The sequence below is a fragment of the Heloderma suspectum genome, chromosome 2, assembly GCF_057233095.1.
Source record: "Heloderma suspectum isolate Gila_16-S chromosome 2, 16-S_ref, whole genome shotgun sequence".
NCBI lineage: Eukaryota > Metazoa > Chordata > Lepidosauria > Squamata > Helodermatidae > Heloderma > Heloderma suspectum.
This window is the reverse complement of record NC_139459.1, coordinates 266,605,134-266,666,081: the sequence shown is the minus strand read 5'-3', so window position 1 is coordinate 266,666,081 and position 60,948 is coordinate 266,605,134. Positions and strand designations below refer to the sequence as shown.

At 46.2% G+C, this 60,948-nt stretch overlaps 1 protein-coding gene across 1 annotated transcript; it reads right to left on the bottom strand.

Moving 5' to 3' along the window:
• Positions 1 to 4,493: 4,493 nt before the first annotated feature.
• On the bottom strand, positions 4,494 to 42,903 carry SLC6A7 (solute carrier family 6 member 7). Its single transcript, XM_084829809.1, has 18 exons — positions 42,871 to 42,903; positions 42,469 to 42,536; positions 41,156 to 41,360; positions 39,155 to 39,302; positions 38,132 to 38,190; positions 25,712 to 25,895; positions 22,718 to 22,849; positions 21,926 to 22,160; positions 19,878 to 20,016; positions 18,570 to 18,704; positions 17,380 to 17,483; positions 15,745 to 15,869; positions 14,065 to 14,177; positions 13,830 to 13,961; positions 13,123 to 13,222; positions 12,190 to 12,290; positions 11,438 to 11,608; positions 4,494 to 4,706 (listed from the first exon to the last, which is right to left on the bottom strand). The coding sequence occupies exons 1-18, from the start codon at positions 42,901 to 42,903 to the stop codon at positions 4,494 to 4,496; spliced, it is 2,397 nt and encodes a 798-aa protein (XP_084685935.1).
• Positions 42,904 to 60,948: the final 18,045 nt, after the last annotated feature.

Here is a 60,948-nt window from a genome sequence, read left to right as displayed (position 1 = left end):
AACATGTCATTGGCTGCAATACATTATAAATGCTGAACGTTGGAATTGCTCTTTAGAAGAAGGTGCCCTGTACCCTCCAAAATTAAACAATAATGAGATTCTGACGCATGTACACACACTTACAAAGAGATCAGAACTAGACCCTATTGAGTTTTTTAAATGTCAGATCAGAATAGATAAAATGATCTATCCATTGAACTATCTACTTCTTTAAGTAAATAAGGATTTCTCAGTACCCAAAAGGTCGCTTGTTAGAAAGTGGGAGAACTTTTTCTGATGCCTGAATTTTCTGGTGGTTTTCACTTGGGGCTCGGAACACCACTAGATTCTAAGGTTTGTTGGCCGAGTAAGGAAGAAAAGCCCACCTGGGAAATTTCTGTTTGCCCTAGAAAAGCATCTGGAGGCAGTCTGCAGACAACATATTTGTGTACCAGCCTGGAGCCAAGAGATTTCATTCCTATATTTCTGCCAAAATTTTCTGCCAAGATTTAGCAAAATCTTCAAATGTTTCTCACTGATGTCCTTCATTTTTCTCTGACCTATAAGTTCAGAGGCAGTCATATGGAAGAACCAAGTGTATCTGAGTTAGTAAATGGTGACCACAGTACCATTCTTCAAACCAATAGCCCATTGGCCAACTCTGATTGTTTTAGGGAGAAACAGGATAAGGCCAGCTCTTAGAAAATCAGGCAATATGAGGAAAAACTACTTATCTAATTACCAGTAGAGGTTGGTGGCTCTGATGTCAGTGGGGCGGTAAATCCACTCCGGGTTTCAATCAGAACCAGTCAGAACTCTAAAGGAGCTATCCAAGGTGCTTTGCACTTCACTGACATCAGGACCACCAGCCTCCACTGCCAATTACCTTTCCCATTCTCCTCCTAATGTATTAGAGTGACACATCTACTGACATGTCCCACACAGGTTGACAAACCGCACTCAGTACTTTGCAGGTCTGACTCTACCATTAGGTGGATTAAGGCAGCCACCTCAGAGAACTGATTTGGAGTGTCATGAAAGGTTAGCAAATTGTTTGATGGAGGGAGGCACTTATGGGATACTCTGGGATTGCAGACTCTGGCCTCATTGACTGACCAGAGAACTAAGGACCACTGAGAGGCTGTATTCCCCCCACCCCAGGATAAACATTGTGGCAAGGGGGAGACCACTAGCCTTGCTGCATACATGGACCAGAGAAGAAACAGTTGCAAAGAGCTTGTTTTGCCCTTCCCTGCTAGAAAGAACACCTATAAGAACTTTGAAATTAAGAACCGGCACCTGAGTTTTGCTTTCCCCCCTCCCCCTCTCTCACAATCCCTTTTCCTTTTGTGCAGTGCTTTTTAGATTGTAAGCATGAGGGCAGGGACTGTGTTATTATTAATCTTTATAAGCTGCTCTGGGAGCCAGTTTTGGCAGGGTAAAAATGTGGGCAATAAATTCTGCCTCAGGTACCCAAAAATTTGACCAGTCCTGGATACTATGCTCCTTGAGTTGGGTGGAGGGGTGCCATTTGCTACTCTGCCTCAGGGAGCAAAATATTTTAGGTAATCCCTGATGCTTCATTGGGGCTGACATAATTAGCCAGCTAGATAATGACCTGCCACTTTGAGCATTTCTAGATGAGGCTTTTATTGTGTGCTCACCATGCTTTAGAAGATGTCGTAATCCTCCAGGGCCTCTCTGGTACTTTTCAAGCATTATTGTGGGGCTTTTTGACCAGGGAAAATCTAGCATTTGGGGGAATGGCAGAATGCAACACTAGTGTAGTTACGCAATTCTGCTGTATCACAGCGCCACCTAGAGTTATGTAGCAGAACATCCAGAAAGGCAGAGAAAGCCCTCCCTCCCCCGCCCCCCCAACCTAGGGTGTGGTTATCCAATTTTAATCCAACAATGGAATCTGGAAGCAGAAGCAGTGGTAAAGCAATTAAAAGCCTCATTTAGAAATGCCCAAAAGTCCTTTATCCACCCACTTCAATTCAGCCCTTCCAAAAGCAGGCAGTGAAATACCCTTTTAAAATCCAGCTTCTATAGATTTTCTTTTAGAACAGTGTCCTTCCTTTTTCTTCTCTAGCAGATGAGAGATTTGCATATGATTTGCAAATCACAGTGTGATTTGCATTATTTTAAAACTGCTGTTTTTCCTGCATTTTAAAAGTGAAGCCTTAGAATGTGCCTTTGGTTTTACCTTTCTGGTTTTACTGTAAAACACTTCTTGTGGAAAAGAGGACTCCTCCAAATATTGGGATCCCTGAAACAGAGAACTCACAATGCTCACAAAACCAAACCCGCACTTGGGTGTCTTTGGTGGTAGCTATATATAGACTGTTTCCATACATGAGACCAAAAAGCTGGTTCGATCCTCTCTTCGGCTATATATGCAGCACACAAGTGCTGTGAATTCAGGATAGGATTCAGAAGAAAAACTGAATGAGCATTCTAGTTCATGATCTAAGTTTTATCTCCATTAGAGAATGATTGTTAAGCAAAGAATAATTCCCACTATAAGCTTGGATTATGTGAATCCAAACCACAATGGGAAAACTGAAGAGCATGCTGCACGAGCAGTTTTTACATGAATCCATCCATCCATTATTTGTGCATGTGTTCAGGTAGTGTGTGACATCAGGGCTTTGCACGTATGGCCAAACAAAACTGGGGCGGGGGATCCTATGGCTCCTAGACAGCCTCGGGGAGGGGGGGGGATAGGATATTTCAGATTCCCGGATCTGAGGTCAGACTCAGAGTCTGTGCTCTGACCTCAGGCCTGGGAATCCATGATCTCTGCCCCCATGCCCTCCCCATCACAGCTGGCCTGGAGAGAACTGTGCTGGATGGCTCTCCAGGGTCACAACAGTGACCTCAGAGAGGGGGTAAAGGGGTGTATCTGTGGGTGGGGAAGAGCCGGCCTACGCAGCATCCCAGGCCTCTCCAGCCTCCTTCCCTCCCTCTCCACAGCACAGCACCCCAGGTAGATGGGCGAAAAAGTCCACCTAGCTAAAATGCAGAGCGGGAGGCATGGCAGAGGCGACAATCGCTTCTGCCGCGCCTCCCATTCTGCACTGGACATTCGTAAGCTGCATTGGAAACTCCGAGTTTGGATGCCTACGAGCGTTATACTTCTTTCTCCAAAAGAGAGCTGCCTCAGTGGAAAAGCACCTGCTTTGTATGCAAAAGGACTGCCCGGGATCTGTAGCTACAGCTGGGAAAGCCCCCTGCCTGAAAGTCAGGAGAGCTGATGTCAGTCATATAGACAATACTGAGCTAGATCAAGCCAAGGTCTGGCCCTACATAAGGCAGCTTCCTAGGTTCCCGTGACTGAACAAACTGGGTTTACATGTATATGCAATGAATGTGCAAACCCTTTGCTTTAGCAGTTTACCTGCATGTGTGTGATGGAGCTGAGCTTGTGTTTCTGTTAATAGGTTGTTGAGAGTGTGACCTAGCTCTTTATGGGTAGATGGGAGGATGAAACAGGATCACAAGCAGTGGGTAGATAGTTCACTTTTTGCAATGAATCTTCACATGCAGAAGCACAATTATACATTTCCCCAGGCGGCTTTAAACTATTCATAATGTGATTTTTTTTTCCTGGACATTAATTTGGTTCATGACTCCACTTTCTTTTCGTTGCCTGCATTGAGCCATTGGAAAAGGGGGGATGTACTCTTTCCTGGGTGACCGAAGCAACCTCTAACCTAGCAGAGTAAGGCCAGGGGAGCATATATTATCTGCATAATACTTCCATGCTGGCCCTGGCCCTCACCAGTGTCTCTATCTTTTGGGTTGTCTTACTGTAGAACTTGAAAGCAGAATTCTTGGTTTGTTATTTTAGAATTTACTGTAGCATCTAGAGACATCCTTGTTATTTGTACCAATGCCTCACCTTGCAAAGTGTTTAGCCTCTGGGTTTTCTAGAAGCAATACATTTGAGAGGCTAACCTCAAACTCCCTAGGCACTTGCAAAGCTACCACTTTCTGGACCACAGAAGGTAGTAGGATAACAGTGGCAGATCTGGACAGCCAGTCGTTTGGTTAAAGGACTTATATGCTGAGTCGTTCCACGACGTCTGTGGGCTAAAAACTACAAGCAAATGTCTAGGTGAATGCCAAGGAGGAAGGCAGATGAGATTTGTACAGGTGGAAGCCAGCATATGGGATACAGGGCCCTGATTGTGATGAGCCCTTCACCGGTGAGGGGTGGAACAGACAACATGGGTAGGTGGCCTGTACCAGACACTAGAGCACTAAGACATGGGTTCATTGCACATCTCGCCACACTGAACAGAAACCTGAACAACACTGGGATTCTCAACAGAGTTCACTGCTCTGCAGTGTTGAATGGCCAGCAGCGTGTGGCCGTGCCTGGAAAGAGACTGCTGAGTGGCCTGAAGTGCCAAGGTGCAACTCTGTGCAACTGTCCAGGGACAGGGGGAGGCTCCCCACATTCTCATCACCTTCTGTTGCATGGTGTGAGTAGGGAAGCCATCTCTTCACATCATGGACTCTTCTTCATCCTCTTCAATCTCTTTATCTACCTGAAAAGCTATGTTCTCGTAGCTGGTTATCCCTCCATATTTTCGCATATGGACCATCAAAGGTTTAGGAGACTGGCTACCTGCCAGGGTGGCCACATACATGCCAGTTCTATTCTCCTCCAGAGAAGGACCCCAATCCATGGTTGGTCTGCTGGCTTGCTGGATTCTCTGCAGGAAAAGGAACAAACAAGTCACAGGAGGCCTGTTGGCAGAGACAAGCCGGGAACACTCCTGCAGCTGGCAACCCCAAAGAAATCCTGCACGGTGCAGGGGCATCCAAGTGCTAGGCAAGCACAGTTGCATCTGCATTTTATTACTGTCTGCCCTGGAAAGCAGCCCATAAGGAGGAGGTCTGGATTCATATGGGATTCCAGACAATCTAAAAACAACCCGCAGTACAGATGGTATTGTAGTCACTTCAAGCACCAAGGGCGGGAGAGGGAGCATCACTTTAAAAAATCCTTCTATCGGGGTTACCATGGTTCAGTTTTTTAAAAAGCCACTGGAGCTCTACAGTAACCCATTTGCCCCACTGTTTATACCTGGCATGGCAACTGCTTTCCAAAGATCTGCTGCCTCTCAGTGTATCTATACAACCTCTTAATGCATTCCTCAACTGCAATTTACTCGTCCGTCCATTTTTGCATTTCCGAGTCTCTGCAGTCCATACCAAAGTGGCTTTTGTGTAACAACAGCACTTTATCCTGCTTCCAACATCATTTAACATGTCACTGGTTTGTTAGATGAATGGTAAGAAGTGTGGACATTTGTCATTTCCCCCAAATGTGTAATGTTTATGTTTTGAATTGTGATTCCAGTGTTCATGTTCATGACTATGAAGACAGAAATAAGGTTGGGTAGTTATTTGCAATCAATTTCTCAAGAATACGTTAGCCTAGTTTTGTGAATGTCCAGGGATCAGTGCAGGAGTGGGGAACCCCTTCCAGCCCAAGGGGCGCATTCAATTTCAGGGAAGCACTCGGGACCAAAGGTGAATGGGCGGGCTACAGTGTGAAAAATACCAGCATATGGAATGAGTGGGGACACAAAAGTGTAAGGTGAAATGATGGCAGACAAATGCACATACTAAACATTTCGAGTATTTTGCCTATTTCCTCTCCTAACCTTTCCCAAATGCCTGGGGGAGATAACACACCCTGTGTCCCAATGATGCGTTGCCTAGACTGGAGCACTTTATGCTAGGGATATACGAAAGTCACTTACTTTTTCGCAGGGGTGATTTGCGGTGGGGGGGAGGCGCTTCGCTTCTCCCCCCGAAGTTCAGGCGAGGGGGGGGAAGCATCCCACCTCGCCCGGCCGAAATTCAGGCTGGGGGGGGAGGCGCCCTGCCTCGCCCGGCCGAAATTCAGGCCGGGGAGAAGCGCCCTGTCTCCCCGGCCATGAAAGAAAAAGTAAAAAACAAACAAACAAAAACCCCGTGATATGCTACGTAACGATTAACGTAGCCTATCATGGCTAGATTTCCGAAGTCAGCTGTGATAGGCTACGTTAATCGTCACGTAGCCTATCACGGGTGACTTTGGGGGAAAAAAAAAAAGCTCGTACGCAAATGGCGGTGGCCCATGGGCGCCGCCATTTGCGTTCCTTATTTTGGCACGTCTAGTCTATTTAAAGATTTACGTAGACTACGGCGAAAATAAGGGCAACGCAAATAGCGTTCCCTTATTTTCGCCATAGTCTACGTAAATCTTTACGTAGAGTAGACATGCCAAAATAAGGAACGCAAATGGCGGCGCCCATGGGCCGCCGCCATTTGCGTACGCGCTTTTTTTTTCTCCCCCAAAGTCACCCGTGATAGGCTATGTGACGATTTACGTAGCCTATCACGGCTGACTTTGGAAATCTAGCCGTGATAGGCTACGTAAATCGTCATGTAGCCTATCACGGGTGTGTGTTTGTTTGTTTTTACTTACTTTTTTATTTTGTAATGGCGGTGGCAGCAGCCGGTCAGGAGACCGGCCGCCGCCCCCGCCCCCGCCGAACTGCCGCCGAATCGCCGTTGGGACCCGCCGCCGAGAGGGACATTCGCTGAAGGTAAGTCCCATCCCGGGGGGGCCGGGGGGCCGGCGGAGAATTTCCCCAACACTTTCGGGGGGCCGAATGCCTCGGCGCTCGGCCTCCCAAAGATTCGGGGAGAAATTCTCCACCATCCCTACTTTATGCTATGTCCCTGGCAGGAAGACAGTGCCGATTTCTCTGAGGCTGTTGGAACAACGAGCCAGTTACATCTTTGCATGTTTGCAGCTAATTAGCCATCAACATCCCTTTTATGTTAGGAGCAGCAGCGTGGCCGCTCACCTCCTCCCACCACCTGTGGCCATCACGGCCATCACTTGGTAAGGCACTGAACTTGCGTTTGGCTTTCAGGACTGACTGGGCAACTTGGTGCCATCTGGATGTTTTGGACTACAGTTCCCAGGATCCCTGACCATTGGCCATGCTGGCTGGGGCTTATGGGAGTAGTAGTCCAAAACATCTACAGGGCACCAAGTTGCCTAGCCTGCTTCTGAATACCTGTAATTTCTCTCACAGAGAGAGCTAATGAGTTCCCAACTCTGGCACCAATAACCAGGTGAGTGACACCACAGACCATCTGTAAGCAGCATGAGACATCTCTTTCTTGCCTGCGTACCTCCTTTTCCCTCTCCCGACCTCCCACACCTATAGTGGTATGTTAAGGGCCATACTGACCAGAGACCCTCAAAGGAGAGAATAGCTTGGTTTCACTGGCTAGCTGACATGGAGATTTTCTGCTTAAGACATCTAGAGGATGTTTGTCCTCATAGAGATATTGTCTGTTTCTTTTTCCAGTCAATCCAGAAAAATGTGGAACATCTACTTAGGGTACTGAATGGCTATGCACTGTGATGGGCAATTTGTGGTCCACAGGTACATTTTGAGGAATGTCTGTATAATCCAAAGATCCTTAGAGTCATGAAAATGTAAATTTTCAAGTGAAAAAAGCTTCAAGTCCTCATTGCTATAGTGAAAACATTGAAGATGTGTCCTAAGTGTAGTTTTTCTCTTAGCTCATGGAACTTTAATTTAATTGCTAGCAGTGTGTGTATGTTGGTTTGTTTTTTAAAATCTGTCAGGCATAGTAATTATATGACCAAATGTTTCCATGAAAGAGCATTGAAAAAGAGCCCCCAGTGTATCAACAGTGAAGGAAATTCAACCAGCGATAAGTGTTTGCACAAGAAAAAGCACTAGTGTTAGTGGTGCAGCTAAGGCTGGACCTCAGGGCTGATGTCCAGGGCCCCACAGCCCAGAGGGGGCCCAAATAAGCAGACAGAGAGCGGCTGGTGATGGAGACAGTGGCAAACCAGCTCAGTGTCCTCACCAGTGCTCACCAGGGCTGATGCTCCTCACCGCAGCATCCTTTCTTCTTATCTTAGAGTTCGGGGGAAGCCGATTGGGCATGTCCATGCTTACAGATGCTCATTCTATTATTTTTACTTTAAAAAGACACAACAAAATGATCCTTCTTCCCAAGTAAATGTGCTTAGCCTCAGGGCAGCAGAAGCCCACTCAACTTCATTTCTGCAGTTGTGTTAGTGCTGTGATTTAAGTGAATTTAAAATGTAAAACTGCACATTCTCAGAGTGTTATTATTATTATTTTTAATCAGGGTTGGCAAACAGTTTTTTTGGGGAGGGGTTGCTCTAACGTATCAGAAATGTAGTTGCAGTTTAAAGCATGGGATGGTGTGGGGTGTGGAAAATGTTAGTTGTGAACATGGACAAGTGGACATGGACATGGACATATGGCCATGGCCATCTAATGCCCCCACCCCCACCCCCACCCGGTAAGACCATTAAGTCCAGCTAAAATTACCTAGCTGCGCCATTGTTTACTGGTAGTTATCAGCACTCTTGGAAGCAGACAATTCTGTTAATGCCACATGCTGTCCTTTTAATGGTTCGGCAGTGCCCAGCAATACACAATCCCTCTGCCTAGCCCTGTGTATCAGTCAACACCCATACACAGTTTGCATCCATAGATGTTTGGGATGAGCAGCAATATCATATGTTCTTATGCAAAGCAGAAGTGATGGACTCTGCTGTTTTTCTACAGATCATCTTCTTAGTTCTACATCTGGAATTATTTTAAGTCTATGCAATGTACATATACACCACTAGAGGACACCTTCTGCCCCAGCAAAATAGACAGAAAGAAACATAGTATGGTAGTCTCAGTGAGCAATCCTATGCATGTTTAGACTGAAAAAAGTCTGACTGGCTGGGGAATGTAGGCAGAAGAATGCACCCTCAATTATTTAAATGAATGTAGAGAAGGAGGTTTTACTATTGGGGGATCTCTTCACAATCAGTCTTACAAGGATTGGGGGAGGAGGCAAGGAAATGAAATGTTATGGATGGCAAGAAAACTCCTTTCACTTGTTCCATGTATCCCTGTGCCTGAGAATCCCTGGGAGTGGCTCAAATGGCCAACAAATATGGAAGTGATTACTACAACTGGGGTCAAGGTCTGAACCAACACACCAGGAAGCGTACCACAAAAGGCATCAAAGCAAAATGGTAGGTTAGATGGGCAGGCTGGGAACTCAGGAATCTGTTCTCTTTTTTTATAACTCAGGTTTCTGTGTAAAGGACTGTTAGGGTTGCCCACCTTTATATCTTCAGATAGGCACCTTGAGCTGAGTGCCTATGATGTTTTTTTTTTTAAAGGACAAAGTGCCTCTGAGTGCAGAGTGCCTTTCCTTTGTGAAAGGAAGCAGCACCAATTTTTAAAATGTACACAAACCAAAGACACATTGGAAGCTGCCTTCTTCCAGGTAAGGCTATGCATCCATCTAGCCCGGAACTGACTTCTCTAACTGGCAGCAGTTCTCCAAGGTTTCAGGAACGGAGACGTCTTTCCCAGCATCTGATATGTGATATAAATTTTTGTGAACCGCCCAGAGAGCTTCAGCTATTGGGCGGTATAGAAATAAATAAATAAATAAATAAATGTGCTCCTTCCCCCCTTTTGTCTTCATTCTTTTAAAAATGGAAGATGGCAGGGATTGAACTTGGTACTTTATGAATGCAAAGCTTGGGCACTCTGCCACTGAGCTGTGGTCCCTCCCCAAAATTCTCATGGAAAGAATGAGCAGAATGCTTTTCTCCTCTTAACAGGAAGCAGCTTTATTTTATTTAAAAAAAACAGACCTAAGGCCAGAGTGTCTCTGAGTATATGTGCAGATTATCCCTTTTGAAGGTTACCATCTTTAAAAAACAACAACATAATTAGAAGAAAATTAGAGCCAGTGTGGTGCAGTGGCTAGAGTGTTGTACTGGGAGCTGGGAGATCTGGGTTCTAGTCCCCACTCAGCCATGGAAGCTCACTGGGTGGCTTTGGGCCACCCAAAGACCCAAAGACTCTCAGCCCAACCTACCTCACAGGGTTGTTGTTGTGAGGATAAAATGGAGAGGAGGAGGATAATGTAAGCCACTTTGAGTTCCTTGCAAGAGGAAAAAAGGCGGGATATAAATGCAATAAATAAATAAATAAAATAAGAAGATAGGAAAACAACAATGAAAACAACAAACATACATTTTTCCTGATTTTAAACCATGTTTTCTGGAAAGACCTGACGAGGATGAAATTCTAGCTGGATCGATAAAATTTGGGTTGTTTGGCATTGCTAAGAACCATATGAGTCACTAGAACATTTTTTTCGTATCTTGTCTAACCAGTGAGAGCAGGCTTCATACTTTTTGAGGCAGTCATGTTTGCCACAGCTACACTAGCGTTTGCTGCAATAAATACACAATGGCCTTGCTCAAACATAAAAGACCAAGCTATGGTTTAGTATTACGTGAATGAACTATTCCAACTTTTTCTCCTTAACAGATTTTCTGCATTAAGAGAAAAGATGGAAGAAGCAGTGAGAAAAGATGGGAAGGTTACAAGTGGAAGATGACCCTGTGTAGACCTCCTGTAAAATTCTGTGACTGAGGCAAGGCAATGTCAGGACAAAAGCCTCATCCGGAAGCACCCTTGGCAAGACTTGGACTCCTACACTGCCTAGTCCTCTCTCCGGTACAGCCACGAGGAGATCAGAAGCTTTATGTCTGAACCCTAAAAATCTGGTTAACTATGGTTTACCTAAGGATGCCGGCTTTATAAACCAAAGTTTGAAGTTGGCTTATTTCAGTAAATCACAGTTAAGACTAATCACAGCTTGTCTAGGTTTGATGTAATGCCAAATGGTGGCTAGTTAAAAACAGAAGTGAAAGTGAGGAGAGGGGAAGGTGGGAGCACCAAAGCTGAAGCTCACCCAAGCTCATTCACATAAAGATAACCATAGTTTAACATAATCATAGTTTATCACTGCATCCGAACAAGACCCAATGTGTATATGGAAGACACATATCTCCAAACACTTGGGAACATACAGAAGGATCTATGATGGACTGTCCCTCTCTGGCACATGTCCACTGCATATTTGGTGATGTATGTCTTCCTTTCACAATTAGGGTACAATCCAGTGCATGTTTAGACAGAAAAAAAGTCCTACAACTCCCAGCATTCCCCAGCCAGCCATACTGGCTGGGGAATGCTGGGAGTTGCAGGATCTTTTTCTGTCTAAACATGCATAGGATTGCACCCTTAATGTATATACTGTAACAAATACCTGTGTAGCACCGGTGCATGAATTGGGTGTAAAAAGTGGAAAAATAAACATGAATTTGTTTGTCTTCCTCCCAGGAGAGAACAAAGGAAAATGCTCAAGAGGCAGAATAGGATTAGCACAGGAGAGATGGGAAGTGTAGAAAAGTATGCCTTAGTTGTGTGGGTGGCCTGGGGATGGAATGGTTAAAATCGCATCTCCTTGGGTAGTACTGCTGGATCCCCTTGTTGTTGCTTACCTGCCAGAGTGTCCCTTCCTCTTGGAGCACAGCAAAAACCATCCCCACGGGGATCATCAGGCAGGAGAAGATCCCCATCAGGATGCCCAGGACCTCGGCCCAAAGTGGAAAGCGGTAGCTTCCGTTATACTCCGACGGTTCATACTTGATTATGCTGTACACCAGCAGGGCCTAAAAGACAGCGTCAGACATTAGCGGACGACCGGCCTGCGCCAAGGGTCTCCCCTCCATTCTAAGTGCTGCAGCCACGTCAGCTATCTGGGACGCTGCCCTACAGATGCAGCTGTAGAGCAACTCTACACCAGCCTAAAATCCCACATTTAAAACAGGGCTTTCTGCATTCGTTTTAAATGCAGGATCACAATGGACTCCCTTTACACACACTTCCCGCCCACACCTTCCCCCCTCCTTCTCCCCCTTATCTGAGTCTTCCATGTGTTTCATTGGTCTAGCTCCTCTTATTGCGGCTTTTCCTTTTCCAGGGAGGGAACTCAAGCGGAACTCAAGCATGGTAATTTGATAGCTCATTATCGCCGATCTTTTTGCCAATGGAATAAGGTCATTTAGTGCAGGAGATGCCCTGGAGGTTCACAACGTCAACCTCCAAACTTCCATGAGTGAGCAATCTCAATAGCAGGATAAAAGCTCCATGTGAAGAAGCCTGTAGCCCCACTGGTATCGGATAAGAGGAGTCTCTTATCCTCAGAGAATAAGAAGAGCTCTGAAAAAAGCTTTAGAACAAACATAGTTACCATCATTGTTACGGGGGATAGGAACAACCAACAGGCTTTAAAGTATAGCCCTGGGTTGAATCCCAGCATCATGTGAATATCACGGCAAAACCTCTTCATGCCTACAGAGAACAGAAGGGTGTAGAAGAAATGGGACAGTGTATCAGCTGTTTGGTACTAATTCATTGATGGCATGATCCTGTGCATGTTTACTGAGAAGGAAGTCCCACTAGGTTCAGTGAGGCTTTCTCCCAGGTAACTGTGCAGAGGATTGCAGCCTAAGCCTACCTGAGAGTAAAACCCATTGGACACAGTAGGACTCACTTCCAAGTAAACATGCAGAAGATTGTGGTGCATGACTATTTTTTTTATTTTTTTGTTACAGTGGGTGGACACTTACACCCCACCCCACCCCAAACAAACAGGAATTGTACTGTAAATTTCTCCAGCAGCCTGCTTCCATGTTCAGAATGCAAATAACAGATATACTAACCAGCAAATCAAACACTGATTTTGACCGGTGTCCTCCTCTGTGCCTTTAAAAGCCAGCATCCCAAAAGGTGGTGAAAAACCAATGTATGTGTGATTCATCCTTTTACTGTCAGTGCAAGTTTGCAACAAATGAACTATCTAGTCTGGCCATAAAGACCCAAACTTTGCTTTTGCCCAAAATGCCCCTGCCCGACCAAAACAGAGATGTCTTTGTAGTGCAGTATGAAGGGTGGTGCAAGTCAACATGTCATTTTAACCAATTCCACAAGGATCTTGAGAAGATGTCACAGAACCTGGACACTGGCAGTCTCTTCCTGAATTCCAAGTCTCTGTTGCCCCACAAATTTCAGTGTGTACCTCCTTGTGTCTTCCCTCTCACTTTAAAAAATGGAATTTTTAGCACAATCTACTCAACAATTCAAAACTGAGTTTCAACACAACAACCCATGTTTTTTATTTTACCATAGACACGTGTCACCACCAGGCAGGTGGTAATCACCACCACCATGAGTCCAAACCCAGCACTGTAGTCATCCAGAAGCACTAGCCAATACATCCCGCCCTGGAAAGAAGAAACAGTAAATGGCCAAAGCTGATGCCCAAGATGGGATGGTTAAGCTACAGTGGCACAATTAAAAAAAAAAAAAATCCTCCAGGGATTACACACTTGCTTTTCTGAATGAGTTTACTTGGGACAACACATCCTGTTCTACAGGTCCGGTTTAATAAACTAACTATTTAGAAGATGTGAATGCTATAGTCACATGCTATAGCATCATGAGCTCAGCCTACCAGGGCATGAAACAATGCAATTTACCTGATCACAGGGAACTGTTAATAGAAATAGGACACTGTCAATAGCTCTTGCATAATATTATCACATCCATATAATTTACTCCAGTCTTACCCAACCAGGCGCCATCCAGAAGTGTTGGACTACAGCTCCCATAATTCCCCAGACAGCAATGCTAGCTGGGGAATTATGGGAGTTGTAGTCCAATATATCTGGAGAGTGCCAGGTTAGGGAAGGCTGGTTTACTCCATAAGATGGGCATCCCTGTTTAGTTTTTCCTTTTTGTTCCTTTATCTTAATACCAATTTCCCTGTAGATCCTCACCCGAACAAGCACCCCAAAATGTCTGGTTGCTGCAGCCTTTGACTTTCCTCACCTCTGTTGTGAGAATGAGCCCCATCAGGAACATCACGACACATACGATGCCTGAGAAAAAAGCCTTCTTTGGCCGCAGGTAATATGGGAATTCATCCGTTACGGCAGTAACGATGGTCTCTAGAAAGGCAAACTGCACACAAATGAAAGCAGGTGCTCTTGTAAGCCATAGGGGCCCTTCGCTTGAAGGCATAGAGTTAAGCACTCCCTCACAGTGCAGACTGCTCTCTCCTTACCTGACTGTCCAGGCCAAGAGTCAACAGCATGAAGAAAAAAAGGAAAGACCAGAAAGGAGAAAGAGGAAGCATTGTCATGGCTTGGGGGTACACCACAAATGCCAAGCCCGGACCTAGAAGACAGGCAAAGAATGAGAAGAACCATGACTTGGACTCTACAGCTACAGTCAAGGAGATATTGTGGAAGGGTCGGGTTTCATGGATGTTGACATAAAGGCAGCTGAGCAAAAAGTGACAGGAGAAGAGAGCATGTGGAGGGGTCAGTGGGGGTGACATACGGGCACCCCCCGTTCCATTTCCCCACCTCAGCATACAGCACGGCACAGTACTGGGCAAAGACACACTGCCCCCCCGAAGGCCCTTTTCTCATTTTAGAAAGGTAGTTTCCAGTCCCCAAAGCACTACTTGCTTCCTCGACTGGTATTCTTAGCTGTTGAGGTTCAGGTCATATGTTGCTGATACACTCAGGGTGCTTCCAGCTGAAGTCTTTATGGTGCTATTGCCCTACCTCATTTATGAAATTTTGCAGGGGTCCGGACAACCTCTTCCATTCGTAACCCCCCCTTGTTTTCCCACGGCTGCTTCCATCTTTTTTCTTAGTGTGCTTCCAGTTGGAAGGCGCCTAGTGTTAACAGCCAGAAGGCCTGGAGCAGCTGCTCTGTCTTTTCCTCCTTATTGGATTTTCTCTGTCAAGGAAAAAGGCGCAAGAAGCAGTACGAAAACACGAGAGGGTCATAAGTAGAAGGCAACATTGTCTGGATCCCCCATAAATATTTGTGAATGAAGCAGGGTGATGGCACCACAGAAGCCTTGCTGGGAAGCACCCTTACCACAGAAAATCCATTCAGGAAACAAAGGCAGAACGGCTGCACAGCGCCTTCTGGCTGATCGTGCCAGGAGCCCTCTGTCTGGACGCACCCTTACCGCGCGCACAATCCTATCCATGTCTACTCAAAAGTATTCCCACTGATTTCAGTGGGGTTTACTCCCAGGTAAGTGGATATAGGATTGCAGCCTCAGTCAGCAAAAGTGTCTCACCCTCCTCGGCAACATTTAATTAATTCTGCCCTAGCTGTGCCAGCCAGTCCTGAAGACTGTGGCCCTGTGGGCAACTGAGTTCCCATTTCACCTAGATTTTGCTCTCCAATGTATTTTGGTTTAATAACAGATCACAGGGCCCTACATCAACAGGAGGAAGGGTCCCCATTCTGCTAGTGGCTTATTTTCTTAGCTTGGGCAAACCATCAACCATTTTGTTGCCTAATGCTAGTGATAATAAGCAGAAGCCCAATTGCCAGTAGCCCAATTGCCAGCAGAATCTGTCTTTCTGCTCCAACCGAGTGCTCTCCAGATGTGTTGGACTACTACTTCCAGTACCCCCAGCAGCTGGGAGTTGTAGTCCAACACATCTGGAGGGTGCCAGGTTGGGGAAGTCTGACTGCACCTCCCCCAAAATGCATACTTTGACTGGGAGGAAGGGAGGTGCAACTGAACACTGCGAAAATTTAAGGAGAGGCCCCAACAAAGAGTCTCAATCTGTACAAAGTTGAATGCGTCTCTCTGAGAAACATTTGCCACCCCATCTCACTATGCAGCACACGGAAATGCAATACCTGGACAACGCAGTACACACACACACACTTGCACAAATGAGGGAAGAAAGGAGTTTTTAGGCCTTACCTGCTTTGGCTACTTCCTGAACGGGGACGTCAAGTTCTTGGGACATGTAGCCCAAAACAGAGAAGATGGCAAAGCCAGCCAAGATACTGGTGATGGCATTGCCCACTGTGACTATGAATGTATCCCTACAGAATAAAAAATACAGGAGCTGAATCAGTAGCCTCTGGTGTGTTGAAAAGGCACTGGCCATTTGAGACACTAGAGAGTATCTGGGGAGGCACAGAGAGGGGCGCCTCACACCCAAATGGTCCATATCAGGTTGCCACACTTGCCATCTCTTAACATGGCATTCCTACCCCAGTTAAAGCCTGGCAACTCTGCTGGACTCAGGTGTATGAGCAGATCTCAGGAGATATGCCGCCTGTAGATGTTTGGGTGACGTTGAGGGAAAGCAGCAGAAATAGAGCTCTCACAGGATAATTATATTGATTTGATGTCTTCATGGGCACAAAGGAAACATCCATGGAGGGGGAGAGAATAATGTAAAATATCTACTGTGCACACGTATGCATGTATATATTATGCCTAATATTATTTCTAATGTCGGGGAGTTAAGTTTTCCTGAGCATGGTATGTCATGTTTACTAGTGTCCTGATTCACTAGCATTTGGCGCATCCTAAGCACTTTGACGACAATATGTTCTTCTCACAGAGGGTGCTTGTTTGTTACTTAATTGGCATTGCTAAAGGCGACTAGGCTAAAGAGGCAGCATTAAACAGTATGTGGATTTGTATGGAATAGTACGTATACATTCAACATTCTTTGTTGAATATGTGATTTTTTTCCTCCTTGCTGGTTGTCAGAGTTCTAGCCACCCTTCTCTAGTTTTTTCCCCCAATGAAGTCTATGTTCCTACTCATTTTACAAAGTTTCTGTTCCAACTTTCTTTTCAGCAATTGCATTTTGTCTCCTTCCTCTTACCACACTCATGATTTCCTTTTAAAAATGAATATCATCTCGGTGCCAGACCTACCATAAGGCAGAGTGAGGCGGTTGCCTCAGGCAGCAGACAATCAGCGGTGTCATGGGGGCATTGGCAGTAGCCCCATGGCTGTTCCCCTCTGTTGGAGGACTGAGAGCTGTGTTTTCCATGTGGCCTGCCCTGCACCCCCTCAGCTAGCCCGCTACCCTCAGGTGAGGTGGAGGACATTTTCCCATTTCCAGTGCTGAAGTAAGGTCAGCCTCTGTAGGTGGAATGGGACAGGGCACCATCTTGTCCTTCACCTCAGGTGGCAAAATGTCTTGGGCCAGCTCTGCATCCTTTTGCTACTCTATGTAGCTTCTGTTCAGGGAAAAGGAATTGCAGAGTAAGTTTTGTTTGACCATGGTTGAGACAGAAAACAACTGCAAGCTTTAAACTGGACCTTTACTCAATATCAACAGGCACCTTCTTCTTACTACCAACACAGGAAAAGCAATAGGCAAAAGTGAAACCAAAAACCAGCATCCCAACTCCCTACATGCATTAACCATTTAGTGGTGGCCTTTCAACCAGTTATTTCCCCTTCCACACAGTGGGTTTAACTAATGGCTGTTGCTTATTTCAACAAAAGGCAGTGTTGCTAAGAACATGAATCAATAGCCATGTCTCTCTGAGTTCCATTTCCATGACATGCTACATTGAGAACATGTACCTGTAAATATTCTGGTGGAAGGTGTTATATGATGCAAAGGTGAGAAGTCCCCCAAATCCCACCCCAAGAGAGTAGAAGATCTGTAGAGCTGCCTCAATCCACACCTGAAATGGAGTTGAAAACAAGAAATAAAGGGGAAAGCCACTGAAATACAGGAAAATCAAGTCTCTGCTTTGAAGAATAGGTTAAGACGCTGAACTGCAGACTGGAAGGTCGGCAGGTCAGCAGTTCGAGACCCGAGTGCTGCGTGACAGAGTGAGCTCCCGTCTTCAGTCCCAGCTTCTGCCAACCTAGCAGTTCGAAAGCAAGAAATTGCAAGTAGATAAATAGGTACCGCCTCGGCAGGAAAGGTAACAGCGTTCCGTGCACCTCGGTGTTCAGTCATGCCGGCCACATGACCACGGAAGCGTCTTCGGACAGCGCTGGCTCTTCGGCTTAGAAACGGGGATGAGCACCGCACCCTAGAGTCGGACACGACTGGTTGGGGACACCTTTACCTTTACCTTTTACCAGCAAATTACCCTTTGGTAAATTACACCAGAAGTGTGAAAGGCTCAAGGCCACAAACTGCTCACATTTCCACTGTTGCTTTTTTGCAGCCAAGTACATTTCTAGAAAATATATACGTCATTTCGAGCTTTTCTACATGAGGCTGTTAATTCGCTGTATCTGCTTTCAGTTTCGTCGCAGAATTGAGATCTGAGCACTGCACAAAGGGTGTTTCCTTTCCTGCTTTTCTGCTAGATAACCTCTAGGTGGAACTGTGATATAGTTGGAATAGCACAAATACAGAAGTGGAAACAGTGTTTTCCTTTGCTTTCTTACACATGTGGTTGCTCTTTATGGCAGCAGCCACACACATGTAATATAATGTGTTGCCGTGGCTTATGTGAGGTATATGTTATAAAGATGCATCCGAAAAGCTTTTCTTGCATAAATCTGGGAATGGCACCCATATTTTTTTTTTGCAAGGGCTGTTCTACTAGCAAGAACAACAGTGAAAGCCCCATGACTGACCTATAAAGATGTGCATGTTGTAATATAAACCTTTTTCTTATGCAGTTGCCAGGCTTGAGGAGCTCCCTGCAACACACATCTGCTTGAATATGATGATCGCTTGTACATGGCAGTCAAAAGGGCCATGTGAATAGGCGCCGCTGTTCAGTGAAACTGCAAGGCAGAAATCTCACCTTGGGAGACAGCAGGAGGTCAAACTGGGGTGTGAGATAGAACTTGATTCCTAACCAGGCTCCTTCCAAGGTCACACCACGAATTAGGAGCATGATCAGGATGAGGTAAGGAAATGTGGCAGTGAAATACACAACCTGCGAGAGAACAGAGGCATTTCATTGAACTTGCAGTTGTTATTTTCAGTATACATAAACATATGGACAAGGTTCCTACCTATAGGCTAACACCACAGAGCTCTTGCACTGTTTCATAAACTATGCAGAGCAGTTGTCATGTGTTTATACAACATAATGGGGCACCTCATCATAGAATCATAGAGACTGAGATGGTCTTGTAGAGCATCTAGTCCACTCCCTGCTCGATGCAAGAAATCTAGAGTGAGAGTATGCCAAAAAGGTGGGTGTCCAGCCTCTGCTTGAAGATCTACAGCAAAGGAGAGCCTGCCCACCCCTAAGTAATTGGGTCATATTCAGTGCTAGTCCTACTGCATAACATGGCTGACTCATGTTCATCTTGTGATAAACTATAATCCTGAGATCCTTTTCAGATGTACTGTCATGTTCAATTCACTATGTATTGTGGCAATCGTCTCTAGGCATTTGTGTGGATCTCCACAAATGCACTTAGGACTTGTGGATGGTCCTGGGGAATAACACTTCACTCTTCACACAGCAAATCCTTGTGTAAGGAGCATACATATGCCTGTCCCCATAAATCACAGATGCCTAATCATCTCTGATTCATGGACCATACTCTGAGGCTGAGCATCCAGAAATCTACATACCTATAATCATCTCGAGATCTAGCTTTGCAGTATGCAGTCTACTGGTTATAGCAAAATCATGTGCATCATGGGTTTTTATTCTAGAAAAGAAAGTTTCTAGTCGTCATGATTACAGATAAAAAATTCAACATGTGTCCGACCTGATAGCATTCTTAATTGCTCTTATCTTCAGACCGTCACCCTCCGTGAGAACAGGGCGATAGAATCATATGAGGAAGGGTAGGTGGGGCTAGAGCACTCCTCCTCCTCAGTTTGATTCCACACAAATTGAGAATGCCTGACCAGGGCTATTATTTCTCTTCTATCCTAGAATGTGAAGATGGTGAAGATGGTGTTCCCCACTCTGTAGTTTAGAATCTCGCTGAAATGTCTATGATAGGAACAATCTAGAGTCTAGATAGTTCCTATCCTAGATATTTCATTTTTAGCAGAAGACAAGTGAGTCTAGCTTCTGATTCCGGACCAAATAGAGCTTCAAACACACTGGTGCCTACTGGCACCAGTACCTTTTTTCATACCATACCTTGCCAGAGGATTTGACTCCCTTTAGAATACAGAGGTACACAATGACCCAGGCGAGGAGAAGGCAGAGGCATAGATTCCAACGAATCCTCCCAGGATCCCCAATCCCTGAGCTCTCTTGGATGTGCAGGACATAACGACTAGGGTAAAAGGAAAACAATTAATGGACAGGAGCACCACTCTCCCATCAACAGAAGTCAGGGCAGATCTTCTTTCCAAGATCAGATAATTCATGATGAGGCAACTAAGGGCAACTACAAGCATTATGAATGTCTGACATGGAAAGCATTTCCTTCTAGGGAAAAGCATGAAAACTGTGTATAAATAGCCACGTACGACAAAATTGCATAAGCATCATTTTCACTGTGCATACACTATGCGTACACTACACATGCAGAGGGCAATCTTAGCTCCCAGCATGTGTGCATCCAGTGAAATTGCTGCACATATGCATCACATGTGTGGATCTATCCACTGTTGTGATGGGGTTTTTTTTCCTGTACAGAAGTACGTTCCCTGCAGGGAATGCGTAACATTTATATCCGGTATGAGAGCTGCTGTATACAAGATGCATGACCTATGCACATACCAGTTTGTGTAGACATTTTGTGATGAGTGCACATGCCTGCATTGCCATGTGTGCACCCCATCCTGCCGCATGTACACATGGTAAAAAAGACATTTGAAATGTGCAGCTGAGAAGGATACACAAAAGGGATATCACATAGTAGATGATGTTCACATCTTGTGTAAAGTAGACCTTATGAGCTCAGTTTAAAATCAAAGTGTCTGTGACAATGAGGCACACAATAGGATTTCTTTTGAACGGAATGAATAATGCCTTCATGCCGTTATTCTGGGATGAAAACAAGGGCACTTTCTTTCCTCCTATACCTTAGCACATGGGCCGGGAGAAGGTATATCATAGGTGTGGACAACTGTGGGAGGTCTGGGGGTCATTTTCAGCCCTGTAGTTCCCCCCTTGCAGGCCAAGCCCCTCCCCACTGGAGGCACCAGGGAAAAAATGGTTTCTGTGGCACTATGGAATGTTAAAAGGGTCAAATGTAGCTTGCAAAAAAAGCTAAATTTAACCCATTTGGCACTTGGTAGTGCTACAGATGCAATTTTTTCCATAAAAATATCTTCCCCCTGAATTTGGGGGGTAGGGGCTGCATGTGACCAGTGGAGTATGTATTGCCCACTCCTGGTATATCAGGATCTACTGGTAGGTCTCTGGGTGATTTATAGTGGATTGGCAAGAGTTCCTAGCTCCCCTTTGGTTAACAATATTAACAGTTACAATACTTAAAAGAAATAGGTTGCTGATATTAAAATTGCTGAAGGAGAACTAGCAGTTGATTTTTGTTTGAATGAACTGGGAGCTTAGTTCTGGTACTGAACACGGATCCCTGGGCTGAGCAGGTGTTCAAAGGCACCCCGTTCTATAGTTTTAGGTGTGTGCCTGCCCCCGGAGTCATTGACTGGGTTCAGACGATCACAGTGAAGGAAGAAGCTATTGTGGCCGCTCTCCCCACCCCTGTCCATGTGCGACTGCCATTTGCATTATTCCCCACACTGCAGTGTGGGTTGGCGTGTCATCTGAACCCAGAGAGTGGCATTGGGGGGGGGGGCATCGTAGCCACCCTGCAACCCATGACATGCAGTAGATTGCACCTGGCTCTGTTGGTAGACTTCGGGGCTTGTGTCAAAAACAAAGTAGATCTTACAAGCCCACCACGGCCTTCGCATATTTTAACTTTATATGGATCTAAAGCCTACTCAGTCTGACTTTCATAACCCACAATTCTCATAATAAATACTAGGAGTGAAAAGAACAACTTGTGCATGTAGTAAAGTTGTAAATATGATGAACAGATCCACATATTTGTCAGTGAACATCCAGTCCATGGAATGTTTCATGGGTTGTATTGTGTAGACAGCACTACAAAGCCATCTGTTACAACATTTAGAGTGTGCAGCTGTCCACCAGATCTATTAGGGGGAACAGATCACCCAACTGTTTCACTTTATCTTGCCTAGTCTACTTACCTCCAGTATTCCTCACTTGGGCTGACAGTGTTAGAGAAGTTGAGAGGGACAGCACCATTCCCTGTGTGCATGACATGGTGGTCCAGGCATAGGTCCGTGTTCCACCAGTTGCCGCAGTGCTGCCAGGGCAGGTTTTTTGTCAGCGAGGCAAAGAGGTAGAAGAGAACATAGGCAATGATCATGTTATAGTAAATGGCCACCAAGGAGACAATCAGGATTGTGGCCATGCCAACACCTAAAGAGGAGCAGAAATGATGAAGAGAGATCAATATAATGGCAGCAATGCAAGTCTCAGGCAACTCCCTGGGGTGTGGCTTATCTGTTGCACTGTTCATGGTGCACATTTCAGGGCCAGAAAATCTGAGGCAGCCATGACCGTATAGGATGGCCGCTGTGCATTGGAGCACAGGTGCCTTGGTTGCATGGTCCATCAATAACCATTCACTCCAGCCATTTTCATCCAACCCCTTATATTAATCACCATTTCCTCTAGTGTATTGTGTTAAGAGCATGTGGGTTATCGGAAAATATCTGCTGCAATAGATTGTGTCTCTGAAACCACAAGAGAGTGGATGCATCTTGCTCCTTCACTGATTCCTTCGCATGCCATCTACTTTAACCCATTATGGACTCTGCTTGTGTCCCACAGTGGGTGAAGGTGGTAGCGACGTCTACTGCTGCTGCTGCAGCTGTCTTTGCACTGGCAACCCCACCTCTACACTACAGAAGAAAGAAGGGGGAATGAAATGTTGAGTGGGCTAGCAGAGTATTGCATCTTGCGCGCGCACACACCTTTAAAAAGTGGGCTTATCTTCCAAACAGCGAGAGGCCCCAGGCTTGAGAACTGGCCCAGTGACAGCTCCATGAAGAAGATGGGAATCCCACATATTGCCAACATGATGAAATATGGAACAAGGAATGCCCCTGCAGGAGACAAAAACACAACACGAAGCACAATGGTCATGGCTGGAAATTGGGCAAAGCTGAGCAAATATTGTGGTTCAATGTGACCACAGTAAGCATGAGCCAAATGTCTCTTCCCTGGGTATCAGATACTTACCTTATCCTCATCACAAGGGCTGTCAGGTTGCAACCCAGAGATTTGACCAGTATCTTTAAAATTGCCAAGAAATCAGGAAATGTAACAAGGTAGCTCCTCCTTCCACCCATCTACCGTCTTCGGTCTGCTTTCTGCCTCCTGCCTGCCTGCCTGTTCCAGGTGTGCAGTAAATGGGGGAGGGAGTACAAACTACAGGATAAGACAGGGAAGGGCTGGGAAGGCATATTACTTCGACTCTTCCTCTCCAGCAAGTCTAAACGTACAGTGCAAGTCTCCAGGTGGCAACTCTACCTTTATCACCTTAGCACTGGAGCACCTCATACAGATGTCTCTCTCCTTCCTTATCATCATAATGTGCTTGTGACCATCACTCAGTGTCAGAGAGCAGGCTTTGCACATAGAAGGTCCCAGGATCAATCCTTGGTGCCCCCAGTTTGAGGGACCAGGGAGCAGGTGATGGAAAGAGCTTCTTCTGGCTGAGACCCTAGAGACTGGCTGCCAGTCAGAGAAGGCAATACTGGGTTGGATGGACAGTCTGACTTGATATAAGGTAGTTTCTTGTGAACAGGAACCAGTGGAGACCGGTGGCTCTGATTTCGGTGGGGCTGTGATTCCATTCTGGGTTTCAGTCAGAACCAGCCAGAACTCTAAAGGAGCTCTCCAAGATGCTGAACCCATTTTGGGGATAGGGTTCTGTACCTTGGATAGCTCCTTTAGAGTTCTGGCTGGTTCTGACTGAAACCCAGACTGGATGTACAGCCCCACTGAAATCAGAGCCACCAGCCTCCACTGACAGGAACTATCCGTATTACCTTTTGGCAGATAGGAACTGAGACATAGAAAGGCTAAAAGGCCTTACCCTGCCACTAGCTGAGTACTTGGAGGACACAACAATGACTTCAGTGTGAAAGCTGAATCCAAATGACTTGGCAAGATGACCTGGAGTGACTGTGATTTAACCAAGAACACAATAAGTCCCAAGTTAGCATCCTGATCATTTATTTTATATATATATATATACACATATATATATAATATCACCAAAATGCCAAAGAAGTGTCTACATTTCCCATATTTTCAACTGTGGATTTTTTTTTTGACACATGCTTGATGCTTCACAAGATTAACTATCAATGCAAAGGGCTCCATTTCTACTCTACTGAAATGCAGCTGGCTTGTCAAAGAAAAGCACTTCCACCTACAATTCTTAGAAAAGCAATCAAAACACAGTATTAATCATAAGCTAAGTGGAAAACTCAGTTGAAAAGAATGAAATTTCCCCTAACTTTGTCAGCATCCTGGAACTGACACCCCACTATATAAGCAAAACATTCCCAAAGGTGTACAGTGAAAGGTTAGGATCTTGCTGTTGTTTTTGTCAAATTAGAGAAGATGGCATCTCGGGGGGGGGGGGGGGCTTTTACATCCTGCATTCATGCAAGCTGCTTTATACACTGACTCAGGAGGATGCATGCCCCCTACTGAGTCATCAGCTGTGCTCTTGGAAGCATGGGGGACATTTGGCAGAGGTGTCCAGCAACAAGCTGGCGCCTGCTTAAGAGTAAATTCACACAGAAGGATGCCCACTCCTTGACAAAGATGTCCTCCTCACATTCATATCCTAGTATTCTTCACAAACAAATGATGCAGAATTCTCAACTTACCTTATCACAGGGATCCCCAACCTTTTTAGGCCCATCGGCACATTTGAAATTGTCAAAAAGTGTCATGGGCATGACCATGAAATGGATGGTATGGGGAGGGGGCCTACTCATAAAAAGGTGGCAGTGCCCTCACTCTGTGTGTGTGTGTGTGTGTGTGTGTGTGTATTTTTTGTGTCTCTGTGTGAGAGAGAACACACAAACAACACATACATGCACAACACAAAACACAGGTAACAGAAAATACCCCTGTTGCTCCCTGCCACCTTCCAAAAGCTCCCAGCTTACCTAGCAGCAGTGGTGATAGGGGTGTTCCCCCCCCCTTTCATTTTTCCCAGGTGTCCATGAGGGCTTCAAATTACAGTGTTTGCTTCCAGCCAGTTGCTGTCTTCATTTTCTAAGACTGCCCCTGTCAGGCAGTCAGGCAGAGGCATTCTGGGAAAATAAAGATGGTGGGAAGCCGAAGGCAACCACTTCGCTTTGAAGCAATCCTAACTGCCTGGTAAAATGAACAATTAATGAATTGATCTTAAATATATAATGATTAAAAGACCACATAGGGGATGCAAAAGTAACAATGGCTTTAATAAATAAAATTTATAGAGAACAGACAGGGCCGTCCCCATTGTTATGTAGGGGTCAAGTGTTTGCATCAGGCGGCAAAGCAGGAAAAAGCAACAAATTGCACTGTTCTCCCCACCCTGCCCCTGCCAGGAGGGCCCGCCACTTCTTCTTTCTAATTGCTGTAGAGGTTACAGAGTTACAGAGGCTGTAACTTGGCACACTCCCTCGGGTACTTGTACACCATCCTTGAGCAAGGGATCTACACAGTCATTTGTGACTCCAAGCTGAAACTGAGACAGAAAATCAGATGGCAGCTTGGTGGGTCTGAGGATGCTGGTAGTGGCTGTGGACAAAAAAGTACTGCCCTGAGGTCCTTCTGTGCCAATTCCTCTTTTCTGAGGCCCTTCACACTGTGGCCTGCTATGTTTAAGATGCTGCTACAAGGAAATGGCAGCATCCACAAAAGGTCAAGGAACAAAGATAACGTGGTCCAGTACTTACCTCCCCCATTCGTGTAAGCACGGTATGGAAACCTCCAGACGTTCCCCAGCCCAACGCAGTAGCCAATACAGGACAAAAGGAAATCCAGCTTGCCTGTCCAGTTCCCTCTATCTTCAGGATACTCAATCTCTAGGTCACCATCTCCTTGATCGCTTGGTGTCATTAACAAGTCTGGAATTACTGGCTGACAAAAGAAAATGAAAAAGAAATTAGGACCACATTAAAGACAAGTATGAAAGAAGAGGAAGAAAGAAAAGCAAGGTACATTTCAGAGAGCAAGGCAGAATGATAAACAAAACGGTCGACAGCAGATAGACTATGATGTATAAGTCAAGATCAGCACTTATGTAACCCATTGGATCACAGTCACAAGAAGCCTTTGGGCATGTTCAATTGATGAAGCATCAGCTGGCAAGTTGCACGTGTGAATCAGCCCCCAGTGGTTTCCCCTGCCCAGTGGAATCAGTTTACATATTTCACCTATGAGTCAGGGAGGATCAGGTTCACACAGCCAGCAGCCTCCATGCAATGACCTTCGGACACTTCTGGCTCTTTTCTGAGGGCCCTTGGACAAGACATCATCAATGTGCTCCCTCAGGGAGTGTACCTTGTGTAAGTTAGATGTTGTCCCTTTGGTCCAGTTTTCCTCTTTGGTCCAGTTTTGGTCCAGCTGAATATTCAGATGTGTTCAAAAGCCTGATTAAAACAGAAGTCTCTACTGTAATCAAACCTTCTGTGGGCATTTTACGTGTGTGTGTATCTATAATGTTAGTAGTGTGGTAATTTGATGGTTAATTTCTGAATGAAGAATTCAGTGTGACTCGGTACAATATCGTATTAGATGAGGCCATCTAATTACCAGAGTTGGAAGTTCTGGATATCGTTATGAGTGTCCAGTGGGGAGCTGTGACAAAACCCCTCTCGGAAAAAGCCTTCACTGGATTTCACCGACCTAAATCGCAATTGGACAGCCTCCAGTTTGTGATTCTTGAGCAAGGTGAGGGAGCCTGTAGTGGTATCTAAGCCCCAAGTCTCTCAGGAGGACACCAGTTATCTGGATCCATATTGGTCCGGCTTCCAACCTGGATTTCGGACTGAAACTGCCTCATTCACTCTGGTGGATGGACAGATGTGTGACCCTGTTAATTCTCCTATATCTCTCAGCAGCTTTCAATTCCATCAGCCACCACCACCTTCTAGATCCTTCCTTGGGGTGGGGGCACACCTTGCTTTGCTGGCTAACCTTCTCGCCGCCATTGTCACCAGCTGCAATTGCTCCTCATCCTCTTCCTCATCATTGCTACCATTTGTTTGCTTGGCAGGCAGAGAGCCAGCGAGCAAGCAAGCAGTGGCATCTACTGGTCCTCCTTCTCCCCCCCCCCCACTGTCTGGCCCAGAGTAAGAAGCAGGTAAACAAGCAGGTTGCAATAGGGAAGAGGAAGAGTAAGTCCAGGGGGCTCTTCTCCCTGGGCCCCTACTGGGGGTAAGGATGTACTGATGGTGTAAAATCTGTTCTGTCTGGATTTCACGGATTGTCAGAAACCTTTCGTTTCATTGCCCGCTCATTGACGGAATCGGATTTTTTATTTTCCAAATTTGTGCTAATTTGCATTTGCACAAATTTGCATTTGCACAAATTCACAATTGTGCAAATGCACAAATTGCCCCCAAATGTGCAAATTCCTCCAAATATGCATTTTCATGCTTTAGCTGATGGGGGAAATTCATATTTTCACCTTTGTTTTTATTTTACATATTTTTTAATTACTAAATTTGTGCAAAATTTGGGGAAGTTAGAAAATAGTTAATGGTCCACAAGTCCACAGAATCTGCCCAACTGGTGGTGTGCTGCAGAATCCATGAGCTGGATTCATAAAAATCTACATTCACTTGACTCTGTTGTGGATTTCTCTGACATCCCTAGCTGGGGGGTGGGCCTTTGGCAGGAGCCCAACCTTGCCTACTCTTGCCACCAGCCCTGGCCCCAGAAGTGCAGTGGGCTCCTGTCAACAGTCCTTCACACCCCCCTTGGGTTAATACAGGGGTGCTGATCATATGGACCAGGACTTCCACATGAGGTGGTAGGGCAACTGCAGCAGTTTGTGTGAAATGAAGGGCTTGAAAAGGGGCAGCCACAATCTTGTGTGACTCAATAACAACAAACATGATTAACTATAAAGTGAATGAAATAATCTTTCTGAGAAATATTTGTATAGCACCAAGCATAAAAGCAATCTCCGCTTTAGACCCACATCAATACATATTTTTTTATAAATAAAAAAGCCCTTAAATGCCATTTGGCAAACATTTCAATAGGCCTTGCTTTTAATGTCCTTCTCATTTTTTTCTCTTTTCCCTGATCAGCCAGTAGTTCTGGACTTGTTAATGACTTGAAGCAATCAAGGAGATGGTGACCTGGAAATTGTGGGTTGCTTGTTCTGTGCTCAGGCTGAATGAAAACCGACTTATACCATGTCAGACCATTGGTTCGTGCGTTTCACCTGCCTTCCCCAACCTGGGGCAGTATCCAACTGCATCATTCTGTTAGTGTAAATGACATTGCACTAGCAGAAACTAGGTTCTGAACTATGCGCAAGAGAAGAATCCAACTAAAGTTAGGTTTGCGCAAGCGTGGTTGTGCAGGCAGTTGTGCCTATGCAACCTGTTGTGCAACCAGGTGTGTATTCTGCTTGTGCAACCTGTTATGCAACCAGTTGTGCATTCTGCTTGTGCAACCTGTCATGCAACCGGTTGCACATTCCGCTTGTGCAACTTGTACAACTGGTTGCTCATTCTGCTTGTGCAACCTGTCGCACAACTGCTTGCCCAATTGCTTGCACAACCAGTTGTGCAAACATAATGGGCAACAGTTTGCACAATGGAAAGATTCAGCAGAGCGCCATTAGCACTACTGAGTTTGCAGAATGACACTGTTGAATATTCACCCTGGTGCTCTTCAGATGTTTTGGATTTCAACTCCCACCAGCCCCTGTCAGCATGGTGAATGGTCAGGAATGCTGGGAATTACAGCCCAAAAGTCTAAAGGGCATCAGCTTGGAGAAGGCTCTTTTTCCACCAAAACTGGAGAAGCCAGGGATTGAACTTGGGGATGTTCCGCATGCAAAATGTGCTCTACCACTGAATGTGCAAACTATGTTCTACCCTTCCCACATACAGCCCTCCTCTCCCCAATTGCATGGGGCTTGTTTGGAACACAAACCCAGGCCCTCTCGCATCCGAAGTGAGAATCACATCTCTAGACCAATAAGCCGCTTGTGTTCTCCAGGTTAAAAACAAAACAAGCAAGGAAGTTCGCCTCATGTAAGACCTGCTCTGTCAGCAAGGGCACTGACTGAAAAACTCTCCCCTAAAAATGTTCCACTTGGCCTAGCCTTCAGACATATCTTCCCAACAAATGGAGCTGTCTGCTGTGCTTAATTCATTAAAAGGAGAGGGGCTAGGCAGAGGTGTGTGTGTGCGTTCAAGCCTATCTGGAAACCACACACACTGTCTTGGGAACTCTTATTTAAAATCCTTGATATGAGGAGAGAGGCTCTGGCTACTTAATGATGAGTAGAAGGCTCACTGCCAAATGCTCACGAGCACTTTAATCTTTATGATTAATCCACTTATTCCTTGCAAACAGTTCCAGGCTGAGCTGTGGTGAGCTCTGGCACAAATTAAGGGCTGGTCCTCTTTCACCAATAGCTGTCCTTTCATCTACCACAGCGGGCTACAGTTATCGCAACAGCAATGCTCCCTCCTCTTGTTCAGTTTCCATGGAGACAAGTGGAGAAAGTGTAAGTGAGGAAACAGACCTAATGGTAAAGCACAGATTTGCCTGCCATATGTCTGCATGCTGTTATGCTTACATAAACACATCCCTGTGCACAGGCCCAGACACCCAAACATGCCTGTACATGGTCAGTTTGACATCATACAGGTACATGGACATAGATATGCATGAACGCAAGTAAACAATAAGCACATGGGTGTAGCAGTGTGCATCTGCACCTCAAAGATGTAATTATTTCTACTTGCACATATATGGCCACAAGGTCCAGATAAACATCTGTATATAATCACATCGCCAAAGAAGCACGGGGATGCAAAGCAGTGTAATAAGTTCCATATACTGTATAGACACAATCATGCTGCGTACATGTATATAATGCCTGCCTCTTAGAGCCTTGTGATGTGAGCTGTGTAAAGTGTGAGAGTCGTAGAAAACGGAGGGGGAGAACATGGAATGGCAGTTTGACAAAAAGGACTGCTGGTGCTGGAGAATAAGAGGAGGCAGCAGCAGAGTGAGGGAGTGGAGCCAAGAAGGAAATTTGGGGAACACAGCAGTGTGGTGAAGAAGAGAAAGAAGCAGATGAAGCAGCCTTCAGCCAGAGGAAGAGTGAACCTCCACAACAGGAAGTGGCAACAAAAGACTGAAGGAACTGGGACAAGCAACTGTTTTCGGCCTGGGTTTTGTAGTGAATTGTGGTTTAAAGTTAGAGTTGTTCATATTTGCTTTATAGTTCTACTTTTTATTTTATTAATATTGTAATCCTAAAGTTACATGAGTACTGTTAACTATTTTGCTGTTTGTCTCTGGAGTGATTGCAATCTGATCTTCCTCATCCTAATTATCCGTGCCAGCTCCAGGTTTTTGAAGCCCCTTGGGCAAGGCACCCTCAGTGGCCCCCCTCCCTCAGGGAGCCTACTTTCTCAACATCATTGTCACCACTTGCTATTGCTCCTCATCCTCTTTCTCACCATTGCTACTACTTGATTGCTTGACAGGTAGAGAGCCAGTGAGCAAGTAGGCCATGGCATCTGCTATTGCTCCTTCTCACCAGCACCGTTGTCTGGCCCAGAGTGAGAAGTAGGTGAACGAGGAGGTTGCAAGGGTGAAGAGGAGGAGCAACTCCAGGGGCATCTTATCAGTGGGTCCATGTTGGGGTGTGGTCCCTTGTCCCTTGATCATGCATATGCTACCTGGCCCTGCTAATTATAGAAACCTGAGACATTACATGTGCAAGACATGTATGCCATCTAAAAAACTGTTAGATGATAATAATGTATCCCTAATACATCTTTATCAATGAATCCATCCTGGGCAAGGTTACTGGGAACACACTGCTAAAACTTCTGTATTTTCCTATGGGGACCGTCACAACATTTTATTTATTCATTTTGTTAATGAAAATATTCACATCCCACCTCTCTGTCAGAGACTGTCAAGGTGGATTCTTTTAAAACCACCAATTAAAAAAAATTAACAATATTAAAACTGCCACAAGATAAAACTAATTTAAGCCAAAAGCTTTCTTTAAAAGCCACATTTTAGCTGCTTGCTAAAAAAGCGAGCAGTGAGGTAGCCATATGGGGCGTTCCATGGCCCTGGCACAGCAATAGGGAAAGCCATCTTGTGTCTCCACCTGTCAAATTTCAGACAGCAGGGAGACAATCAACAGCAGAACCTCAGTTGTTGAATGGAGCTCCTGAGCAGGCATATCAGGAACAAGGCAGTCCTTCAGCTATCCCGAACCTGGATCATTTAGGGCTTTAAAGGTTAGCCAACAAAGCAAGGTGTGCCCCCACCCCAAGAAAGGATCTAGAAGGTTATGATGGATGATGGAATTGAAAGCTGCTGAGAGATATAGGAGAATTAACAGGGTCACACATCTGTCTATCCACCAGAGCGAATGAGGCAGTTTCAGTCTGAAATCCAGGTTGGAAGCCAGACCGATAAGGATCCAGATAACTGGTGTCCTCCTGAGAGACTTGGAGCTTAGATACCACTACAGGCTCCCTCACCTTGCTCAGGAATCACAAATTGGAGGCTGTCCAACTGCGATATAGGTCGGTGAAATCCAGTGAAGGCTTTTTCCAAGAGGGGTTTTGTCACAGCTCCCTACTGGACATTCATAACGATATCCACAACTTCCAACTCTGGTAATTGGATGGCCTCATCTAATACAATATTGTACTGAGTCACACTGAATTCTTCATTCAGAAATTAACCATCAAATTACCACACTACTAACTTTATAGATACACACACACGTAAAATGCCCACAGAAGGGTTGATTACAGTAGAGACTTCTGTTTTAATCAGGCTTTTGAACAGATCTGAATATTCAGCTGCTAAGAGGAAAACTGGACAAAAGGGACATCATCTAACTTACACAAGAATTGAATCACAGAGATATCTCAAAGAGAAATGTTGCTATAGGTCAAGTTGTCTTGTTCAAATACTTTCTTTAGCTTTGGCATGTTAATGGCTACACACAGCAAATATTACACAGTAGGTAACCCAGGCAGCAGATTATTTTGGCCATTTCTATAGCCAATTTGCACCCACCTGCATAATGGGAATAGGTTGTGCCTGAATGTCAGGCTGGGTCAAGACACCTGGAAATGGTGTGTGTGTGTGTGTATGCACGCACATGGCAGTAAGAAAGAATGCCTCTAAAATTTGAAGTGCATTGGTTGAATTTTGGAATTGAAGCTGCTTTGCAACTAACACCACTTACCTGTGTGCCTAGGACATGGCACCCCCCCCCCCCACTTTGGCAAAGACCTGTTTGACACTCCCATTAGATAAACTATCGAAGCTGGGACTTGGAGCAGAAAAATAGGTGGCGGAGAAAGTACCAAGTACACTCTCTCCCCTATCCCTTCTCTGCTCTTAATCACTCTCTGGTCAAATGGAGTAGATATACCAATGATATGATTTGGTATAAGATGGCTTTATATGTTTGTAAAACATATCAGGAAGGAAGTTTCAGATGGGTACTGGATGAAAGGTTTGGGTGTGCAGGATAGTCCCAGACAAGAAAATCTGTATCCTCCTCATACAGAGGAGCCCTTATGGCACAAATAATAATATAAAGCACACAAAAGCTCCCTGTGTTCATTTTCTACTGACTGAACTGAACTCCCTATAGGGACAAAAACAAAAAAGTAAAAGCACAATTTTCAAAGATTGCCCAAAACTTCTTTTGACTTTGCAAAGGATTAAGAAAAAGTCAAAGATTCTATCTTTTTCTAAGGTGCTACACTATGCACACTTTCCTGGGAGTAATCTCCATTGGAAACAGTGGGCCTTAATTCTGAGTAAACATACTGCATGGCAGTTCTGACTTAATGTACTGCCTCAGTAAAGAGAGCAGGATTAGGCCTACATCATTTTGGAGAACAATCAAAGGATTAAAAATAATTTTGAAATAAACATTTTCATCTGAACTGGTATTTCAAGGTCTAAATCAATACATTTTGAACAGTGACAACAGTTGCTTACTGAAAAGAGGAAGGAAGGGGCTGGTCCTTATTCTAGATACTAATGGATCTGGTTATCATTCCTTCTTACAAAAAACAAAAGTGAAAGCACAGAGAAAGCATGACAACTAGTTGGATGCAATATATATCCTGTGTTTTGCACCAAAAGGATAAACATTTTCTAAAATGAACAAAGTTCACACATAAGAAAAGTACATATAAACATTGACTATATATACAGTGTTCTCTGCATTAAAATTGGTAAGAAGAAAAACTTGTATTTCACAGAAGTGTTCTGTGAAAGAACAGTGGGACAGATCCAAATTTGCTCATATTTTGAATAGATCCACTGAAATCAATGGGAGTTAAATTAGTCATTTTTAACGTAAATCCCACTGATTTCAGTGGGTCTGCTCTAAGTATGACTTAGTCTAGATCCAACCCAGAGTTGTTGTTTTTTAAAAAAACTGAAATTCCTTAGGAAACACTTTCCTTGCATAAATGAAAAGACTTTTGGTTTCTTAGCTAGCACATGCCTGGCACTAAATCAGTGTTGACTGTTGACTAATAATCAGTAGAATAGGAATACTAGCAATTTCTCTTACATCCCATTTACAGTCTATGTTATGGTCCAAACTACTTACATCTGATCTCTTAATCTCTCCCTCCCCACACATAATGACTAATAATAATTAGAATAGGATAATTCTAATAATTATCATTAGAATAATTCATTAGAATTATTAGATAATTAGAATTAGATTATTAGATTATTATCATCTAATTATGGATTATTATTATTAGATTATTATTAGATTCGATTATATAATTATATAATTATACTTAGATAATTCATTAGAATAGGATAATAATGATCATTAGAATAGCCATTAGTCTAATGATTAATAATCATTAGAATAGGAATACTAGCCATTTCTCTTATATCCCATTTACAGCCTATATTATGATCCCAACTATTTACCTCTGATCTTTTAATCTCTCCATTCCCACACATTCTGCTTGGACTGTTCTCCCCACTTTTGGTTATCTAAATGACCTTCACCTATGGGAATGTTCTGCATAAGAGAACTCTAGGCACACCTCCTGGTGATCATTTTCTCTTATCAGCATCTCAAAGCTGATTTGTTGTGTGATGGCAAATTTTCAGTCTAGCCCTTTTTTCTTTTCTTTTTTTGTCTGCCCAAAAAAAAGACATGCATAAGTATGTGTGGGGGAAATGCCTGGTCACTGTGATTCCGCATCCCTCATATACTTAAGGGTGCAACCCTATGCATGAAAAGTCCTACAATTCCCAGCATGCCCCAGCCAGCATATGACTTTTGTAGGACTTTTTTCTGTCTAAACATGCATAGGATTGTGCCCTAAATTACTGTGTGAAACTTCTGCAGCCTTCTGCAACCTGGCTAGAAATGATGGGAGTTGTAGTCCAACATAGCTGGAGGGCACCGGGCTAGGGAAAATGAAGATTTGGGGTTGTGGTAATGTGTTCACATGACTAGTCCCCCACATACATAATTCATTATGGCTGGCAGTGCTGGGGGGAAGGGGAGACTGGCTGCATGTGGAGCATTACCTTAGCCAGGGCTCACTTTGGCCCATTCCTGGAACCTATAAGCTGAGCCATGGGATGTCTGAAGAAAGAGTGTGCATCTGAGTATGGGAAGAGTATATGCCTCTCTGACTGAATAACCACAGCCAATTCCACATAGACACACAACATAGGATTACAGGAAAGGGTCTCCAGAACCTGGCTTTATACAAACATTTAAGTACTGGCATGTATGAATGAAATGATAATGCCTTTTATATTTTGTATGCTGCAAAATATAACTCCTTTTTTGGAGGGGGAAAGCAGGGTATAAAATGATCCTAATTTGCAGTTGTATGAATCAGCCTGGAGTTCATTCCTGTGAAGGCACTGTCATATAATTCAACCATTTTCTAGCTCCGGCCAGTTCCCACTGAGCATGATCACTGTTATGCTATGGCAAGTGGGCACAATTGGAATTTTCAGAGAGTGTTGTGGGTGCTGTCACAAAACGGGTGCCACAGGGCTTGCCCATTCATAAAATGGCTGCCATGGTGGGTGTGGGCAGTCACAAAACACTCATTACCCAGAAAGCAAACTGGTGTCAGGGTGGACACTGAGCCCATAGAATCCCAGAGTAGTTCTGATTCTGAGGAAGAGGAGTCGCTCCTGGGAGAGGAGCGCTCTCCTCTTTCCCAGGGTCAACAGCTGACGGAGATTCCTCCCACCAGCATTCCTAGCTTAGATAGCAGTCCTGGGAGTGACAGAGTGCGGGAAGCAGACTTGATGGACTTGATGGATGCGCGACGCCGATGCAGAGAGCGGCGCCAAATGGAGGGTGGAGAAAGGAGGCGTAGTGCCCGGTTGGCGCGCAAACAACAGCTGCGCCCAGAGGATCCAAGGGAAAAGGGGAGGGACTCTCCCTAGTCCTTAAATTCAGGGGTCTGCCAGTAATTCCCTTTCAAACGGGGACCAACTGTTCCAACTTAGGGCATAGGTACTCTGCTGCTCATATCTAGTTGCTAACAGTAGAGTTGTTAAGTTGTAAAAGAGGAATAAAGCTTTGAAAAGAATCCATTTGTCTGTGTCTGGACTTGGCTACTGGATTAGACTGAGAGAGGCCTCCAAGGAGCCCTTGACAACTGGTGAAACTAAAAGAAATGTAATTTGCCCAAGCAACAATGAATATCTGGCCTTGCAATATATACGAAGTGGAATTATCTGGTGATTATCAAGTGGTACAAGGCGTTTCCTGGGGCTGGGCAAAGGATTGACATGAGGAGCTGTGGGTGGGCCCCTACACACCCCCAATCTATTTTTTTAGGCAACAACTCCCCACTGATTAGCCCAAGACTAGTCAGCCTTTTCAGCCCTGAGTGTAGTGAAATATGATCCTCAATAGAGACTGAGAGACAATACCTTATATGGAAAAGTGAAACTAAAAGCAGAAGGCTTTGCACAAGAAACAGAACCCCACACTAGTGGGTTTGTTAGAACTCTCCTCTAATTTGTAGTTAATAAAATAGTAGAGATGGATGGACTCACTTCAGTCAGTGACATTGGGCACTCGCCACCCCCCCCCACTGCCTGCCCACCCCTGTTCAGCTCCCTGGACAAGCTGCTACAGGGTCAGGGGCACCCAGCAAGCACCCAGCAGCCACCCAACCCCTCACTGAGCCAACATTTGGCAAAAAAAGTGGCAGCTCTGGCTTTTCTGTTAAAGTAATGTTGTGTAAATGGTGGCCATAAAGGGGCCATTCACACAATATTGCAGGCCTGAAATGTTACTCCTCTAATGTTGTGTAAGTGGCCCCTTTACAGCCACCATTTACACAACATTACTTCTATGGAACAACACGAGCCGCCTTTTTTTTTTTTTTTTTTTGCAAAATGGCAGCTTGGTGAAGGAATGGGTGGCCACCAGGCACTCGCAGACCGCGCAGTGGTTCAGCGAACAGGTCCAGTGAGTGTGGCAGCTTGGCAAATGGGGTCCGGGAGGCCGAGTGGGGGGTAATCCACCAGACTCCACTTCCGTCTTGGACTCCCGTGACATCCCTTGATAATAGTTATTGTTAAGAAACTGCAGCCTCAGGTATTCATTAAACATGGTGTCAGAAGTCAGGACCATTCCACAGAATGAGGACAGAACTCTTGCATAGCTCCACAAAGGAATAACACTGCACGTGATTCTGGGTGGTGGTTTGAGCACTACATCATGTGCACATACATATACATTTAAATGCATATGCACACATGAACACACACTTGCAGGGGTGATGGGATCGCTGGGAGACAGGGAGGTTAAAGCCCCTCTCCCACAATCCCAATTGGGATCACTGCTTCCCTGCCACCATTAGTGGTTGGGAAGCAACGATCCTGACTACTTCTGGGTCACTGAGAGAGGGGAGGCTAAAGCCTCCTCCCATCCCTCCAACAATCCCAGCTGCATTGGGGCTGCTATGAGCAGTGCAAGAAGCGCAGTCTTTTCCATGCTGGGCTGATCAGATGGGCTGCACAGAGAAGTCTGTGGGGCTTCCTTGGAGTTGCGGGCTGCAGAGGGAGCAGCTGAGGGCCGTGGGTTGCCCACCCCTGGATTAGGCTATTAATATAGAAGTTGCACATTTACAGAATAATTTGCAAAGCTGGCAATGACCTATCTTCCAATATGTTATTTACAGCAGGAAATACAAGAAACCTCTTTAATCATCTTATTTGGCTTTTTTTTAACAAGAAAAACTAAAGGTGGAACAGACTATTCATTTAAAAAAATCCAATCTTTCAAGTAATTTTGGCAGAAGACCCAAAGAAGCTAAGATTAGCCAGGTAAATTGTTTGTCATGGTTTTGCTGTGATATTTTTGAATTTGTATATGATCCCAGCTAAACTTTCTAAATGTGGCAAGATCTACTTTTTCTACTTTCAAATTGTGGATATTTGTTTCACATTGCAGATCATATGCAATGTATTCAAGATTAATTGTAGCTGAGATTATTGTGGCCAGTTTGATCAATGGCTCAGATCAGATATAGCAAGGACTATTAGATATTCCAGTGTCAAAGTCTGCCAAATCTATTATTCTAATAAGCATCAGATAGATGTGATAAACAGCCTTTTGGGAAAGGAGAAGAGTTACAATGTGTGTAAAAACACTACTAAAGCCTTTCTTTTACTAATTATGATCATTGGCTCTGTACCAGACTCAGAACACAGAGTTATTGGAGAAAATAATCCCTCACTTTAAGAAATACATCTGTGTCACTACTGAGTCACAAGCTGGCAGCTTGAGAAAACAACAGATCCCAACCCCTAGCAAATGAATATTCCCACCCCCAAACAGTATTTTGCCATGGGAGCATCTCCATACGTCCAATCGTGATGGCAATCACAGGGTTGCTGCCCAGGCAACTCCCCATAATGTCTAAGTAGCCTGCCTACACTCTACATTATTAGCTGCTGCTGGGAGGAGGGCACAGCATGCCACTCATTCCCTCAACGACACATTACTGGGAGAGCAAAGGGACCCTGAAACGAGGTTGCTTTTTTGGCGACAATCCCATGATGGCTGCCATGTCTCTTCAGGCTTCCAGATGTCAGTTTACCCAGGAATGGTAGCCACAAACCAGGAAACAGAACAGGAAGTGCTTCATAGAAGAGCTTCCTGTTATTACAGGGAGCTTGGAGTTACCATCTACTGGCTTAATGCTATGGCTGCTCCCCTTTCAATGGTGATCTTGCTGGTATGCTCAGAACAGCAGCAATCAGCAAAGAGATTATTGATTCCCAGGGTGGCCATATGTCTTACGTGACAGAGTAACAGTCCTTATTTGAAGATCTGTCAAGAGGACAGTCCTCCATTTCAAAGTGTCTCTATGTGAAGGGCTGTCCAGTCCAAGTCTGGTATAAAGATAAAGAACCATCAGAAGGAAGAGCTGGGCCTCGAAGGTGCCCAGCAGAAGCACCTAAGCAGAAGAGTGAGCGAGGCGCACATGATGTGATATATTGCATTTCTAAATTTGCATGAATTCCAACCTTCCTTAAGCTGGACTACAGGTCCCACCATCCCTAGATAGCATGCTGGCTGGTGATGATCAGAGTTGTGATCCAACACATCTGGAGGGTGCCAGATTGGGGAAGGCTCATCTGTACATACAAATTAGCATATGTCCATTTTATGAGCCCTCTTTGGTCTTCTTTTTTGGTGACACTTTTGTGTGTGTGTGTGTGTGTGTGTGTATGTGTGTGTGTATGTGTGTGTGTGTGGGGGGCACATGTGGCCACCCTACTGATACTTCTGTCTGGCATGTCGCTGTGTTGGTCACCCACAAAAGTAAAGAAAGCTAATATCGGTCAGTGCCCTAGGAATTGGATGGTTTCAGTCTGTCTGAGCTACCAGATGATGCCACTGAGGCTCTGTAGACTTCCCCACCACACTGTGGTAGTGAAGTACATTCTTTGGGGAAATGGCCGTGGTGTGCTTCATCCCCATATCAGTTTATCCAGCATTGCTGGCCCAGGAACAACTAGAGATGGCATGAAGCCATCTTGAACGTCACTCCAAAGCAAAACAGGACTCACTGTTTTATCCGAACCTCAGCAAAGCTTTCATTTGCTTTCCCCACTACCAGCCACAAGAGAGGAAGCCTTTTTGTTCTCATACTTTCTGTCCAAAGGCAAGCACCGAGCAGGGGCAGGATGGTTGTCCTTATAGGAGACCACCTGCAGGTCTCGTGAACTTTCACAGCTAGAGCTCTCTGAGTGGTTAGCAGGCATCTGCAGAAGGAGGGGAAATAGTTATCGGGAGCCAAGGGGAATGAAAGACGTCAAGGTGATTCAAACAAGACCCAAATGACAGTACACAACGTGCTCATTAGGGTGAATAGCAAGTGTGGAAGTGCCACCACATGGATGTGAGGTGTGCAGGTCCGTGCGCACAGGCATGTTGAGCTGCTGGCCCATGCCTCTTTGGTTTTCGGTTCTGTTCTAAAGCCCACAGGATATAGATAAGGAAGTGACTGGCTGGGCAATTCATTTCAAAGACTGAGCAAACCACTGACGTACTGGAGACACACTAGAGATCATTTGGATTTATTTCAGTTTCCTTGCTACATACCCTGTCACATCTGTGTGCGTGTGTGTGTGTGTGTGTGTGTGAGAGAGAGAGAGAGAGAGAGAGAGAGAGAGGGAGGGAGACTCAAGGAAGACCAGACTACATAAAAGGTGCATGGCATGGGTTGCCTATTGCTTCACACTCCTTCTCCTCTTCCTGCTCTGCCCCATATAGTTTGGAGGGAACCTCCTATAAGAAGTCACCATCTTTGAAATATGTTGCTCAGGAAGAGAAAGCGTTGACAGCATCCCATCCGTTGCCCCAAACATCGCCTCCTTTACTCATATGCACCATTGCCCTATCGCCTAAAGGGCTCCTGGTGGGGGCAGTACGGGGAACCGCACCTGCTGTGCATGCATAAGGTCCCAGATTCGATGCCCGGCATCTCCAGCAGGGCTGGAAAGACTCCGGCCTGAAACTCTGGAGAGCCACTGCCAGTCAGTGTTGACAATACTGGGCTAAACAGGCCAAGGGTCAGATTCAGTACAGGGCAGCTTCCTGTGTTCCTATTCCTATGCTGGAGAGTCACAGAGCCTCCTTTAGCTATAGACATTTAGGGGCATCTTTCTTCCATTCACAAACAGAAAGAACTCCCTCATTGCCCTAAGCTTATTTCGCTGTCACCTCTTGAATGACGAGCTTTCAGAGTGTCTTTGGAAATGATCTAAGCCAGGGGTCCCCAACCCCCGGGCCGCGGACCGGTAGCGGTCCGTGGCCTGTTAGGAACCGGGCCGTAGGGGTGTGCGAAACCCCCTTACCTTGGGTTGGCGGGGGTCGGCGGGGGGGCGATCTGTCCCTCCCCCCCAGAATCCTTGCCGGCCCTGGCCTGCTCTGCTCCGTGGCGAGTCCGCAGAGCTGCCAGCCAGCTCCAGCCGCTGGCGGACTTCCGGCCGCTGGGACGCAAATGGCATCCGCATAGTGGACACCATTTGCATCCCAGCGGCCGGAAGTCCGCCAACAAAACCATCCCCCCCCCGGTCCGTGGAAAAAATGTCTTCCACAAAACCGGTCCCTGGTGCCAAAAAGGTTGGGGACTGCTGATCTAAGCCATGAGAGGTCCACCAAGGAGCCAAGAAGGCTGGGGAGATGGGAGAGAGGTGCAGTAGGCAGAATGAAGCACCTGCCTCAGGCAGCTGGTTTGGGATGTCATGCAAGGGCAGCAAATTGCTTGTAATTTACATGTATTATTGTATTTGTACTGCCAGGGAGGGGGAAAGGCGCTTGTGGGGTTTTCTGCCTCAGTTGCCAAAATAACTTGACCAGCCCTAGAGACTATGTTCCCAGTGGTGCAACTAGGTAATTTTGGACCCTGGTCATAATGGTCTTAAAGGGGGCATCCTTTAGATTCCCCCCCCACCAAGCTGGGCAACTCTGATAAACAAAGAGAGTTTCTGAGCATGTGCAGAATTTCATGTTTTAAACAGAATTTCATCATGGCACCAGCATGGCTACAGGAATAAAATTAGGTTCTCTTCTGCTGTCCTGATACTAAAAATATTCACTTGGGACTAAGTACCATTGTAGAAGGAGATAATAAATGTTTAAAGTAAAAATAGTAAAACGAGCATCCCTGTTTGCCACTGCCCTTATCATCTGCCCCTCTGAGGGTGATCTTGGGGGGAGGGGGGCTGAGCTCTGCGGCCTGGACTTCAGTCCCAAGGGCAAGGGATGCCATTGGCTGCTCTGCTTTGCCTCTGGCAATGAAACGCCGTGGGCTGGCCCTGGGTGGAGTGAGAAGTTTGAGCGAGAGAAAGAGGGAGAAAAGAAGGTAGAGGTGTATGAATAAGGGTGGGAGGTGAAAGGGAAATTACCACCACAAGGATTGCCAGGGAAAAAGAGGGGGAAGCCAGCCAGAGGAGGCCAGCTTGGGGGGAGTGGCTATGCAAAGAAGCGCAGAGAAACTCAATAGACTTGGCCCAATTTTTTGCTCCAGCAATTCCCAATGTGGAGCAGCAACCCAGCCCTATCTACACGGAGACGCTTTCTGAGGCGATTCCATTTAAATCCAAATTTTCATGAAATTGGGTTTGCGCTTCCTGTGGCAAACATAGCCAGTATACATGGTATGCACATGGTGTATACATTTTTCAGAAACCCACTTTCACAGAGCAAACTGCACCTGAAACCACATTAGTTGGGGGGGGGGAGTCCTGTGAGTAGAACTGAATGTCATCAACTGCGGGGCAGCGAATGAGTGGAGGCTTGCTCCATGCCTCTCTCCTCGCTCCCTGACTCAGTGAAGTGCAATGGAAGACAATGAGTTACTTCTGAGTAGACATGGTTAGCCAACACCTCTCCTCATGTCCACCCTTTCATGATGCAACTTCCCCTTCCCACCTATCAGTGCTGCTCCCCACAGCTGGCACTGAAGCCAACTGAGGTCACAGACTCCCAAACCACATTGTGACAGGGAAATCTGGCGCAAAACAGCTTTGCAAAGAAGCAGCTTTTCGGGCAGAAAAATGCGCAGTTGATGCGGAGTGGGGCTTATGTCATCTGCCATGATCGTCTGTGAGACGCAGTAGAACCGGAGTCAACCCCCCACGGAGATGGGCCCCAGTCCTCTTGAAGCTCAAAAGCCGAAGCTGGAAGACAGGCTGGGTGCTGTTCAGCATTCCCCACAGCCTCTCCCTTCTTCCCTGCCACCGCAATGCCCCCTAGCACCTGTTACACTTTGGATGCTGTGGGAGGGCAAGGAGGAGGAGGGTATTGGAGGCAAACAGGACAAGGACTAGGGCCTTGCACATGAGCCTCCCTCTCCCAACAGCCACAACGTGAATCATCCTGGCGGAAACACCTGCTGCCTACCAGGAAAAGCATCCTCCTCACGAGGCCAGCTGGCTAGAGCGGGTGCCTCCAATTATTTGCACAGTGCCAGCGCTGAGCAAACTTGCTAACTAAAGGGGGTGAGAAGCGGAAGAGCTCATTATGAAATGGCAGCCTCCCACCTGGCCACCCACCTGCCTCATCTGTTGCCTCCGGCTCCGGGAGCAGAACTCATTGCTCTTCCCAGTGGCAACAGACAAATCATTCCTAAGTCCTTGGTCCCGGAGGAGGAGGAGGCAAATCCTGCCCCCCTCACCTTGGGCTGTGGTTCTGGCTCCCAGCCTTCACCAGCTTTCCCCGCTCTGTATGACTATGACAAAGGCACCACCTGCTCCAGCTCCCCCTCCCCTCTTCTTTGTGGCATCTCAGGGGGTGCCTCTGGTGCCAAACGCTGCGGCCTCTTACCTTCTGCGCACGCTGCTCCTTGCCCTTCTTCATGGTGGAGTCGCGTTGCTATGCACTCCCTCCCCAGCGTTTGCACTCTCTCACTCTTCCACTTGTTCTGGAGATGGTCTCTGTCTCTACAGCAGTGGGGAAGAGGAGCGTCCCCCCCAAATAAATAAATGAGCAGATCCACAGATTAAAAATGAGATCCACAGATCGCCTTCCGATTCTCTTTTCTGCCCCTTTCCTGGATGGCTGCTTGGCTGAGCGTTAACTGGCACAGTGAGAAGGGATGTTAACAACACTATCTGGAAGGAGGCAGACCGAGAGAGAGAGAGAGAGAGAGAGAGAGAGAGAGAGCGCTGCTGGGGAGGGCTAGGAGCAGCGCAGACTGGCTGGCACACACAGGTTTGCTTTGAATTAGATGGAAACGGCAGTCTGACGAGCAGCAAGTGAGGAGTGGGCCAGTGGCTGTACCCTAGGGGCAGGATTCCTGGAGCATGGCTGTGCGGATGGCTAGTAGCCAGGTCTGCTCATGTTCGGAAGCACAATGCCTCGGAATATCAGTTCCTGGGGTAGCAACAGTCTGCCTTTATGTCCTGCTTATGGGCTTTCCAGAGTCATGAAACTAGGCATGTACGGATTTTGTTAAATCCATTCCATCTGTGTTTCATGGATTGTCAGGCATCTTTTGTTCCATCATCCACTCACTGACGGGATTGGATTTTTAAAATTTTATTTATTTTAGGAATGTATGAGAACTTCATTCCTGCTTGCATATGCACATTGGAGCTAACACACCTTAACACTAGGGTGCACTTCTGAAAATTCCCCCCAAAAGTTTTTTAAAAAATGGTCTGTGAGTCTGTGGAATCTGTGTGACTCAGAAAAAGCCAGTCTGCTGCAGGATCTGCAGGTCGGATGCATAGAAATCCAAATTTATTTATTTATTTATTTATTTCCTGCCTGTTTTCCTCCTTAAGGAACCCAATGCGGTATACAGAATCTTCCTCCTCTCCATTTTATCCTCACAACAACAACCCCGTGAGGTAGGTTGGACTGAGAGTCTGTGACTGGCCCAAAGTCACCCAGGGAGCTTCCATGGCCAAGTGGGGACTAGAACCCGGATCTCCCGACTCCCAGTCCAACACTCTAGCCGCTACACCACACCAGCTTTTATCTGAATCCCTTGCAGATTTCTCTGACATGAAACACGAAGCTGGACTAGATTCGGCTTGGTCTGTTCCTGAAAGGCTCTCCTTATGTTCTTAGTTCACCATCACAGGGGTTTCCCCACACCAGTGCAGTGTTCAAGAGATCGCTTGCTCTTCAAAACTGCAATGACCTACACGTTGAATGGATTTAGGAGTGGGGGTGCTGGAGAATTCTGTTTGGTCCTCAGTTTTAAGCGAACTTATCGAATTCAGACTTCCCTGATGAATATGTGGACCGGCATACAGTTATCCTTCTGTTTGCACACTTCATCACATTTTGTGATGCAGTTCTTGGCTCCAAAAGGTGCATTTTAGAAGAGATGTAGACAAAAATGAGTATTCTAGGGGGAAATGCATACCATTGGAATGTATGTGCGCTGTAGGGGGCAGAATCCAGTGGCAGAATCCAGTGCCCATGTGCAGTCAGCCCCCCTGATTCTGTTCTGCAAGCGGCACCCACCGCTTGCAGAACAGAAGTTTAGTGCTTCCAGGGACATTCCAATGCAAGTGGAACTGCTTGTTTCTGGAACAGAGCAGACTGGCGGAGCTCACGTAAGGGAGCTCTGCTGCCCTGCCCTGTTCCAGATAGGGTTGGTGGAGAATTTCTCCACGAATCTTCGGGAGGCCGAGTGCCAATGCATTCGCCCCCCCGAAAGTGTTGGGGAAATTCTCCGCCGGCCCCCCGCCCCCCCCGGGATGGGACTTACCTTCGGCGAATGTCCCTCACGGCAGCGGGTCCCGGCGGCGGTTCGGTGGCGGTTCAGTGGGGGCGGGGGCGGCAGCTGGTCTCCCGACTGGCTGCCACCGCCGCCATTGCAAAAAAAAAAAAGTAAAGTAAAAAAACAACAACACACACCCGTGATAGGCTATGTAACGATTTACGTAGCCTATCACGGCTAGATTTCCAAAGTCAGCAGTGATAGGCTACGTAAATCGTCACGTAGCCTATCACGGCTGACTTTAGAAGAAAAAAAAAAAAGCGCGTACGCAAATGGCAGCTCCCATGGGGCGCTGCCATTTGCGTTCCTTATTTTGGCATGTCTAGTCTACGTAAAGATTTACGTAGACTACGGCGAAAATAAGGGAACTAAAGATTTTAGGTAGCGTGGACAAACCATAAAGGCCGTTCATGCAAACAAAAGGAAAGTCAATGAGTTTTTGTGAATGGGCACATTTGCAGATGCAAGGTTCTTTCAAAGTATTGTCTTTTCCACATGTAATTTGCAGAAATATCACTTCCCTTATGAGCGAATCCTGGTTTATTACTGAGCACTCACCTTAAATAAATGAGTGGACACTATCTGCAGTCATTCTAGGACACATCTACACTGCAGCTGTCCTCATCTCAACCCAGGGAGGTATAGTTTCCTTTGCTTACAGCATGTTTGTACCTTATTATCTGTTGCTTCCCTGTCCCTGTTTTACTTTTCTCTGAGGCTGTGTAAGGTTAGACCCACAGAACTGATAGCAGGTTTTCTTGTCCATCATCCTTTAAGATCGATGTGAATGTACTAGATATAATCTCACCTTAGCTGTGATCTTCTGCACTCCTTTGCCCCCAGAAACAATTGTTGTTGTTCAGTCATTAAGTCGTGTCCGACTCTTCATGACCCCATGGACCATAGCACGCCAGGCCTTCCTGTCCTCCGCTCTCCCCCGGAGTGTGCTCAAGTTCATATTCATTGCATCGGTGATGCTATCCAGCCATCTCATCCTCTGCCGTCCCCTTCTCCTTTTGCCTTCAGTCTTTCCCAGCATCAGGGTCTTTTCCAGGGAGTTTTCTCTTCGCATTAGGTGGCCAAAATATTTGAGCTTCAGCTTCAGTATCTGTCCTTCCAATGAGCACAATAGCAGCCTAAAAGGGAGGAAATACAAGCAAGCAAGAAGTGAGACAATTTCCATCAACATCCAGAGGTCCAGTTGAGATCTTTTGTATGCCAATATTATCATTATTATCTATGATTTAGACTCTCAGTGGACTTTCCCCTTTGCAAGGGTGAGGGACCTATTAAAATGGTTTGCCCTTGGTGGCTAATGAATTCTGATGGATTCCAGAGGGCTCTGGGGGATTTTCCTGCTGGTATGGTTGGTGCTCCTGTTGAAGCCCAGGTCTGTGAATGTAGAGATGACTCGGGCAGTTGACATGATTGTGCCCAAATGCTCTCTCCCTCTGAACAGAGCCCGGCCATCTCCTTAGGATACACCTGAGCTGAGGGCAATTAAGCAAGAAGGAACATGGCTAGAACATAGGTGGAGGAAAACTCATGCTGACTGAACACAGGTTAGAGCTCACTATTGAGTCTACTTTGTGGCAGTGATGGTGGCAAGAAGGGAGTTCTTTTCCACCACCATTGCATCTTCTCAGTGTCATCCAGTGGAGCTTTTCCAAGTAGTTCGTGGCCTGCTACAATCTGTTCCAGGGAGAGAAACGGTGGAATCTTAGGTAGCACGCTGTGACGAGTTTGCACAGCACTTTGAAGCTAAAGTTGCTCAAATCCGTCAGGAATTGGACACCACAATTAATGCAGTTCCATTTGTAGAGGTGTCCGGAGCACTGTCCAGTCCAGTTTTATTGGATGAGTTTCAGTTATTGAGGCTCGAGGATGCTAGGTTACGTTTGAGAGTGTACCTCCAGATCTGAATGCCCTGAGGGGCTTTTTTTCACAGCGGCAATAGAAATGGCTGGGGCAGAGTGGAATACCTTTCTAGCATTTAGAATGCTAGAAAGAAATTTAGAAATTTAGAGCCAGTGTGGTGTAGTGGCAACAGTGTTGGACTGGGAGCTGGGAGATCCGGGTTCTAGTCCCCACTCGGCCATGGAAGCTCACTGGGTGACTTTGGGCCAGTCACACACTCTCAGCCCAACCTACCTCACAGGGTTGTTGTTGTGAGGATAAAATGGAGAGGAGGAGGAGGATAATGTAAGCCGCCTTGGGTTCCTTGCAAGAGGAAAAAAGGCGGGATATAAATGCAATAATAAATAATAAATAAATAAATTTACCGAGTCCTGTAGCAGCCTTCCTCAACCTGGTGCCCTCTAGATATTTTGGACTACGACTCCCTGACCATTGCCTATGCTGACTGGGGCTGATGGTAGTGCTATAGTAATTGCCTGGTTTGAGAACAGAATGCTTGCCACGCCCTATAAAACACCTGCAGTTCTGTTGCTAGTTGCAGCAGTAGAAAGCACCTTTTCGAGCTCTCTCCAAGCCTTCCATCCGAGTGTCTAACGGTTGCTAGACCTTATCAGCCCCAACTCCTTGACACAGGTTCTGTGTCCTGCCTCACACCTATCTATTCATCTGGACTGCTTCTGGATGGCTGCGAGTCATTGGTGCTCTTCTGCTGTAAGTTACGAGCAGCATCGCAATTTATTTCCAAGGCTGCGGAGGTATTGCACTTTTTCTGTGCATCCCTCCCTCTGTGTTCCATCCCAACCTGCTGCAGCTAAGGCATAGTTGCTATTGGTGGGGACGAGGAGAGCCCAATTCACCTGAGCAGACATTTGAAGCTCAGCACGCGTAGCCATCACAGTGGGCGCCATTTATTTCACACCGCATCGGTGGAGGCTGGTGGCTCTGATGCCAGTGGGGTGGTGAATCCCCTCTGGGTTTCAGTCCGAACCAGGCAGAACGCTAAAGCAGCTATCCAAGGTGCTATGCACTGAAACCCGGAGTGGATTCACCACCCCACTGGCATCAGAGCCACCAGCCTCCACCACACGGTCCACACCACGTTCCTAGTTTGGAAGCACCGATATTCTCAGCCGTTGCTTCCTTTTCGGTTTCCCTTCTCTCTGCCGCCAGCGAATCAGACTCAGATATCTCAGGCTACTTTTCCAGAAGCACCACTCTGTGAAACATTGGGTGGACTCACAAATCCTAAAGGCTGTCTCACCGTCTACTGGTCTCACTTTAAAGACGGCAAGCAATCTGCTCCTATTCGCTAACTTCCAAATAAGCATAATAGAGCTGGGCTAGGGATGTACGAAACACCTACCTGGCTCCGCGCCGGGCAATCCACGGGGGGGGGAGGCACTCCGTCCCCCCCCCCAGAATCCTCGACGGGGGGAAGGCGATCTGGTCCTCCCCCCTGGAATCCTGCCCGGCTGGCGGCTCTGCGGCTTGCCAGCCACTCTCAGCCAGACATCCAGCCACTGGGCAGCCCTGCAGGGATGCAAATGGCGGCTGTCGTAGCTGCCGCCATTTGCATCCCTGTATTGAGCCGTGATAGGCTACGTAAATATTTACGTAGCCTATCACGGCAGGGGGGAAACCCCCAGCGTACGCAAATGGCGGTAGCTGCCCCCATTTGCGTACACTGGGGATTTCCCCCCCCTGCCGTGATAGGCTATGTAAATACTTACGTAGCCTATCACGGCCTCTGCAGGGACGCAAGTGGAATGGCGAAGTGAAGACGAAGTGAATGGCGGCCGCAGGACGGCCGCCATTCGCAAAGCAGCACAGACGGGAGCAGGTAAGTGCTCCATTTCGCGCGCCTTTCGTGGGTTGGGGGCAGCAGGGACTTCGTCCCATGCACCTTTCGTGGGGGGGGCAGGGGCTTCATTCCGCGATGGATTTCGGGGGGCCGAATGCACTGGCATTCGACCTCACCGAGATCCGTCGCGGAATTCTCTGACATCCCTATGCTGGGCTAGGACCAAGCGTGAGCCATCGAAAAACATGGATATGGAATAAATATGCAGCAGCGGAACAGAAATACAGTGACTCCCTGGGTTTGACCAGGCAGCTCCTGCATGCTGTTCAGTGTACAACTATAAATGTTTTCAATCAACATGAAACAGGCCCTTATTTTGCTCCACAGTTATCGCAGGGATTTCAGGTTTTTCTTTTGTCTTCCCCCATTTTTCTTTCTCTCCTGCCTGTTTCTTGCTAACTGGCTTGATGCGCCTCTAGTTCTGCAGTGCCGTCACACACACCCCTGCCCCCACCTCTAAACAGATTCACACTGCGCTGTGTCCCAGATTAGGGAAGTGTTCTAGGGGCTCAGGAGTCACCACAGCACTTGTCTTTTGAGCCAGTGCCTGATATCCTTGCTCCCCCTACTGGCAAAAGCATGACAGAAACATGATTACATGGATGCGCATGTCGATTCCTCACCTTGCCGCTCCTCCAAGGGAAATATAATTAATTGAGGGCCGTTTGAAGCTCAGCTGCTGCTCCTCCAAGGGAAATATAATTAATGGAAGGGTTACATTTTGTGGAAACAAGAATACGTAAGCTAGTCAAGCAGGCACCTTGGTGTTTGGTGGGAGGGATAAGAGGCAAAGCCCCAACCTGGTTTTAATTTGCAAAAACCGTGGTGCTGGTACTCTGTCTGGAAGCTTCAGCTTCCAACCCATCATCCTCACCTTAACCTCAAATACATGGCTGGCATGTGGGGAGAAAAAGGCACTCCGCAGATGTTCATTGGCGTTCCTGAGTCTGGGGGTGCGAAGAAAAAAGGCCAGCAACCAGCTGAGGAGGAAGATGGAGGCCTAACTGCCCTGTGTTGACACTTGGCTTTGGATCCAACTCCACTGAGTCCTGGCATAAATTAAGTAACTGAGATGTCTCAGTTCAATGGGCTGAATATACATCGTGAAGGGAGGGAGGGGTCATTTGGGGTGAAAGCTGGTGATGTGCAATTAAGGAGAGATGTAGAAAGGGAAAGCAGAGAAATGTCCAAGCCATGAGCGTTCTCTCAAAGATCAAGAGGAGTCTCTTCACCCAAATGTTCATCAAAGGCAAAAGGCACATGCTGCTGCATTCAGAATGAATTGTGCGCACGAGTAAAAGTGTGTGTGTGCGTGTGTGTGCGTGCTTCTTTAACCTGGAGTGTCTCTGTCTGAAAGTGCTTCATTCTGAATGTTGGCAGACAGCAGGCATTTTTGTAAAGGAAGTGTAGCAACCAATAGCACATTTAGGTAATTGTGGATGCAGAACTAATGGTCCTGTGCTGTGCTCACCCTGCTTGAGAGGGTCACGAGTATTATGTCACTTACTTCAGGATGTGGTAAGCTGGACCTGCTGCCTTTGAAGGCCTTCCAGCTCGGACTTCTGCACCAAAGTTCTGCCCTGACTGCACCAGGGGGACCAGGAGTGAGTGAATGAGGCTGACAGAAGCATATACATAGGGGATGACATAGGACAGGGGTGGGGAACCTCAAGCCCAGGGGCCAAATGCAGCCCTCTTTGGTCGCAACACAGCCCGCTGGCGTTCTCCAGATGGCCATCCCCTGGCCCTACCCCTTTCCCACAACTACTGATTGTTTGGTGGTTTCTTGGCTTTTGTGCAGTTTTTTTTGCCATTGCGGCAGTTGAAATGCCCCTCCTAAAGCTGAGTTACTGGCAGTGAGAGCTTTAAGTTACATTATGTTGGGGGGGGGGTATTTTTGGCCCCACTCCTTTTGCCTTTAGCCCCATCCATCACTGGAATGTGGCCCCCAAGAGTGTCTTGGAAATTGAATTTGCTCCTCAGTCTGAAAGGGGTTCCCCACCCCTGGCAAAAGAACATATAGGTAGGGGATGGCATAGGGCCTTCTCTGCTGTGTTATCCCAGTTGTAGAATGCCCTCCCCTTGGAGGCCTGATTGGCACATACATTGGTTTCATTTTGGCACCAAGTAAAAACATGGCTTTGAAGGCTAAATGCATTCCCTAAAGTAGCACACTGTTTTAACTGTTTTATTGTTTTAGATTTTAATTGGTATTAGCTTGTTTAATGATTTAATATGTTTTTAGCTGTTATTGTTTTATACTGTTCAAATTGATTTTATCTGTATGCCACCCTGAGATCTTAATGATACAGGGCATGATACAAATGTTTTAAATAAATAAATAATAAAAATAGGGGCATATACATAAAAGGTGATAACTATAAATAAATGATGGTGATGATGATAATGATTATCATAATAAGCCAGGAATTATCATTCACAGGGCTCAGAATTTTTCCCACACACTCTCTGGTAGTCCTGGTTTCCCTGATGAAAGGAGCCTTTGACAGAAAGAGTCAGTGCTCATTGGTAAAGCACATGTTTTGTATGAATGTGGTCCCAAGTTCAGTCCACAGCAGCTCCAGCTTTTTTTTTTTTTTAAGATACTACAGCAAGGCTGGGAAGAACCTCTCTCTGAGACTCAGGAGAGCTGCGGCCAGTCAGAGCAGACAATACTGGCCTACATCGTAGCTACTGTCTCAGGAGAAGAATTCATCTACCTGCCTGCACGTTTTCAAAATATTATTGCAAACTTGAGGACTAGAAAGCTGAAATCAAAATGATTCCCCAGAGCTACAAATGCCTGCACACTTCTGGAACTGTGAAAAATAAAAAAGGAACAGCTCTGACTTAAATCATCCTTCTCAACTTTTGGGTTCAGTGCCAACCACTGGACACTGCCTTGTGAGAGCATCCTTAATTCTTTGAAGTGGAACAAATCAGGAAATGATGCCAGCAAAGAGCTGATCCCAAACCAAATCCGCACTTGCCTGGGCACATTTGAACTCATTGTCAGTTCAAGGCAAAGTGGAATCTCTCAAATAAGCTCCCGAAAGCTCACACATGTGGAAAGATGACTCCAGGCGAAACTCACCTGAGCCCATTTCATGTCTGAGCGGGGGGGGGGGGGGGCTGAAGGCACTTTTATTACTGCTTCTCGTCATCACCTGCTCCCTGTGCACACACACTTTGCGGGAACCACCAGGACCAGCCTGCAGTTGCATGGACTTTTACCCTGCTGTGCAAACAGGGAGAAGCCTGATAGAGTTTCAGTTGGAAGTTCATCCTCTCAATTTATGGCAGGAGTTGCCATTGAGCTGATGAATGTACATTCTCTGTTAGCTCTCTCAAGTTATTCCCATCTCCCTTTTCATGTCTTTTCAGTCTTGAGTTAGCTCTATCTAACTTAGAGTTAGATCCATGCTGGATCACTGGAGCTCAGAATATGCCGGCCTTTCCTTCCCTCACCTCCCAGTATTGTTATATCACAAACATTTGAGTGGTGTGTGGGTGGATGCGTGAGCACGCTTTCCACACCCCCATTGACACTTGCACATACATCATCTGACACATATACAACGACAGGCATTTTCTATGAAAATTTTGCAATATGCTACATGCATATCTCACTATCTCCACTGGGAGAAAGCTGCAAGAATGGAGCAAAATTATAAAGTAGCAATAGGCAACTGGAGGTCTAGGGACCAAATATGCCACCAGCATAACAGTGATCTCAAAGACTAATTCTTCTCTCTCTCTCTTTCTCTCTCTCTCTCTCTCTCTCTCGTTCTCTCAAGTTGACTGCGACACAGACAAAGGGCTCCTTACCTACACTACCACCACCACCCTGACCCTTTGCAGCTAGGAATGGCGATGGGGCAGAATTTTGTTTGGTGCACATTTTAAAGCGAACCAACCTAACTGGCTTTTTACCAACTTCCTGGACTAACATGTGCATCAGAACACATTTATCCTTTGGACTGCGCATCTCTGAATTTCGCAATGCAGTTCTCGGCTTAGGGAGGGTTGCATACAAAAATCAATGCAAATCTTCATGGCTGGGTTTTTTTAAATCACAGACTGATGGGGAAATTGGATGGAATGGACTTATGTGACTGAACACATGCAAAGCTGACACAGAGCAGACATAGATTGATGTGTCCGTCTCTGTCCACAGTGGGAACAGCAACAGAGCTCCATCGACGTTTTTCTCATTTGCAGTATCGCTGCTCGCTCCTATGCACAAGCCCAGTCACAGGCGAATGGCAGTCATAAGCCAGCTCGCCTGGGCAGAGCCCAAAAGAAAGGGGCTCTGTTGATATTTATACAGGGAGGGAGTGGGTGTGTGACTGAAAGAGCCCTTTCCTTGTGCCTCAGCTTGTGTGGGGCCCTGGATGGGCCGAGCCAATGAAGCTGGGGCTCCAGGGCTTGCTCAGTTTAAAATATGGCTCCTGCTGTCAAAAGTTAGTTGGTGACCAGGGTCATGCAGCCTTTGAAGACATTGTTGGGTGGGGGCTCTTACTGGTAGAGCTCAGTCATGCAATGTCAGGGAAAACTGGGTTTTTATTTTTCCATTCCTGCCCCCCCCCCATTTTTCTCTCCCAAGCCTTCACATCTCTCAGAGAGGGCAGTAGAGATGGAGACAGGCTCATCCACAGACCATGAGAAAATACCTGGCCTGTTTCAGCAGCTTGATCTACAGGCGAAGCTTCTTCTTTTCTTTTCCTTTTTTTTTAAACACTTTGGCATCCCACCTTAATGTTTTTATTTTTATTTTATTTTCAATATGTATATAACAGGTGTTCTTCTTCCAACGAGCTCAGGGTGGCGTACAAGGCCAGAGGTCGTCCCATTTTATCTCCACAACAACCCTATGAGACAGGCTAGGCCAGGGGTAGACAACGTGGTGCCCTCGAGATGTTTTGGACAACAAGTCCCATAATTCCTTACCACTCACCATGCTGGCTGGGGCTGATGGGAGGTGGAGGCCAAAACACCTGTAGGGCCACAAGTTGCCCATCCCTGGGTTAGACTGAAAGGGAGTGTCTGACCAAGGATCATCCAGCAAGCTTTCCAAAACCCTAACTACTACACCATACTACTAAAGTCTTCAGGAAAAGCTGCACTTTCCAGTGGGGTACATGTTATGGCAGACCTAGTAGGGAGGATTCCCAGAGGCCAGACTTTTACCCCCCTTCCAGTGCTGGCTCCCTCCCTCTCCTTTTCAAGAGCCATGTCTAGGGGGAGGAAGAAAACAGCTTCTTACATGTTGTTTTTGTTATGTTACCACTGCCAGTTTTCAAAAAGGGGCCTGAGGTTAGAAAACCTGGTTTTCTCCTGGGTCTACCATTTCTCTCCCAAGGCATGGCTGCTCTTGCCACATAGAAGAAAGGCATTTGGGAGGAAAAGAGGGGATAAAGTAGGGATGGGCAACCTCAGGCCCAGGGGCCTGATCTGGCCTTCCTAGGGGCCAAATCCCACCCTCCTTGGTTCCCCAGATGGCCAGACCCTTTCCCTAACCACCAATCGTTGGGTAGCTTCTGGGCTTTTGGGCAGTTCCCCCCCATCCTAAAAGGTTGAAATGCCTCTCTTGAGACTTGGCGACTGCCTGGCAGTAAGAGCTTTAAGCTACAATAGGCTCGTGTTTTTGCTACACTTGGCCCCACCCTTTTTGCCTTTGGCCCTGCCCCCTTTGTCTTTGGCCCCACCCACAGCTGGAATGTGGACCCTGACAGCTTCTCTGAAATTGAATTCAGCTGTTGTGCTGAAAGAGGATCCCCACTCCTTGGATGAAGGAAGGCTCTAGGCTGTCGCCGGGATGTGGGCACAGGCTAGGCAGGCTGAATGGCAGTGAAGGCAACTGTGCGTGCCTTCACAAGTGAGTGCATTTTGTTACAGTCTGAGGGTCAGCTCACATACCCAGTTTCACCACATAAGGGGTGATTGCCATTTCCTGATCTCTCTCTCTCTCTCTCTCTCTCTCTCTCTTTTGAGTAGTTGGATTATTGCCTGATATGATATGAGAGATGCCCTTCTGGTATGAGTTTTGCTTTTGCTCAGATTAAACCAGCACTGATCAATTTTAGCAAGCCAGCCTAAGGTTGCCAGATCCTGGCCATCCCTGGGGCTACTCTGGAACTCTGCAGAGAGGAAGCAACTCCTGTGCTCTTCTGTATTAGCATAGCACCGCTGAAATCCACTTACTTTCCTCTGCTTGTGTGAATTTTGCGGGGCTTTCTGGGTCATGGCATTGGACATGGTGGATTCCCGCCCCCAATGAAGTAACTTCTCAATCTCCAGTAGCCAAATGCCACAGAGGACAAGGCTCATGCACCTTTAATGAGTGTGTGTGTGGGGGGGGGGGTGCTGTTGCACTCATGTCCTGCCTGTGGGTTTCCGTAGGCAGCTGTTTGGCCACCGTGTGAACAGAATGCTGGACTAGATGGACCCTTGGTCTGATCCAGCAGGGCTCTTCTTATGCCTTTATGAAATGTCAGTAGGTACTGCTTCTCATACCTGTAGCACTGTGAAATAACAACCCACACCTGCCCCAAATGGCCTCTCCAACATAACTAGCAAATGGTATCCTTGTCATCTTCTGGAATGGGTTGCCTGGTCTCCATCGGAGGGGTCTTAAGACTACTAGCATGGTCCCACTATATCTTAGTGCAGGCTTCCCCAAGCTGGTGTCCTCCAGGTGTTTTGGACGTCAACTCCCGTCAGCCCTAGCCAGCATGGCCAATGATGAGGAATGCTGGGAGGTATAGTCCACAACATCTGGATGGGGCCAGGCTGGGGAAGGATGTCCTGGGATGTATGGTAGGGTGGTAGTATTCTTAAGACCATTTAAGATGATGGAGACCTGGCAACCCATTTCAGAAGATGACAAGGATCCCCTGCATTTACTAGTAGAAAAGCTCAGGTTACAAAACAGTCCACAGGTGCTTATGTCCAATGTCATCTTCCTACATAAGACGCATGCAAGGTTGGATCTTGCTAGCATGTGATTACTCAATCACTGAATGAGACACTGGATTGGAAAGGAACTTCCATGGCATCCTCCTTTGTCTGCCCTCAAGTGACACACTGCCCTGATTCACATGATCAAAACAAGCCACTGGGGTTTATTTAAGTGACCATGAGCATCTCTACACCAGCTTAAAATCCTGCATTTAAAACAGGGCTTTCTGCTTCCATTTTAAATGCAGGATCACGCAGGACTCCCTTTACACATGCTTCCTTTCCCCCCTTATCTGAGTCTTCCCTATGTTTCATTATACAGCCACTAGATGGTGCTGTGGTCTAGCTCCTGTTATTATGGGCTTTCGTCTTTTCAGGAGGGAACTCAAGTGGAAATCAAGTGCTGTAATTTGATAGCTCATTATCTCTGATCTTTTAAAAAATGGAATAAAGGTCTCTTAGTGCGGGAGATGCCCTGGACGTTGACAACGTCATGTAAAGGGCCCACAAACTTCCATGAGTAACCAATCTCACTAGCAGGATAAAAGCTCTGTGTGAAGAAGCCCCATGGCTTCTTTAAATCAGTGGAGTGTGCTGGTACATGCCAGGCGCAACTTTTCGTGTCGCCCAAACCCAGGCGGCATGGCTTGTTTGAGGGGGAAATAATCCTCAAATAACCCATGGCTCAAACAAGCCATGCCGCCTGGATTCAGACAAGACAACAAGCCACGGCCAGTGGGCGATTAGGGAAATGCTGCCTGGCAAGTGCAGTCGACTGAAACAAGCCACCATGGCTTATGTAAGCCCTAGTGGCTTGTTTGATCATGAGAACCAGCTCCATGGCTACACGTGCCATCTGTGAGAAGTGCCACCTGCAAAGTTCATCCTGGTTTTCAGCAAAGAGAAGCTGGGTGAGTCACAGAGCAACTAAGCTAGAGCAACACAGAGGCAATGAGAGTGACCGAAATGCACCACTCCTGTTCTCTGAGCCATTTCCTTAGCAGTCCCAAAGGCACCAGTGCCAGCTGTCCTATGTGCTATCGCATGCCTTCATTCTCTGTTTGTTGTTCTTGGATGGGAGGCTTGTCAGCCTGTGGACAGCCATAAACCAAGATTAGAAGCCCAGAGTAAGCGATTGTTTATGGTTTGCTGGCCTTGGTCTTTGGCCCTAAGGAAGCAAACCCTTTCCTGCTCTTGCTTTCCTCAGCTGCCCCCAAGGGAAGATCACAACAGTCCTAAAGAGCTCCCTGTAGCAGGATTCAAGGCAAAGCAAAACTGACTTGGAGGTGCAAGATGGGTGCAAATTAAGAATGAAAAGAGCTTCTTCAGCAGGTGTGAAAGACATGGATCATTTAGGGAGTGGTGATTTTCTTTTCCAAATTTAGCATCTGGTGAAATTAACTGGGAGCAGGTTTAAAATAAACACAGGGAAACAGTGCAATGAACTTGTGGATGTCATTGCTGTGCACAGTTGGAACCCAACTTAACTCCAAGAAGGATTTCATAAAATTGTGGGATACAGTTTTATCAATCACTGTTAGTTTAATGGTCAGTAAGTTTATTGTTAAAGTAGTTCTATACCTAGATTCTGGAAGAGAGAGATTAAGCATTTTATAATAGCCCTGGTTTTTTCTTCATGATCTCTGCAGCTGGTGCTTGTTAGCTACTTAGGGCATAATCCTATGCATGTTTGGACAGAAAAAAAGGCCTACAAGTCCCAGTATTCCCCAGCCAGCCATACTAGCTGGGGAATGCTGAGAAGAATTGTAGGACTTTTTTTTCTGTCTAAACATGCATAGGATTGTGCCCTTACAGAGGTAGCATAGTAGGCTAGATGATCCACTTGTCTAATCCAGCCTGACTCTTTTTTATGTTCATACTATCAATCATAAGAAGGAATGATAGTGGTTGTTGTCTTAAAGCAAGATTCTCCATGTACCAACTCTCTACAGACTTATTCAGATCAAAACTGTGCTGCTGACAAAGAGCAGGAGAATAATGAAGATGCCAGCATGTCTCAATGCATAGTTTTATAAAACAAATAAGTGAGCCAAAAAGCACATAATAGGATTGATCCCCAGGTTTTCCCTAGCCCAGATGTGGTGGTTAGGCTAAACCTCAAACATAAGCAAAAAAAAAATATCCACCAATAGTCCCTATGGGGGAAAAATATGTTTCTTGGCTTCTAGCACAAGTGAAGCCCATTTTACAGATGGGAAAGAAAATGCAAGAGCTGAAGGTAAAAAAACCATTCCTGATTCCAATAGGCTACAAATGAGGCAACAGTTTAAAAATAATGCAAGCAACAATCAGACACACCAAATCCCTGAATTGTGTTATCAGAATTTAACTCAATAGACTAGGGCTGTAAGTCCAACAGGTTGCAATGGGATAATAAAAAGGGTTGTATGGAATTGCATCCTGTAACACAGGGCAGGTTAAGTTAGCTTACCATAAACTTTCACACACACAAACAAGGAGCCAAGCTCTTTATTTGGGGCATAAAGTTCAAAAAGAAAAGAATCAAGTCAGATAAAGAGCCATTGCTCAAAGAAACATCAGCTTCAAGTCCATCAAAATGTTAGTAGTAAGGCTGTTAATGGGATCAGCCTGGCTAAGAGTGCCTTTCCAAACCTGCTACAGCCAAGTAAGAATATGTTGGGGAAGGTCGTGCCTGGAAGCAGCTGATAGGGACATGTTGTTTTTAAAAACCCAGACAGTCCTAAAGCATGCAGTACAATAACAGTTCCACCGGGATGGTATCAGGAGGAAAGATGTTACATAGGTGCAGTGACTGAGGACCACTTTAGCTGGGAAGAATGCTACAAGAGCATCAACTCCCTCTTCCCCATCATCGACAATGGGACTAAAAGCACCCATCATCATTTGGGTGGTTAGCAGAAAGCCTGACTCAGGGACTGGAAGGGGTTGAACTCTCCCTGAAAGATCAGCTTGGGGGTGCTCCTTGATCCCACACCATCCCTGAATCTTCAGGTGGTGGCAAGGAGTGTGGTTTGTTTGCACAATTATGCTTGGTGTGCTGGTCTGACTTAGCAACAGTTATCCATGCCTTGGTGACATCATGTTTAGACTATTGCAATATGCTCTATGTGGGACTACCCTTGAAGAATGACAAAAAGCTTAAATCAGTGAAAAATGCAGCACCTAGGCTGCTAACCAGTGCATGGTTTCAGAACTATATTACACCTGTCCTGAAAGACCTGCACTGGTTGCCAATTGCTTTCCAGACTCAATTCAGGGTGCTGGTTTTAAGCTTTAAAGCTCTGAACTGTTTAGGACCTAGCTATGTAAGGGACCACCTGACTCACTATGAACCTGCCTGGGTATTATTTATTTTTGTATTTATTTACAATATTTATATACCGCTTGATATCTAGAACAGATTTCAGACCAGAAATAAAACAGCAAAAGAATAAAAAGAGTAAAACACCGTATTAAAATTATACTTGTTTAAAAACACAATACCAATAGAAACCACCGCTGGTCAATTAAGGAATGCCTCCTGGAACAGTGCTGTTTTCAGGAGGCACCAGAAACCACACCGTGTTGGTGCCTGCCTGACCACCAAGGGCAGGCAGTTCAAAAGAAAGGGGAACACCACACTGAAGGCTCTTCTCCTGGTGGACTCCAATTGGGCCATAGATAGATCCATGTGGAACCACCAGGAGCAAGCCCTCCGATGATGTCAGTGACTGGGCAGGTTGGTAAGGGAGAAGGCGCTCTCTCGGGTATCCTGGTTCCAAGTTGTTTAGGGCTTTGTATATGAGTACTAAAACCTTAAACCTGGCCCGGTAGTGAATAGGCAGCCAGTGCAGTTCCCCCAGCAAGGAGTTCCATGCTGGAAAGGGGCAGCTCCCAACAAGAGCTGAGCTGCTGTGTTCTGCACAAGCTCCAACTTCCGGAGCAGCCTTAAGGGCAGCCCCACATAGAGCGCATTGCAGTAATCCAGTCTTGAGGTTACTAGCGCCTGTACCACTGTGGCCAAGCTATCCCTGTCCAGGAGAGGCCATATTTGGCGAACCAGCCAAAGCTGGTAAAAGGCACTCTGAGCCGGCATGGCCACTTGGGCTTTCCAGAGACAGTGATGGATCTAGGAGTACCCCCAAACCACAGACCTGAACTTTCAGAGGGAGTGCAACTGCATCCAGAACAGGCAATGAGCCTGTCTCCCAGACTCGGGAACCACTCACCCACAGGGCTTCCATCTTGCCAGGATTCAGTTTCAGTTTACTGGCCCTCATCCAGCCCATTGCTGAGTTCAGGCACTGGTCCAGTACTTGCACAGCCTCTCCTGATTCAGATATCACAGGGAGATAGAGCTGTGTGTCATCTGCATACTGATGGCACTTGCCTCCAAATCCCCTAACGAATGCTCCCAGCGGCTTCATGTAGATGTTAAATAACATTCGGGACACGATGGTGCCCTGCGGAACCCTATAGCTCAACTGCCAAGGGGCCGAGGAACGGTCACCCAATGTTACTTTCTGAAATTGGCCCTGTAGGTAGGACTGGAACTACTGTAACACAGTGCCTCCAGTACCCATCCATCCCACAGAGTTGATCCAGGAGGATCCCATGGTCAATGGTATCAAAAGCCAATGAGAGACAGAGCCGGATTAACAGGGTTGCACTCCCCCTGTCCCTCTCTCGATGAAGGTCATCCATCAGGGCGACCAAGGCTGATTCAGACCCGTAACCAGAATAAAACCCAGACTGAAAAGGGTCTAGACAATCAGTATCCTCCAAGAGTGCCTGAAGTTGTTCCACCACTACCCTCTCCAGAACCTTCCCTAGAAAAGATCAGCAGGAGATGCCCTTTTGAGGGCCATTACTCACAGAAGGGCATCTGTTGGGAACATGTGAAAGGGCTTTCTCCTGTGTTACCCCCAAACTACAGAATGTGCTCCCTCAAAAATTAGGATTGGTTCCCACCCACTTGGCCTTGAGAAAGGGTGTGAAGATGCATCTTTTCAATTTCGCCTTTTAAAATGTGTAGTTTTAATGTTTTAACAGTTTTTAATGTTATTGTGTTTATTATTTTATTGTTTAAAGTTGTTGTATATACCATATATACTTTTGGGGCAGATAAGGTGGTATATAAACATTAATAACTAAAAATAAATCAGTAAACAAAGCACAATAGTCAAAAAAGTTGGACGAAGGAGACATGGTGTTGGCAGGTATCTGAATACCCAGTTCATATAGCATCCTATGACAGGGGTGTTGCATCGCTTTCAGTGCAAGGGACGGATTCCATTTTGGAAATGCTGCATTACAGTGGTCAGCAGGGACAAAGGCAAAAGTGGTGAGACCAAAATACAAAATGCCAGCATATTATGTAATTTAAAGATCTTACTGGCAGTAAGCCATAGGAGAGGCATTTCAGCCTTTTAGAACTGGAAATAAA

Bases quoted from the DNA above. Each gene is read 5' to 3' on its own strand.
- SLC6A7 (XM_084829809.1), bottom strand. From the start codon at position 42,903: ATGAAGAAGGGCAAGGAGCAGCGTGCGCAGAAG. The intron at 13,962-14,064 runs GTAAGGAGAGAG...ATTTGTGTGCAG, and splicing joins CTCTTGGCCTGGACAGTCAG to TTTGCCTTTCTAGAGACCAT. The intron at 11,609-12,189 runs GTAACTATGTTT...GCTGTCTTTTAG, and splicing joins TATCCCCCGTAACAATGATG to GCCCTGCTGGTGTACAGCAT.